The following is a 72089-nucleotide window of genomic DNA, read 5'->3' on the forward strand; positions in this document are numbered from 1 at the left end:
CCATGACAACTGATGGCCGGGTTTCTTGGAAAATCTTATGGGAATATATTTATTCTAGCATTCATTATGTTGTAGAATTGTTTCTTGGGACATTTAAGAGAGATACTTAGGGATTCTCTATTAACAATCATCTTCATTTTAGACACCTGTGACCAGTTCCTTTAGAGAAAATATATTTACTTAGATACTTGTCAAGTTTGGTACAGGATTACTACCTACCACTGTTTTCTCAGGATCATAGAGAATAAGGTCAAAGAAAATAAAGATGGCCACTGTAGCTGTTTGTTTCCTTTCTCCAAATGAATTAGGCCTAAATAATTTTTAAAAAGCAACTGATATTTTGTAGCTGTTACCATGATGGAGGAATTTGCTGAAGTTTTTATTCGGAGCCTAGGATTTAATTTTGACACTATGCTAAGTTATTTTTTCAATGTTAATTAATTTCAGAACTTATTTGTAATGTTTGCTTGAGACATCTATTCTAAGGTATGGGGCTGCATTACAAATTAGAATTGCTTTTATTCTGATCCCATTGCCAGAGGCAAAATTGGCCAAAGTTTAAAGGAAGACAAATTTAGAAATATTTTTTAATCCTCATAAACTACTATTAATTAAAATTGCAATTTCTAGGCAGGTCTGGTGGCACACACCTGTAATCCCAGGTACTCAGGAAACTGAGGCAGGAGTATCACAAATTTGAGGCCAGCCTCAGGAACTAAGAGAGTCCCTAAGCAATTTAACAAGACACTGTCTCAAAAAATAGAAAGGGCTGGAGGTGTGGCTCAATGGTAGAGTGTCTCTGAGTCCAGTCACCAGCACCAAAGGGGGAGGGGGGAATAGATAAATTAGCAATACTAATATTCATGATTTATTAGTCTATTCATTACAATTTTATTTATTTATTTATTTTGGTCCTGGGAATTGAACCCAGGGGTACTTAACCACTGAGCCACATCCCCAATCCTTTTTGTTTTATTTTTTTTTTTTATTTATTTTTTTTTTTAAAGTGGAACCTGTGGACTTTTTTTTTTTTTTTTTAATATTTATTTATTTATTTTAGTTTTTTCCGGCAGACACAACATCTTTGTTTGTATGTGGTGCTGAGGATCGAACCTGGGCCGCACGCATGCCAGGCGGGCGTGCTACCGCTTGAGCCACATCCCCAGCCCCCCTTTTTGTTTTTTTAATACGGGGGCTTGCTAAATTGCTGAGGCTAGCCTTGAACTTGTGATCATCTTCCCTTCTCCTGAGTCACTGAGATGACAGGTGTGTACCACCATGGCTGGCTTCATTACAATTTTAGATGTGTGTATATGTGTACTAACCATTTTCAGTATTTTTTTTTAATATTTACTTATTAGTTTTAGGTGGACACAATATCTTTTTTTTTCAATGATACAGAAAAACTGATTTCATTATTTTACATTTATGTGGTGCTGAGGATCAAACACAGTACCTCGTGCATGCTAGGCGAGCACTCTACCACTGAGCCACAACCCCAGCCTCCAGTATTTTTTTGATTCCCTACTCTTGCCATATAATCTATTAAAGTGGATTCTTTTAAATGTCACTTACCATGGTGGGTTAATTTTTATTCTAAAGTAACATGTGACCAGCACATATGCAGATTTCTTGCACTGTTTGTGACGATCAATTTGGCTTTTTTTTTTTTTTTTGTACCAGGATGAACACCCGGAGCCACATTCCCAGCCCATTTTTATACTTAGAGACAGGGTCTTGAAAAATTCTTTAGAACCTTGCCGAATTGGGGAGGCTGGCTTTGAACTTGAGATCCTCCTGCCTTAACCTCCCCAAGCATGTACTACCACACCTAGCAAATTGGTGCTCTTTTTTTTTTTTTTTTTTAATGACAACACCATACCCACTCTTTATTTTGACCAAAAGTTTGTGGTTTTACATGAATGTCTATCATGGAAAATGGAACCACATCATTTAGGGAATAATTTCAAACAACACTTGGAGTTTTCCATTAGCTCTAATGGTATTAATTCAGCATTAAAGGCTTTAATGAGCTGAGGGTGTACCTTACGGTACAGCATTTGCTCAGCATGCATGAGGTCCTGGATTGGATTTCCACCACAGCAAAAAAAAAAAAGTTTGATTTTTTTGTTGTTGTTGTTGGTTTGGCCAATTGCAGTGGCATGTGCCTTTAATTCCTGCTACTTAGGAGGCATAGGTAGAAGTCATCAGGAGTTAACATCATTTTAAGTCCAGTCTGGGCAATGTAGTGAGACAGGATCTCACAAAACAAAGACGTAAAGAGTAGGAAACAATCAAATGTTGCTCATTGCCTTGCCCTCTAGTCACTTAAGTGCTACTATTGCTTTAGAGACGTACATCTCATAAACCCATATTCTTATCTCTTCCCTGCTTTCAGTTCCACTTTAATATCTTTAGCTTTCCTCTCAAACCATGGAAAACTATAAATCCCTTTCAGAATGTTTATAATCCCCATCTATATCTTTATACTCCCTCAAAGGTTCTTCAAGCATTAATGCTTATCAACATTAAATATCATCTGTCACATTTTAAAAAACTAATACTTTTTCTAATCTTTCTCTAATTTGTCTTAATGTTCTTAATAGCTTTGGTATTTCAGCCATTGGCTAGAGTTGTTCTATTGTTTTAGACATAACCAACTAACCAACATACTTGAAAGTGCAAAGAAAAACATTAAGGAGATTGGGAGTTTACAAACTCAAAAGATGATTTGTACTGCATGCTATTGTAAATGAACTGTAGAATTATAATAGTGGAGTAACTAGGTAAAGCAGCCTTAGTTTTCTCCAATTTTGTTTTCTTCAATATTTTATTATAAAATGCTTCAGTGGGAATTTTATGGTCAACACCCATATATCCACTATCTAAATTCTGTAACAGTAAACTACACTTGCCTTATCACATATCTATCCATCTATCCATCTATCCCAATTATTTTGAGTTTAACACAGTTTTAAAAAATGGAATGTTCATAATGGGTATTCTAAATTAGCTAAAGAGCAGTCAGAAGACCTTAGTTGAACAGCTTTCATAAACATCACTGTTTTATTCTTGAAATTCAAGATTTGGTCTCAGACATCAAACGATTACAGGAATTTAAGAAGTATACATGGGGTTAAGTAAACTGGCATAAATGCATAACGACTTGAAAGGCTGGTGGAAAGAAGCAATTCCTATCTTTGATATCAATCCCTTCTAAAATTTGAGAGTAGTAAATGTCTGTTTACTTGAAAAATAAGGTTAATTCTGTTCAACTTTGGAAGGGATGATTGTGAGCCTTTGTTTTATATCAGAAAAATCCCCCCAGTTGTACTCTGTCAAAGGTTTTGAATCAAAGCCCTCTATTATACCATGTTGCCAGGTAAAAAGTATCATAATAAAAATCTTCCTGTTTATAAAGATCTTTACTGTTAGAAAATTTGGGGTTTAATTTAAACATTTGCATGCTGGAAATAACCAAAAAGCATCAAAATGTTTATAAAAAGGAAAAAACAGCTTGTTATTTAAAGAAAAACTCTGAAATGAAAAAGAAAAAAAACCATTTAGCTTATTTTGCTTTAAAAAAAAGGAAAATGTGTTGTAACTGCTATCCTTTTCCAAGATTTTAGCCTGTCAGGAGTACAGCTATAATTCAGACTTGACAACTAGTCAGATTAACAAGCTCTAATTTTAGAGCATTACTCCATAATTATGAGAAACTATATATATAAAACCAGCTATGAGGAATGTGATCAGTATCCACAGATGCTTCTCGATCAGTGATGGGTTGTCATGACAAACCCATTGTACGTTGAAATGCATTTAACATAGGTAACCTACCAAATATGTGAACAGCCTTAGTTGTTTCCCCTCAAGATCTGTTGGCTGACTGGAAGCTGTGGCTCACTATCACTGCCTAGCATCACAAGCATCTTACCACTATCAATAGCCCAAGATCAAATTTCAAAACTCCAAATCTAGTCTTTATAGACTACAAATCATTTTCACACCATTGTAAAGTTGAAAATGGTTAAGTGAAACCACTGTAACTCAAGAATCACTCCCGGTACCTTTATAACCAGAAAGCCACACTCACATAGTGGTTTCTTTGACAAATGTGCATCTAATTTTCAAAAATTACCCATGTAGATGCTACCAGTTCTCCCATTTGTCCCTTTCTACCATTACTTAATTCAAAAACAATAATTAATGCCACATAATCTATGAAAAACTAGTCCTCTAATGAATTCTAAATTTGTGTAGCCAGTTCTAGACACATGATTATAAACCCTGCTTGGGAAAATAATTCTAAAATATTAACAGTAAACCCTCAGTAAATGTACACCTTTTGTAAATACTAAATTGTAATAAAATTTGGGGGTTTTTTAATATTTATTTTTAAGTTTTATGTGGACACAATATCTTTATTTTACAATTATGTGGTGCTGAGGATCAAACTCAGTGCCTCGTGCATGCTAGGCGAGCTCTCTACCACTGAGCCAGGGCATTTTTAATTCCAACTTAAATTTGGCCAATACAATTCCTGGGTGTTGGGAACATTACTTACATACATTTTAGTATATTTAATTTAGAACCTCAAGATAATTACAAAGATATGAAAAGTAACAATTTGAAAACTGTCAAGATTAATTCCAGACTATTTAATCCAAGAGATTTAAAGAAAAGGGGTTAGGTTCAACAAGCAGATCATCCCCTACTCTTTTCGGGGGAGCACAGGGAGATGGGTGCAGTGGACTTTATTGATGGTACCTAAAAGAGTAGATTCCCTAATCCCTTCCCTTATTCAGAAGATCTGAGATGGAAACTGGGAGGAGGGGGGCGGTGGTTCTCAGTGTGTCTGATGACTTGAGTTGAGGCAGGGATTCCACAGCAGCAGAGAGGCCTCTCTTTTCCTCTCATGATCTCACTGGGAGCCAGGCATGGTGGTGCAGGCCTATAATCCCAACAACTCAGGAGGCAGGAGGATTGCAAATTCAAGGGCAGCCTCAGCAACTTAGTGACACCCAGTCTCAAAATAAAAAATAAAAAGGTCTGGGAATGTGGCTTAGTTGTTAAGCACCCCTGGATTCAATCCCCAGGGTACCAAAAAAACAACAAAAAAAGATATTACTGGGGTTGGTGGTCCAGGGGCTTCTACTCTTTGGAGGCCATAATGTCCACCGTCCTATTGCTATAGCCAAATTCACTGTCAGGACAGAAAATGAGCCTGACAAAAGTCATCACTGAGGGCAGCACCAGCCTTAGCATGGAAGATGAAGGAGTGGATGTCACTAAGTTTATGACCGAGGATACCTGCTTCAACACTTTTTTTCGGAGGGAGGGGGGGAGAGTGTCCCAGGCATTGAACCCAGCAGGGATGTAGCTCAATCTCCAGTACCAAAAAAAAAAAAAAAAAACCTCAGCAAGGCATACTGGGTTGGTGGTTTAGAATGTTATCTTTGACTATAGAAAAGGAAGGTGACATTGTTGCTCCTTTTCACCAACAGATAGTTGCTATCAAATTTAAAACTTAAATTAGGTCTATTGTCACTTTTACAGGTAGGTAAAGAACCAATCCTTGTGTAAAACTGTTTCATAATACATTCCAATTCAACGACTAATTTGACTACCATAGTTGAAGTTGCCATAGGAAGCGAAGAGGATGAAAAGTACCAGGAAACACATTAAGCCTTATGAGAGAAAATAGGATATGGGAAGACATATTTCAGTTCCATTTTAATGTTATAATTATTGTTTCTGTGCACTGTTTACCTAAGCTGTATCTCTAGGTCTGACCTATCTTCTATTTGCTATGCCTTTCCACGTGCACTACCTACAGGACATCCAAAAAGTTCAACAAACCAAATCAAAATTATCTTCCTGTATAATTCCAATCCGCCGGCCCAGTTCCCTACTTGGTAATTTGTCTAGTCACTAGACCTAAAAAGGCTTCTTTCCTCACCCTTCATTCCAATGCTCCAAAACAAGCTGTCTTTACATTCCCTCTGACAATGTTCAAAATGCCCTTTTCTCTTTTGAGCTATTAAAATATTTATGTTCAAGTGGTCTTCCTGTTTTGTCCCCTTTATCACCTTTTCATAATACCAATTTTGTTTTTGAAGAATCTCATTCCTTTCCTCAAATCTGATGATTCTGCCATGCTTACATAATAAAGCTGAAGCTCTTCAACATGTCGTTCAAGGGCCTGTGTTCTTACCCCAATATACCTTTCAAAGACACACTTTCTCTACTTGAGCTGCTGGACATTCTACATCTTTTTACATTATCTACTCACTTTTACCTCTATTATATTTTCCTCTTCTGTGTCAAATACTATTGACTTTTTTAAATATTCAGTGTTATTATAGAAAGTAATGTGCTATTTTTTGTCATTTTGATTTACATTTAATGTTTGTTCTATCCTAATTGTTACATATTCATCCAGACTTCTAATTAATTTATTCTTATGCAAGATATCTTGTTTGTTTTAAATCTTCTTCTATGTGTAGAATTCTTTTAAGTGTCTTCTGCAATGCTGGCATAGTAGTATAGAAAGAATTCCTTTCTTTTATGCTAATCTTGCTAGGTTTTTATTTCACTATTGACTATTTTAAGGCCCAACTCAATGCTATTTTTAAGGGGTCAGATTCCCAAAGAGAAAATTCCTAGTTACCAGAATTAATCACCCTACTTCCTAGGAGAAACAATTTTCTTTTTTACCTCTTTAGGTATTTGTAGTTGTAGGAGAGAAAAATGCAGTATTTTAGTCACTTTTTTCTCCCTACACTACCTGCAGTGAACTTTCACTTTTATTTATCCTTTCATTTCCTGAACATACTTTACAATAAATCCTCACACTGAATTGCAGACATTCTGCTGGACAAATGGCAAACAAGGGGAAGGGATGGTTAAGGCAGTTTATTATATATAAACTGCAAGAACTCTATAACCAAGTGCAAAAATTATTAAACCTGTGAATGTGTCATTTTCAGATATTTGGGAAATGTCAATTCACCCAAACCAACCCATTAGTTCTTACAATGTCATTATAAAAAGGTAAAATTGGTGACTAAAAGTTTAAAGAATTTTCTAACTATGATCTGAACTTCTAAGTTTCCAGGGCTGAGGACAAAGCCAGTGTTAGATCACATGCCTAGCAGGGTCAAGGCCCTGCGTTTGAACCCCACCACCACAAAAGAAAAAAAACTTTTCCACCTATTTGAGGACAACTTTTATCTGTGAGCAGAATTTCAGCTCTCAATTTCCTTTGCATCTTCTTTCCTTTCCCTTTCTCTCCTGGGCCCTAATGCTTAAGTCTGCAAAATTTGTCTTCCCTTGTCACTTTTTAGCTCTCTTAGTTACAAAACCAGCTCCCCCTCTTGGTAAACTCAAACCACTTAATTAGGCTTCTCTCCAGCACTACTTCTGGAATAATTAGGAATAAGGCAGGGGTGGGTGGCTTTGAGCTTTGATGGCCCAAGATCTTCTTTCAGACATCTAAAAACACTTTTATGTTTTTACATGAGAACTTGCTGGAGGTGACTGGACATCAAAGAACCTAGCCAATCCACTGCAGCCAGAGCAATGTACTCAATTCTACCCTCTCACCAAGTTTATACTAGCTGTGCCCTCTTTCCCAGGTCCATTCTGGGCCCTGGTGCTAAGAGGCAGAAACACTGGAATGGGTGTTTTTGTTTTCTTCCCTCTCAACATTACAAGTTGAGCTCAGTCTTTTCAACAAAGAGATAAAGATAAGAGCAAGAACTGACTTTTAAAAGATAGTTTGAAGTCAAGTACTAGACAAAATTCAAATTATTTTCCTCAAGCATAGAATGATGGGATTCAACTCAAATTCCGTATTTATACAACATGCTAGCTTTATATTCAAATATAGGGAAGCAAAGGGTTACAAATTACCATGCCCAAAACCTGAATGCTGTTTTCATTTATAAACTATATAAAACAACCTAAAATTTGCATTAAGAAGTACCTTGTAAAGAACTACTCCTTTTAAGAATATACTTTGATCTTTTACTACCTTTTCCTTTATCTCCCTACAGGGAAGACACGTAACAATGCTTGGTACCAAAATTAATGCAAATAAAAAGCTCTTTCCATATCACTAAATCAATGATTTGAATAAATTCAGTATAAAATTATAAATATCTAGAAACTTCATTAAAGTACTAACCACATACTGCTATTTTTCCTATACCTAAGTGCCCCTGAATTTAACAATTTTTATTCTCATATAAACTTTTCACTTCATTGCAATTGAGCCCCTTTACTGGAGACACTAATTTAAATTTAGTTCTGAAGCTGGCGACACATCCTTCACTTTACATACCCACAAAACCAAACAAATTGCAAAAACATGGGAAGAAATGTAAGGCATTCATTCTATCAAGAGAAAAATCCAAGTGCCTGACAATAATGGGCCACTATAGAGCATTTTACACCAAAAGCTATTTAACTTTTAAATTCACTAATACATTGTCACTGAATATATATCTACAGTGCAACTCAACTGATTTAGCTCAAAGTTTAAGACCTATTTTAATACTTTAAGATAGTCAGCAACCTTAAGCCATTCTTTTCAAAATTTTAATCAAGTGTTAACTTATTGCTTTCAGGGAAGTTTTATTACCAGGTTCACTATTTTCATTACTTTAATCACCTGTTTCTCTAAAAGCCAGGTATATGTAATATTGTGTATAGCTAATCTCTCTACATATAAAACGTTAGTCAGTGGCAAATGACATGTGCTAGGTTGTGATACAGACCTATGGGTATTTCTCAGATTTTGTGGTGACAGCCTGAGAGTTATCATACCCTCCCAGCACTCTTACGTTATTCTAAAGTTATGCCTATACTACTACCTCCATCCTTTATGCAGCCAGAAATCTCTTTCCTCCCTTCTTGTATGAAGCAAAGGATATATATAAGACTCTCCCAAGAAACACTTTCCTCATCTATACCATTTTTCAGGAACCATGTATTTTTTTCCTGATACCTGGGATTGAACTCAGGGATAACTCAACCACTAAGCTACATCCCCAGCCCTATTTCTTTTTTGTATTTTATTTAGACAGGGTCTCAGTGAGTTGCTTAGTGCCTTACTCTTTATACTCTTTTAGCACCTTTTTTTCCTTTTCATGTTTAATTACTGCCCACTTAGAAAAACTTCCTTTTGGGCTGGGGATGTGGCTCAAGCGGTAGTGCGCTCGCCTGGCGTGCGGCCGGGGTTCGATCCTCAGCACCACATACAAAGATGTTGTGTCCGCCGAGAACTAAAATAAATATTAAAAAAAAATTCTCTCAAAAAAAATTTTAAAAAATAAAGAAAAACTTCCTTTTTGTTGAGATTAACTAAAACCCATGAGCCGCATTTTTAGAATTTCTCAGTTGGAAATATACACACATGCATTCACACACACTATTGGAAACAAGGTTCCATGTCTCTACTTTTGACAAAGTACAAGCACAGCCATATTTATCCTCAAGCAAGCTTTAGGATTTAGATTTTTCTCCATCTAATAATCTTAACATCAATACTTATTTTGGTTCAAAAAACCAATCCAAAATCTAGTAAGCCAATCATATCATTTTCACTAAGAAACATTGCAATTAAGTCAGATGGTACTTTATAAAACTATAAAACCTCTCACACACCTATAATTTCAGACTCAGGAGTATGAGGGAGGATTGCAAATTTGAAACTATCCTCAACAACTCAGTCTCACTTTGTTGCTTAGGACCCTGCTATCTCAAAACTTTTTTAAAAAAGGGAGAAGGGGTGGGGATAGACAAAAGTGGTAAAGTATCCCCAGGTAAACTCTCCAATACAAAAAAATATTCACACATAAAAATATATTCTAAGGGCTGGGGATGTGGCTCAAGCGGTAGCACGCTCGCCTGGCATGCGTGCGGCCCGGGTTCGACCCTCAGCACCACATACAAAGATGCTGTGTCCGCCAAAAACTGAAAAATAAATATTGAAATTCTCAAAAAAATATATACATATTCTAAGTTATATACTTACTAACATACTCATTTCCTCTAGTGAGATGTATAGACGGGTAAATCTTCCTCAGAGGTAGAAGTCTTAAATTACTATTAAATTCTAAAATTTTATAGGATAATGAGCATAGTCAAAGAGGAAAGTCAAAATCCAATCACAAAATCTCACACAAACATTAACAGTCACACATAAAGAACCAAGACTAGTTTAAAAGGGGGGGCCAAATTATTATTATTACTTTGAAATTTGATTACAACCAATTTTGTTGGCATTAAAATTAGAGTCATTTTAAATTTGAATGGCTTATGTACCAAAACTCAGAAATTAAGTTTGGCAAAAATGGGAATAGTTTTCCAGTAATTACAGATCAGAAGGCAGAAATCAATTTTTGGAAACAGACAAAACCCATGTTTACAATGATTGTGCCACAGATTTTAACTTCAGTAGTGCATTAGTAAACTTCACATTTGGATCTTCACTTTGAGATTTGAGAGCTGTTTCTTGGAAAAAAAAAAATCTCAGTACCTTGTGCAAATAAATCAGTCTTCCATGTGCCTTAGCACACACTTAAAATTTCTCCACTGTATATATACAAAACACCTACCACATTGGCAGGTCAAAATACATACTTTCATAACAAAACTATAATGTACCTCTCAAGTATGAACAATATACACATAATACATGGTATACAGTATTTACAAAATATAAAATATAATACAAGCTGTTTGTATGTAACTTTTTAAGCTCATCTTTTGCACCTATAGGTTGCAACAAGGCAAATTTCCATTTCTGTACCAATTTTTTAGAGTCCAAAGATTTGGGGAAAACTGTTTTACACACATAGTGAAATCTGAAATCTAAGTTTGAACTTTGAGGAGGGTTTTTAAGTGTACTGCCATGAGCTCCCTGTTTTGGTTGGAATTTTCAACAGTGCTTCCCATCCAGTGACTAGGAGGCTTTGGAAGAACACTAGGAGAAGGTGGATCACTAAACTTTGCCCCAGCATAATTTTCCTTTTGGCTCACTTCCGTTAGAAATGGTGATTTCTTCAAATGCGTATTTTTAATGTTCTCAGTATTTTTAAAAGGCTTTTTTTCCTGCTTCTGAATTCTATCAGGCGAAACAGAATCCTGCCAAAAGTTATTTTCATTCCTTTTTGCAGAGGTGATCTTGGTTAGTGGCAAGTGATATTTGCTTTTCTGTCTGTTTATCTTTGGTTGTTCACACAAGTGTATACCATGAACAAGCTGGCCGTGGGGAAAGGCAATTTTCTCCGATTTTCCCATCTTTGATTTTAAAACCTACAAAGATAAGGAACACAAAAGTGAATAGAGTTTCAAAATAAAAATCATATTCACATCATATTTTACATATTTTCTTCTAAAATGTTTCCCCCCTAGTCTTCAGCTCACTATTTTGATTATATACTTTTACACTGGCTACATTTATCACTGGATGTCCAAATACACCTTATTGTCTGCCACTAAAAATTATGCAATTAATCACCGCTGTAACCAGTATGCAACATCAGCAAGTTCTAAAATGTCTAACTAAAAAAATCCAAACTAACCTCTGGTCCATCTAGCTATAACTGTAATAGCTCTCTTCCAAATGTTTGTCAGAGGGAAAAAAAATGTTTCCTTTCTGCCCCCTCTTTCCTTCTGATTTAACAACCATTTCAAGAACTTGTTTCATTCAATCAAATCACTTTCCTAACTTAAGTGGACCTTCCAGGAAGTTGTGATGGAAAAGGTTAAAATAAAAAATTGTCCAGGAAAAGTATAATTAGATTACAGTCCTTTCAACACTTGTAAGTAGCACTCAAAAACAAAGCAGGAGTACAATGTAACATATTCCATGTCAGTAACTCCCAGCAAACCCGGGAGTTTGAATATCCGTTCAGAAGAAATCTTACTGGTCAGCAAACGAAATACAAAAGGCTCTTTTATATTATCGCTAATATTTCCAGTCGTGGTATTTTACAACTTGAAATCTGAGAAGATAATTTAAAGTTAGTAACTTTTTCCAAGGGCATAAGTTAGATAAGCTAGATGAACTCCAAATCTCAGTCCAACCAAGGGCAAGAGCAGGTTTCCACGTAACTATGATTCATTGAAATTATAATTTGCTAAGATTATAAGTCACTTTAGACATTTAATTCCGTATGAATTTTCATACATTTTATCCAAATCAAACTGCACGGCACTTGGTCAACATAACGTCATTCCACTATATTAGTGCAAACTTCTGGACAAGTAAAACTACCCGCCATTACTCAATGTCAGCACAGTACACGATGGGAATTGCTGAACAATAAACTCAGTTCCACATTAAGAGTGGCCCACAAAATTGACCTCTTCCAAGAAGATAAGAACTAATGCCATTCTTGCGAACTTTGAAACTTTAATAAAAGTCCCACAAAGTAGTAAGTCAGACTCGCGGTAAGCAAAGCCCCAATTGGACTGGGAGTCCACACTTCGGCAAAGGGCCAGCCACACGAAATCGAGCCGCTTGCAGCCCGGGTCCAGCGCCCACGCAGGGCGTTAGAGCCCGTAGAAGCCCAAAGCCGGCCCCACCCCTTCCCCGGCCAACCCCCACTCGGCCCCGCCACCTTCATGAGCGCCGGAGCGCTCGGCACGTAGCGCGCGCTGACGTCAGTCCTCCAGCGGGCCCCTGCCCTCCCCCACCGCCGCGCGCGCCCGGAACGCCGAAACCCCCTGGAAAGCCGCCAGCCTTCTAAATCGGGGCTGTTGCTGGGGCGCAGCTGCTCCTCTCATTGGCTGACTCCCAGGAGCCAATCGGCAGAGCCAGCGCATGCCTCCCCTTCCCCCTCTTCCCCCAGCAAAACCAAGTGGGCGTCACGGAAACTTCCCTCCCGAGTAAACAGCCGCCCCTCGCCCAGCCCCCACCCTCCAGACCCCCTCACAGCCGGGCCCCAAGCCAGAGAGCCCGCCAGTGGCCGTCTTGGGCCGAAACTCCCAACGCCCCCCAGACCCGCTTCGCAGCCCTCACCTCTTTTCTCAGCGGGGGTTGGCCGGGTACCGCGGGCCGCAGCGGCCCAGGGACAGGGCTCGCTTCCTCAGTTCTGGTTGCGGCTGGAGGATTTGGGACCGAGACGGTGGTCTGGCCCGGGACCTCCAGCGCTCCGCTCCGGCCAGTCCCCGGGCTCTGGCCGCCCTCCAGGTTCGGCCGGTGCTGCTGGTACTGATGGAAGCGACTGGGTAGCTGCCCCGCCGGGCTGGCCCGCACCTTTTTTTTTCGCCGCTTCTTTGGCGCTGCCCGCGGGGTGCCTCCCGCAGCGGCCAGGCTACCATTGGGCAGAGCTGCTGGAGCGCGAGGCTGGGGAGTCAGACAGGGGCCGTCTCCCCCTAGGAAGTGAGGGAGGAAGAGGGTTGGAGGCAGTGCCCGGGGATCTGGGATCCGAGGTAAAGGCGGCGGTGCCGCGGTCACCATCGGGAGGGCCCCGAAGTAACCGCGGGTGGAAAAGCCAAGCGGGGCAAGACGGCCGCCCAGAACGAGCGGCTCCCGCTGCGGGACAGAGACGACAGTCATAGCGCTAGGAGGCAGGCAGCTCGGCAGGAAGAGAAAGAGGAAGTGAAGGCAGTGATCATAGGGCGGCGGCGGCGGCTGCTGCTGCTAAGAGAGCCACAGAGGAGCGCGGACTATGACTCGGGCGGAGGCGGCGCAGCAACAAATAGCCCCAGCCCGGCTTCCGAGTGTTGTTATCGGAAGCTCCACCCTGTGCCCGCCTACTTCCCTGCGGGAATCCAATCGGAATTCGAAGGGGCAGACCACGCCTCTCAGGCCCCGCCTCCACAGCTTCAGGGAGAGAGACACACAAACAAGCCGCTTGCTGCAGCCCGGCACAAAGAGCGCGCAGTGCGCAGGCGCTGCCAACGGGCTTTTTCGGGTAGAGTCTGTACCGCGAACAATGAAGTTAGTTTCGGCCCCCCCTCCCCTCCCCCCCTCCCCCTCCCCTCCCCCCTCCCCCTCCCCCCCCCCCTCCCCTCCCCCTCCCCTCCCCCCTTCCCTCCCCCCTCCCCTCCCCTCCCCCTCCCCTCCCCCCTCCCCCTCCCCTCCTCCCCCCCCCCCCTCCCCCTCCCCCCTCCCCCCTCCCCTCCTCCCCCTCCCCCTCCTCCCCCTCCCCCCTCCCCCCCCCTCTTCGTGTCGCCCTGCTAGGCGATGGTCGTGCTGAGAGGTCGGGGCGAATTGGGTGGGGGTGGGGACGGCGGACGGAACAGGGCAAAGGAGGAATTAGAAAATATCAAGGCCACTGGTGCTTTCTCATCTACTGACCTTGTCCAGTATTCGTTTTATTTCAAGCCCAACATTAAGAGCATTATCATTAAAAAAAATTTTAGAACACTAAAAATTTCATTCACTCCGTGTAGCTATGCTGCGTACTAGCGCTGGTGACCAAAATAAGAATTAAAGGAGGTTTTGTTGATTAAACTGATTGCTTAATATATAGAAAGTTCTCCATAAATGGACTTTGAATTTTTTTACTGCTTTCATACTTGAAGGACTGTGATACTTTGGGATCACAACATTGTGCCTGACGCTTGAAAGGCAACAAAAGAATGGCTTTGGATCTCAAAGGGAGAAAGTGAAACAGCTCTGTAATATACGGTTTATTTTGTTAGCTGCGCGTTGAGAGAAATCTTTCATTTTTTTCCTCCACAGCGCTAACATACAAGAGAATTGTGCCCTTCAGTTATCAAACACACCCCAGGAACTGTTTCTTAAATCTCATTTGAAAGAACAACCCTAATGAATAGGTGCTGTATTTTATCCCCATTTTACAGGAGAGGAAACTGAGGCTAAAGGACTTGTCAAAGCTCATCAGTAACTTAGAACTTTGAACTGCAGTTCTGGCAAGACTTGTGTTTCAACAGCATCCATAATAGATGTAATACTAGATTGGAGATTATTAGAAGACCACAACAAAGGCTGGTGGAACTGCAGCCCAGCAGTGGAATACTTGCCCAGAATTCCCCAGGCCCTGGGTTGGACCCCAAGATTGCAACAAAAAGAAAGAAAAGCCCATGATAAAGTTACACTTCTTTATCTTCAAAGCTCTTTTTCAATCTGTTTTTCAGCTTTCAGGTGGTAAATGATTAGTGCCTAAAATTAAAAAAGATTAGTGTCTATAATTGATAATAAAGTTGGGCAGATTGAATATCTAGAATAATGCCTTCTAATAACTTTATGTAAAACTTGTAATACATTTAATCATGGTTTACAGCTGGATTTTATTAATTGGCATCTGCAACACTTACATTTTCTTTTTTCTCTCCCTCTACCATCATCATTCTCTTTTCCTGCTCCCCCACCACCTTGACATTATTTCCAATCCTCTACCTGTAACACCTGTAACAGGGTACACTTGATGCTTAGACTATATTCCTTGTGGGTTTGAAACCTACATGTTTTTTTTTACTTTTTCCCAACCGACTCCTTCCTGATCGTCTCCTCTCTGACCTTCTTTTCCCTAGCCTCCTCCTCCCTGATCATTGCCCTGATCTTCTCCTTCCTAATCTCTTCTCTCTAATCTCATTTTCTCTGAAACACCTCTTTAAAACCCCCCTATTCCTGCTCATGGGCAGAATCACAGCCTTTGGGACAGGAGTCTCCTGTGTTTCTCCTTTTTTAGCAAAGCAGTAAACCTTCTTTTTCCTTTTTATCAAAACTGTGTCCTCATTATTGTATTGGCATCAGGCACAAGGACCAAGCTTTTGGCAACATATCTACTGTAGCTTAGATATTCAATGTCTGTCTGAGGGAAACCTACATGAAAAGAACATGTAATCCAATTTATATTTTGCTTAATTTTCAAATTATTAATCTTTCCAATCATGAAATAATATTCCTTTAACATTGAACACAACCAGGAAATCAAAATGTTTAACAATAATTTCCCTAACATTTAAGCATTGAACACAAAACTTTTATGATAAACACACTTTGAACCATTTAATTAAAATAACAAAGTTTGTGTTAAAAAGCCAAGTGTGCACAAGTCAACTTTTTACATTAATCACAAATTTTATAGTGATGAAATGTTTATTAAGCTTTATTGCCATAGGTTGAAATTAATGTCTTCATTTTCCCTATAATTAACATCTTTCTGGAGTTGCAGTAATTTTTTACCACATGGTTATTTCTTAAACTCTCCTAACGGATACAGAAAGTCTGTGCAGGTTCAACTTTTGCAGATGAGGAACTGGCCAAAGAGTGAAGGCGGAGGTAAAATATAGCTCTCTGCTTTTGAAGCCATCTTTTCATCTTTTTTTTTTTTTTTTTTTGGATACCAGGGATTAAACCAAGGGGTGCTTAACCACTGAGCAACATCCCCAACCCTTTTTATTTTGAATCAGGGCCTGAGTTGCTCAGAGTCTTGCTAAACTGTTGAAACTCGCCTTGAACTTTTTTATTTTTTTTCAGTTGTAGATGGACACAATATCATATATATATATATATATATATATATATATATATATATATATATATATAGCTGAGGATCAAACCTGGGACTTCACACATGCAAGGCAAGTGCTCTACCACTGAGCTACAATCCCAACCCCTGGCCTTTAATTTTCTATTCTCCTGCCTCAGTCTCCTGAGTAGCTGGGATTACAAGCGTAGGCCATGCCCATCTGAAATTTTTTATCCCTCACCTATAATCCTGCCCCCATGTATAATTCTTATATGGCTTATTATTGTCTTTTTTAAGTACTCCATTGACTGTGATATCTTTTTCTACACCCCCCCCCCACCTTTTTTGGCATCAGGGATTAAACCCAGAAAGGCTTACCCACTGAGCCACAGCCACAGCTCTTTTTGTATTTGTTTTGTACTGTGGATTGAACTCAGGGATACTCGACCACTGAACCAGATCCCCAGCCCTTTTTTGTATTTTATTTAGAGACAGGGTCCTACTGAGTTGCTTAGTGCCTCCCCATTGCTGAGGTTGGAGTTGAACTCATGATTCCCCTGTCTCAGCCTCCTGAGCTGCTGGGATTACAGGCATGTGTCACTGTGTCCCGCTTTATGTTTTATTTTGAGACAAGTTCTCACTAAATTACCTAGGGCCTCACTGTATTGCTGAGGCTGACTTTGAGTTCAATCCTCCTGCCTCAACCTCTGAAACCACCATAATTATGGGCGTGTTCCACCACACCCAACATTATCTTTTTATTTTTTAATAATATCATCATAATCTTTATTTCATCTCCTTTACCTTAAATATTCAGAGCATGGAGTTGCAGAACTTTTCATGATTCTGGAGAGTTGTTTTTCTCATGATTTATGCTCCTTTTAAAAGCTGGAACACCCAGGCCAGCCCCTAGTTAGAAGTCTACAACCCTGAGGAAGCCCTTCACCAATCATGCTGATACCCTACTCTAGATCAAACCAGCAAAAACTCAACTGTGTCTGTGGATGTGGCATAGTGGTAGGGCTCTTTAAGTGCAACATCCTGGGTTTGATCCTAGCACAAGAGAAAGAAAGAAAAACCAAACTATCTTCATGCTATTTTTGTGTGTGACACAATGTACTCTAGAATATTAACACACTTTTCTTTTTAAACTGGTAATTAAACCCAGTCGTTTTATTTTTAATTTTATTTATTTGTTTGTTTATTGATTATTGGTACTAGGGTGGGGGTGGGGGCTTAACCACTGAGCCACATCCCCAAACTTTTTTTTTTTAATATTCTTTTAAGTTGTAGATGGACATAATACTTTTATTTTATTTTTATGTAGTGCTGAGAATCGAACCCAGTGCCTTCCACATGCTAGGCTAGCACTCTACCACTGAACTATAACCTCAGCCCCTTAAACCCTTTTTGTGTTTTATTTTGAGACAGGGTCTCACTAAATTGTTTAGGGCCTCACTAAATTGCTGAGGCTGGCCTTGAACTTGGGATCCTCTTGCCTCCACTTCCTGAGTCACTGGGATTACAGGCATGCTCCACCATGCCTGGCAATGTTTTATTTCTTAAAAACAAAAGCATCTCAAAATAATTAAGGTAATAACATGAATCCCTGACACAAAACTGTCCTTCCTACCCTTGTTCAGTGAAAAACATGGAAATTTATTGACTTAATTGTTATAGTTATCTTTGGATATTTCACTTGACATCTCCAGAAAATAAGAGGAAAATTACTTCCAAGAAGTTTAAAATAAATTAGGTTTTCCTCAGATTGAAACTCTGTCAAATCTCATTTATTTTTCAGGTCCCAGGACAGTCAATTCAATTCTTCTTTCTAATCAGCTAAAATTCCATAAGGAGAATAACATATTTCATTTTTACAAAATACTGCAGCGCCCCAGTTTTTACAGTATTTAACTTTAGAGTGGTATGATAAAGTTGGATATCAGACACTAGGGTTCTTTCAACTATGTGATATTAGAAGGTTACAAAATGAATAGTTGTTTTAGAGAAATGCCTATGATTTTTAAGCCTGAGATTGTATAGAGAGGGTTTTTTGTTGTTGTTATTTTTTTAGTTTGTAACCCCAAAACATAAAATGAAAAATGAGAGTTGGCCAGTGATTTTCATTCATTTTTCTGGATATTTATGTCCTCAAAACATGTCCTTATTTCATTCTTGAAAATTTAAGGTTTGTGCTAGGTGCCATGGCACATACCTGCATCCCAGCAACTTGGGAGACTCCAACAGGAGGATTTCAAATTCAAGGGCAGCGTAGGCAATTCAGAGATCCTGTCTCAAAGTAAAAAACAAAAAGGGCTGGGGGTATAGTTCCATAGTAGAGCATCCCTGGGTTCAATCCCCAGCTGGGGGGAAAAATAGAAAAGAAAGAAAAAGGTTTAAGGTTTGTACAAGAAGATGAAACTGGTATTTCCTTAGTTATACCATTTTATTTGTTTTATTTTATTTTATTTTTGCAACCCCAGCATTTTTAATTTTTACTTTTTATTTTGAGACAGGGTCTTGCTAAGATGCTGAGGCTTGGCCTAAACTTACAATCCTCCTGTCTCAGCCTCCCAGATCTCTAGGATTACAAGTGTGTGCCACTATGCCTGGCAAGTTACACTATCTTAAAAAATTCAACAGAGAAAGACCAAAAGAATGTTTGGTTTACAGAGCTGAAGAACAAGCACGGCCACCTTCAGAGAGAGGCTCAGAGGAACTTATGATGTTGACATTTTTCCAAGTTTTATTTCAGATATTGATTATGACTTGCAGCCAAATATGACTCACTGTTGTAAATGCTGTATCTAAAATGATGTCATTAACTTTTTGAGTTTCAGGAGAAAGAAGAGGATGATACTGTAGCCTTATAAGTAAGTTAGCTTATTACAGTTATTCGTAACATGTACAAGCACCTATAATGTGATTAGCTTAAATATTGACATCCATATTTATTTAATTTCTTATGTTCTTTAATTTTAATGTTCTTTAAGATACAGCCCTGCCAGGTGCAGTGGCACACACCTGTGCTTGGGAGGCTGAGGCAGGAGGATTGCAAGTTCAAAGTCAGCCTCAGCAACTTAGTGAGACTGTAAGCAACTTAGCAAGACCCTGTCTCAAAATAAAAAGGGTTGGGGATGTGGCTCAGTGGTTAAGAGCCCCTGGGTTCAATCCCTGGTACCAAAAAGAAAAAGAAAAAGAACAAATAATACAGCCCAGCCAGAAAGATCATCCCTAATGACTCCCACAAGCCTATAATTCATGCCATGCATGCAGAGCCTACTGTCTGCTCTATCCTAAGGTGTAAGCAGTCAGGCAAGAATCAGTAGGTTTTGGGAGTGAGCGCTGTAGCTCGGTGGTAGTACTTGCCTAACACATGTGAGGCATTGGGTTTGGCCCTTAGCACTACATAAAAATAAATAAATGAAATAAAGGTATAAAAATAGTTATATCATTAAAAAAGAAAAAAAAAAGAACCAGCAGAATCAAATCAAACAGGAATAAAAGAAACTTATGGGCTGGGGATGTGGCTCAAGTGGTAGCGTGCTCGCCTGGCATGCGTGTGGCCCAGGTTCGATCCTCAGCACCACATACAAACAAAGATGTTGTGTCCACCAAAAACTAAAAAATAAATATTAAAATAAAAGAAACTTATAGGACAGATAACCAGCAAAAGAAAAAATTTAAGTGGGGGGAAAGGAAGAGGGATAGGAATGGGAAAGACAGTAGAATGAATTGGACATTACATTTCTATGTTCAGATATGAATATATGACCAGTGTAACTCCACCTCATGACCACCACAAAAATGGGACCTTATATTCCATGTATGTATGTATTCCATGTATGTATGATATGTCAAAAATACATTCCACTGTCATGTCTAACGAAAAAGAACAAATAAAAAATTTTAAAAGCCCCTCTGTGTTGGTCAGCCTTCCATCACTCTTACAAAATACCTGAGAATATCAACTGATAAGGAAGAAATGTTTATTTTGGTTCATAGTTTCAGAGGTTTCAAGTCCATGGTTGCTTGCCCTGTTACCTTGGATCTGTTATAGCACAGTACATCATGGCAAGAGTGCATTGTGGAGGAGGCTTATTCACCTCAAGGTGCCTGTGAAGCAAAGAAAGAATCAGGAAGGGGCTAGGATTCCACTATTCTCTTCAAGAAGACATCCCCAAGGACAAAACTTCCTTTCACTTAGCCCTACTCCCTAAAGGCTCTGCCATCTCCCAGTAGTGCCACAGGCTGGGGACCAATCCTTTAGCAGATGGGCCTTTGTGGGACATTCAAGATCCAAACTTTAACACCCTTTGATTAAAAACTTCAGAGCATCAGGCATATAGTACATGAAGAACATGAGCCTGCAGGTTGAAATGGCTCACTGTGTGCTTAGCACAGGGGTTGAAAATAAGCCTACAATGAGAAATGCAATAATAAAAAAACAAGGTGGTCATTAAAATATTTCTAGGGAAAACAAGGTCAACACAAAGCATCCATATTTCAGCTGAAGCTACAAGATAATTGAATGATGAGTTCAAAATTCTAAAGTTAAATGAATCCCAACTTAGAAGTCTGTTTCCTCCCCAAACTATCAACCAACATAAGGATATGATAAAAATATTTCAAACATAAAATATCTCAAGAAATTTACCCAAATACAATCTTTCATGGGAAGTTATTGGAAAAAGTGCTTCACTGGAGAGAGCAAACCAAAGCAGGGAAAAGCTTGTGATTATGAGAGTCCACTCAGGAGACAAGTGAAAAGATTGCTGGGTTAAGGGTGACAGGTGAGCTTAGTGGAACAGTTAGGTGACCCAGAGAATAGCCAGCTCAGAATTCAGTGGAGGATGGATGATACTGAGGATACTGAGAGGGTTGGTAGCAGAAGGAGATTCCAAAAACAAAGATGTTTGAAAGTCTTGAGAATAGATGTACTCCTCTGGCAGAGCTTGGGGATAAATAAATGTTGGATAAATAAAAAAATGAAGTCAAGCAAAAAAGCAGAGCAATTCCAAAGAAGAAAAAAAGTATAAGAAAGAGACTTCTTCATGGTACAACTCATTATATGTATACACAAATATCAAGAGAATCCAAACTTATGGCATATTTATACTGAGAAGATAGGGGAAAAGAATATATACATATATGTAAATATCTATAGATGGGATTCCAAGTAACAACAAGGCTAAGAAACCTCATCTTTGGATTGGGGGAATAGCTCAGTAGCTCAGTGGTAAAGTGTTAAACCACAACGCAAAGAAAAGACCACCAACTCCAATTTTAAATCAAATTAAATAAAGCAAGCTTGTAAATTCCGCCCAGCCAGGACTGTCTCTCCCGAAATCCTTGGGTTAGATAATAGTACCCCAGCTCTCTAGGAGCATGGTTTTATAGCACAAAAAGTTGCAAAAGGAGGGTGTCTTGAGAACTTACAGATAACAGGAATTTGACAAGTATAATACAAAGGCAGATAGTAGGTTAATGATCTAAATGGTTCAACATTTCAAGTTAGGGAGTAAATTTAGATCCCAACACCAGAATTTATGAGGCACCACTAAGGTTTCAGAGAAGATTGTTATCTGGTCAGGGAAAGCCAGGCATGGGTGAGTTCAAGGCATGGGCAGGCATTCCAAGCAAGTTTAGAAATCGCAGTAATTTATAGTAAAACAGAAATTAACTTTTCATAACTTGTAATGAGATGCTCCCAATCTTAAAATGGAATTAGGCTGGGTTCATCAAAACCAATTAGGAAAATCAAAATCTTTGATTTTTTTTTTTTTTGTAGTAATGGAGATCAAACCCAGGGCCTTGCACATACCAAAAGAGTACTTTACCACTGAGCTACACTCAGTCCTTCTTATTTTTTAGCTTGAGACTCTAAATTGCCAAGGCTGACCTTGAACTGTGATCCTCCTGCCTCAGCCTCCTGAGTCATTTGGATTACAAGAATGCACCATCATGCCCATCCTGATTTTTTTGTTTTGAGGGAACTAACAAACTGGTAGGAAGTGGAACTAAACAGAATCTGTAAATAAAATGTTGGCAGCAGGAAATTGAGTTGAATTCTATGAATTAATGATTTTTGAGTTATCATAAAATAAACACTCGGGCTGGGGATGTGGCTCAAGCGGTAGCGGGCTCGCCTGGCATGCGTGCGGCCCGGGTTCGATCCTCAGCACCACATACAAAACAAAGATGTTGTATCCGCCGATAACTAAAAAATAAATATTAAAATTCTCTTTCTCTCTCTCTCTCTCCTCTCTCACTCTCTCTTTAAAAATAAAATAAAATAAACACTGGCTTGTAAGTTGACTAGCTTGTTTTCTTTAATCAAAAAAAATCACTTTTGAAGACTTGTTGTTAAGCCACATGCTAAGTTCACAGGTTCCAAGGGTCAAGCATAATTTATCTTTCCAAAGCCTACTCAACTCAATTACTTTGACAGTAAAGCCATTTGGATTACAGCACTGCCATTCCCACTAGGTTCTCAAAGTATCAAAGTTTCTATTTTCTCAACAAATACTGGTTATTTTTTCTTCTCTAGACCTTAACACATGGAAAAGTAAGATTTTGTTTACACCACAAATCTTTGAGTGACATTGACAATTTAGCTAAATTACATAAATTCCTTGATGTCTTATACTCCTGGATCACTGACAGTTGCTTTCCAGCGTATGTGAACCACAATCTGTAAATTGTGGGGTCTTCTTAACAGGCAAATTTTCCAGATGAGGAAAGGGAAATAATTTGCCCAAGGTTTAGAGTTAAGGATAGAACCTGGCATACAGAATAAAAGAAATTACTATATATATGATATCCATGATATATAATGAAATCTACCACTCAATAATAAAATGATAAATAACCCAATTTAACAAATAGGCAAATTATTTGGATGGACATTTCTCTGAAGATATGCAATGGTAAATAAGCACAGGAAAAGATGCTCAATATTATTGGTTATTAGGAAAATGCAAATTAAAAACTACAGAGAGACCACTTCATATCTGGTAGGCTGCTTAGAGTTTTAAAAAGACAGAGAATAATAGGTGTTGGTAAGGATGTGGCAAAATTAGAACCCTCATCCTTCATTTGTGTGTTTTAAAATCATGCAATTTCAGAAATAGTTTTTCAGTTTCTCAAAATGTTAAACAGTTATTAACAACCCAACAGTTTCCATTCCTTAGTGTATATTCAAGAGAACTAAAAAAGATGTGCATGGACAAAGTTGTACACAAATTTTCTTATTCTTTTTTTTTTCTTTTTCCTAGGGTAATGCTGGGGATCTACCCAGGGATTCAGGCAAGATAGGAAAGCACTCTACCTCTGAACTATACGTTGTTGACTTGTCTCTCCTCATTTAAAATGCATGAAGTGTTTTCTCTTCCTCATCCCTGTTCCAGGAGGTCAAATCCACTCCCCTTTACTTAAAATCAACATATTTCCCCAAGCACTGCCTCTTATCTAATCTTACTGCTCAAGGCTGCCAGCTGTTTTATTCATTGTTGAATTTGTGCAGTTTAAGCAGAAAAGGTTGGAGGTCAGGAGAATGAGAACCTGGGCTCTGTCCTAATACTAGGGCCTGGGAGTCCTGAAGAACTAAGGTACACTGGAAAAGCATAAAAAATTATAATGGGAAATAAAGTTTTATGTAGATATAACACAAGAAATTATCTGTAAGATCTTGACTTAATGAAGCATTTCAGATAATGGCAAATTCTATATTTCTTTTCCTTCAAGGTTACCAAAAGTGATATTCAGACAACAAAGAAAAAAGAAATTAAGGTAATGTGACAAAGATTATACATGTGTTTGCGCGTGCGCGCGCACACACACACACACACACACATATGCATTTTACTCATCTTTCTCATTTATATTCCCCAAGAGCTATTTTGCTTCAGATCTCTGGGAATTGGGTTTTCACAAATGTCATCTTGATAAGGAGGCAGATATGATGTATGAAAAGTTCCTTCCAGTCCTAAGAGTGGAGTAAGGAGGAGAATCACATCAGACCTTAGGATTGGAAGCTCAGGGACAAGAACTCAACAGTCTCAGCAACACAGGCTGGCAACTATCCAGAGGAGAAGAGCATGAGCTCTGAGCCATCACTAGGTCACCTAAACACCATCCTCCAACACCATCTGGAGGAAAAGAAAAAAGTAGATAAATAGCTGTCATAGGGAGTTATTAGGGGGAATGAAAACCATCTTAAGTCAGAAGAATGAGAATCTTAAATTGGTAAATATGTCAGTCAGTGTTTTAACACTGTAACAAAATAAACAACAGAAAAGAAGGGAAATTACTTTGGCTCATGGTTTCAGAGGTTTCAATCCACATTCAGCTGGCTCCATTTCTTTGGGCCCAAGGTAATGCAGAACATCATGGCGGAAGTGCATGGCATAGAAAAGCTGTTCATCTTATGGCCACCAAGAAACAGAGAGAAAGGGGCTGAGGACAGGATTTTGTCTTACAGGGCACTGTCCCAGTCACCTACTTCCTCCAGCTGGGGCCCACTGCTTATAGTTTCCACCATTTCTCTATAATGCCATCAAATATGAATCCCCTGTTGAATTAATTCATTGATGAAGTTAGAGCACTTGTGATCCAATTACTTCCTAAAATTCCCACCTCTGAACATAGCTGCATTGGTGATCAAGTCTTTAGCACATGAGCCTTTGGGGAACATTCCAGATCCAAACCATAACAGCAAGATTCCATGAAAGTTAGGCATTTCTAATGCAACAACTAAGGCTCAGGTTAAGAAAAGAAATTGAGGGGCTTGAGTAGTGGCTCAGTGGTAGAGCACTTGCCTGGAGTGTGTAAGGCCCTGGGTTCGATCCTCAGTACCACAGATAAATAAACAAATAAAGTAAAAAAAATCTATTAAGAGGCTGGGGATGTGGCTCAAGCCATCACCTGGCATGCGTGCGGCCCGGGTTCTATCCTCAGCACCACACACAAACAAAGATGTTGTGTCCGCCGAAAACTAAAAAATAAATATTAAAATTCTCTCTCTCTCTTTAAAAAAAAAAGTATAATGACTGCAATTGAGTAAAACACATTGAATATATTAATTTAAAAAAATCTATTAACAACTAAAAAATATTAAGAAGGAAAGAAAGGAAGAAAAGAAATTGGCAGGATGTAGTGGTGTTTGCCTATAATCCCAGCAGCTGGAAAGGCTAAGGCAGAAGGATTGTGAGTTCAAAGTCAGCTAAGCAACACAAGATCCTATATAAAAAAAAGGCTGGGGATGTTGTGCAATGGTTAAGCGCCCCTGGGTTAAAAAGAATAAAGAAAAAAGTAACTGAAGTCATATGCTAAGTAGGAGGAGAACCAGATTTGTCTGGATGTGAAGTATAACCAGTTTTTCCTGCTTCCTCAAGCCCCCATCCCTCTTCCTGTCAAAACCTAATTTGGTTAGTGTAGGTTATTTTTCTTGTATCTTGCAGTCTATGCCCTTCCCCATGCTGGGATATTAGGTGAAATTGCTTGTGCAGAAGGATCACACCTAAACCAAGTATTCATTTACCCATAAAACATTTATTGAGTATAAGACCTGTCCTCAGTTCTGGGTCCTGAAATCACTTCTGTGATTGATCCAATTTCCTGAAATGCAATATGCGGTTAAATGGATCCAGCCACAGAAGGAGAGCTGATTGAAAAGTTGGGAAATACTGGATGAGAGGAAAAAGCCTTAAGGTAGCTGAGGTTTCTAAGCCAGTAGCTGATGCTGCAGATTGAGGGCAGGTCAGGTACTATTTTTATACAAAATGAAATGGTGACAGTGAGTCTCTTCTTTAGCATGTATGTAACTCTATGCACTCACTCATTTGTGTATGATGTGTATGATGTGTTCATGTACCCACCTCTTTTCTCTGTTTTCTGTGCTGAAGGAATCTTGGACAGTGCCTTTTGAAACATTCAGTTTTAAGGATTGGCTTCTGGCCATGATGGTGCATGCCTATAATCCTAGCTGCTCAGGAGGCTGAGGCAGAAAGATCACAGTTTCAAAGCCAGCCTCAGCTATTTAGGGAGGCTATAAGCAACCTAGTGAGACTCTGTTTAAAATAAAATAAAAGGGCTGGGGATGTGATTCAGTGGTTAAGTGCCCTTGGGTTCAATCCCCGGTACCAAAAAAAAAAAAAAAAGTCATCAGTTCCTAATGTTCCCAACCTTTTTCTAAGAAATTCTCATATTTTTCTTTCAAATTTCTTTGAGATACTATACAAAGTGTTCCAGATCTCAGCATAGAGCAATACTTGTTAAACAATTACCCCTAACACAGAGTTGTTTTATCAAATCTTATTTGTTCATGGAGAAATTTAAAGTCACAACCCTACCTCAGTTTCAAAGTACTTTCTTCCAGTCTTTTATTAAGATAAATTCAAGGTATATGAACCTAATAAAATATAGTTTGCATGATAAATTTGTTTTCAAAAATTATATTTTCCCCCAAGCCAAGTTTGCTTGTTTTTTTAAACAATTTTTTAAAAGAAAATATTTTTAGTTATAAATGGACATGTTTATTTGTTTATCTTTTATGTGGTGGTGAGGATGGAACCCAGTGCCTCACACATGCTCAGCAAGCACGCTACCACTGGGCCCCAGCCCCAGCCCCATTATTTTTTAGATCATTTAAGAGGCAATAGAGCATTATGACAAAAAGCAGGGCCCCCCGAACTTCACCACCTAGACCAAGTCCTTGTAATTGCACTTACTAGCTCTGTGACCTTGGAAGAACTATTTGACTTTCTTTCTTTTTCTTCTTATATATAAAATGGGGATAATAGCTTTTTCAGAGTTGAGAGGGAATAAATGAGTCGGTTACTGTCCACCAGATATTACATGATATTCGGTAAATGTCAATTTTCATCATTAATTTTTTAAAGTTTCTTTCACTCTGTTCTCTTCCTTTTGCACAATTAAAACCTTTTTTAAAACTACCTGTTCTGATTCAGAATTAATAATACTAATTCTATTAATATTACTAATTATTAGTAAAAGATGCAGAGAAGACATAAAAAGATAAAATAGAAATTACCCATTAATCATAGGCCCAAGAGATATAACCACTTTAAAAATGACTCTCAAGAAATCTCTTGCCAGGTGCGGTGGCTCAAGCCTGCAATTCCAGCGGCTCCCAAGGCTGAGACAGGAGGATGGCGAGCTCAAAGCCAGCCTCAGCAAAAGCGAGGCAGTAAGCAACTCAGTGAAACACTATCTCTAAATAAAATACAAAATAGGGCTGGGGATGCTGCTCAGTGGTCCAGTACCCCTGAGTTCAATCCTCAGTACTTAGCAGATTGCTTCAGTAGGAATTTGGACCCAAGTAGATGGACTTTTAGTCATCACGTATAATTTTCTTTGCTAAGAGCAATCTAACAATGAATTATTCTCAGTCCACTCTTTTCTCCTCTGACACAGCCTCAGAGGAATCCACAGTCGTTAAAAGTTTTCCATCAAAAAAAAAAAAAAGTTTTCCATCTTCATGCCTCAGTGTCTTCAATTGAGGAACAAGGTTAGTGGGAACTTGGCAGCACTTCTGGTCCCTGTTTTTTTACACTAGTACACAAAAGCATGGGAGGAATATTGACTGTGAACTGGGATTTGAAGCCAAATCAGTTGCCATTCAGGCCAGCACACTTTCCACACACTGGGAGCCGTGAGAGGTGGGGCTCAAAGGATTCTGTCCTGGGCAATCTGGTTTCCCAACTCTAAACCTACCCCATCCATGAGGGTGGCCCCAAAGAAAAGTGAGACCAGCTGTAAGAAGCCTTGGAACAAAGAGTAACTCAGATGCTGCAAGAGGAAGTTTCATCTTTGTGTCCCAAGTTATGCATAATTTGAAAAGGGCTCAGTGGTAGAGCGCCCCTGGGTTCAATCCTCGGGATCGCTAAATAAAATGAAAATGAAATAAAATAAAACAATGATCATTAGATCTCCCTCCTTGGTTAAAACAGACTACTTTTTAAAATGAAGCACAGCCTCTGCTCCCTGAGGAAGGGAGACGGTGATTTGCAGGACCTCTGCCCCAGCTGGTAGGCCACGCCCCCTCAGGAGAAGCCGGTCTCCAGGCTCTCAAGGACTTTGACTAGGAAAAAAGTCACAGAAACAAGTGTGCGCGTTGTACACAAATGGATACCAGTGTAATTTGTGTAGGTAACTAGGTTGGTTAACACATCTTGGAAAAAAAGTCTTGGTTCCACCCTGCAAAGTGGGGTGTTCACTTTCTCTAATGGGAATATCAGAGGTCTAGATTGTAGTTAGACATGAAGCTTTTTAGAAAAAAATTGAGCACAGATTATTTTAATAATAATACAAGAGAAATGTTCAAAGTCGCATAAGGTGTAAGGATCCCGCGAAATGTCGGAGAAAGAGACCACCAAGTGACCACTCATGCAATTGGCAGAAGGGGGGATTTATTGAACCAGCATGCTGGGGCTCCGTGCCCACTAAAGAAGGGAAAGCAGCCCAGAGCCCCAAGCAGGGGCTGAGCACTGCTTAAGTACACTTTTTGGGGAGGGCGGAGGGCTTTGTATACATCAGAACAAATCATCATGAGGCGCAGGAAAATTGAATAACAACTCCTAAACATGATTGGTTCATTCATTGGCGGGAACAGGTCAGGCTGGAGTGATAGGTCATTCCTAAGGAGGGGGTTACATTTAAACTGATTGGTCCAGGCCCTGCAATGCCTGCGTGCAACCACACAGACCCCTTCAGTTATTAAACAACCAGACAATCAGGGGAAATGTTTACTGGGCGGTTCTAAGCATTGTCTTAACAGCTACAGAAATTTAACTCAGACCTTGCAGCTTAGAAACTTTTACAACACCCGGTCTTTTACTCTTTAATTTTTACGCTTTAACTTCAATTTCTTTTACCCTTACAAAGGAAAATTAAATGAGGTATTTCTTTGTTTCAATTTCATCCTTTTTTTTTTTTTTTGGTACTTATTAATGGGATACCATATAATGTTTCCATACATGAATGTACTGTGCAGTGCTTAAATCAGGGTAAACATATGTATTTCTTTAAACAGTTATGATTTCTTTATGCTGAAAACTTTCAAAATCCTTTGTGGACAGGGTATATATAGCTCAGTGGTAGGGTGGTAGATGTGCACCGCAAAAGGAGAAAAAAAGAGACCAACATTAGAAAACCTTTCTTCTAGCTTTTTAAAGCTAATATATGACACATTATTGTTTTATATATAGTTATCCTATGTGCATTAGCATACCAGAACTTGTTTAACTACCTGTAACTTGGTACCATCAGATCCCTAGCCCAAGAGGTGAGGTGTTATTTTGTTTCTTTGTGTTTTTATTTTATTTATTTTTTAATTATTTTCTGGTTCTGGAGATCAAACTCAGGGCCTCCTACTTTCCAAGCAGGGATTCTACAGTTGAACTACACTCCCAGCCATGGTTTTATATTTTTAAAGAAGAGGTGACAACACTTTAGTGTTTTTATGTTTGGAGTAGTCAAAACTAAATAAGATCAAGCATATAGGGCTGGGGATGTAGTTCAATCGTACAGCACATGTTTATCATGCACCAGGCCCTGAGTTCAGTCTCTTGCACCACAGAAACAAACAAACACACTCACATAAGGATTTTACAGAAGGCCTTTCATACATATTAGAGTCTTTCCTATTTTTAAAATATATATCATTAAACATGATAACAAACACATTAAAATATTCAAGTTAATTTTGCATGTAGTTTAAGAATTTTTAGTTTCACATTCAATCTGTATCACATTTTTATGAGGAAGAAGTTATGATTCCCTTTCAGCAGATAAGAAAACTGAAAGGCAAAGGGGTTAAACTATGTGCCCAAGACCTGTAATTAGAACTACTAGATCCTGAGCCTGTTTGATCACTTCAACCCACTGTAATCAGGCTTTCTGTCTGCCCACCACTGCACTGAAACCTCTTTCTCAGTGATTTCTCCATTGCCAAATCCAATGATAATTTTCTGTTTTAGTTTACTCCACCTCTCAGTAGCACTTGACACAACTGATCACTTCCTTCTTAAAAAACACTTTTTGGGGGGCAGAGGGGTACTGGGGATCAAACTCAGAAGCACTTTATCCCTGAGCTATTGCCCCCTCCCCTGGCACACAACCTTTCTAAGATTTTTACACAGTGTCTCACTAAGTTGCTGAGGCTGGCCTCAAACTTTTACTCCTCTTGCCTCAGCCTCCTGAGCCACTGTGATTACAGGAGTATACCACCACACCCAGCTTGAAGACATCTTCTTAGGACCACCTAGAGGAAGAGGTGTTGATATAATCTGAATGTTTGTGTCCTCTCAAAGTGCATATGTTGAGTGGGCTGGGGATATAACTCAGTAGGCAGAGTGCTTGCCTCACATGCACAAGGCCCTGGATTCAATCCCCAGCACCACAAAAAAAAAAAAAAAAAAAGGTGTGGCTGTAATGCCTATAATCCCAGTGACTCAGGAGGCTGAGACAGGAAGATCACAAATTCAGCCTCAGAAATTTAGCAAAGCTCTATACAGTTTAGCTGTTGTGTCATCCGGCTATTCTCATGTTAAGATGAAGTCCTTAGATCGAGGAGACTAGTTAGGAGGCAAATGCAATAATAAAGGCAAAAGCTAATGAAAATCAGATGTGGACTCAGAACTGAGCATTGGACTTAACAATACAGACCTCACAGGTGACTTTGATAATAGTAGTAGGGATAAAAACTTTACTGGAATAGGGTCAAAAGAGAATGGGAGGAGAATAGGAGATAGTATGTATGGACAATGCCTTCAAGTTTTGCTTAAAGGGAAACAGAAAGATAGGGCTGCAGCCAGGAGGGAGACATTGTGTTGGGAGGTAGCTTTATCACATGTTAAGATGAGGATATTTTAAAGTGTCTTGATAAAACCGATGGGAATGATTTAGTAGAAAGGAAAATTTGTGCAGTAGTGAGGGCTAATTTCTGAAGTAATGTCTCAAAAGCTGAGAGAATATTGGATTTATACCCAAGTGGAGACGATGACCTTGGACAGAAGCTTGGAGAGTGTATCTCTGACAGCGCACAGGAAGGCAAAGGATGTGCTGGATGAGATTTTCTGGATCCTTCTCTTTTCTTAGGGAAATAAGGTAAGTCATCAGTTGAATAAAGTTCAAGGCAAAAAGAGGTGTGGGAGACAGTGAAGGATTTCAGGAATGTAGGATTGTCAGGCAAAACAAAGGGTTCACCTGAGGTTAGTGGTCATGATTCAATATGAACCTCTCCAGATGGCTGATTGTTTCCCTCCAGCCATGTTGAACTGCAGTGGCGCAAAAGCGAAGCTGGGAGAGTTGGTTTTGCTGGGCAAGTTTGATGAAAGGACAGGAGTAGGTAATAATGAATCATGGACAGAAGCTGGTTGAGGAAAGACGTGAGGATGTGACAGTAAAATGATTCTAGGATTGAGGGATTATAGGTCTCAGGAAGAGGAAGAATTAATAAACTTAGAGTGGGGAAGGCAGAAGATAGGAAAGCAGGATTCAGACCTGATCAGAAAGTAGGATACTTGAGACTGAGATTTTGAATGCAGCTCCCTAAAGAGGTAGCTATAGAACCTTAGCGTTTTAAATTTCTATATGTGAGGCTATTTTATTTTGGCAAAGGGGACTGAATCCAGGGGTGTCTTACCACTGGGACACATCCCCAATCCTTTTTATTTTTTGAGACAGAATCTTGCTAAATTGCTAAGACTGGCCTTGTACTTGTGATCCTCCTGCCTCAGCCTCCCAAGTAGCTGGGATTACAGGCATGTGCCCCTGCATGCGGCTATATAAGACTTTCATAAATAAAGTTTTGGAATGTGCTGTGAGATTAATTTGTGAACAGAGGAGAGAAAGGAGACAGTTTTGAGGATGGCTTTGAACAAAAAAGTAGATTAGTAAGAATTTCAAACTCAAAGGGAAAGCAAATCAAATTTAAAAAGCCAATGTGGGGAAAGGAAGAACTTGGAAAGAGATTTATCCCGCTTTTCATGTTCATAGTGACTGAGGTAGATGGGTAAAAGGAACATAAAGGTTGAAAACCAGAAGTATAAATACCTGACATTGTTGAACCATGAGATTTCCCATTAGCGCTGTCAAGGTTTATTAAAAATAACTGATTTTATTGTACTTTGAAAGCACTTATCAGTAACATCAGGAGTCATTTAGTCACTGGCTGCATGTGTATTGATGAGACCTAAAGTAACAGCCCCTTCCTACTCAGGCGTCATTCACTTGAGGGGAGGGGCAATCTAGTAACAGCCAAGCCACAGAGTGAACTGAGCAATACACACATCTAGACACTGTTTTTCCAAACACAAGGGCCTGAAAGAACAGAGCAAGACAGACACTGCCGGCTACTCAAATCAAACTCAAAGTTGAGTTAGTAACTTTGGTTACAGAGTTTTGTAGCATATCATTTTTCCTTGAAAATTATCATCTCTTGAAGAATTGAAATAAAAAATAAGTTCAAAAACAAATTCTTACTGTGGTGATGGTTGAGCAACTCTGTAAATATGTTATAAAGTACTGGATTTTATCTTGGTGTGGTAGTGTATACTTGTAATCTGGGCAACTGAGGCTAAGGTAGGAGAATCACAAGTTAGAGGTCAGTCTCAAGACCCTCAACAAATTAGTGATACCCTGTCTCAAGGGAAAAAAAAAAAAGGCCAGGCACGGTGGCACAGGCCTGTAATCCCAGCAGTTTGGGAGTCTTCTGCAGGAGGATTGCCAGTTCAAAGCCAGACTCAGAAACTTAGCGAGGCCCTAAACAGCTTAGCAAGAACCTGTCAGAAAAAAATGAAAAGGGCTAGGGGTGTAGCTCAGTGGTAAAGCACTCTGGGTTCAATTCACGGTTTAAAAAAAAAAGGACTGGGGTGTAGCTCAGTGGTAATGTGCCCCTGTTTGTTGTGCATCTGCCTTTTTTCTTCCTGCTGAAATCCAGTGCATGTTGTTTAATGTACTTCAATTCCTTGTACCAAAATAAATGAAAAAGTAAATAAAGTATTGAATTGTGTACTTAAAATGGGTGAGTTTCATGGAATATAAAAATCACACCTCAAAAGACTGTTTAAAACCTGAATTCCTATTTATTAAACATTGAAATGACACATTTGATTTGAAGTCAAGGCTGAGCTCAAAGTAGTACTCAGTGTTGATTTTTAAAATTATTAAGCAGCCTAGAAGGACACAGCTTCAATATAAGGAAAATCCACTTGAAAAGAATTAGGTCATTCATTATGTGTTTCTAGTACGAGTTAATATAAACCAGATGTGAAACCACAATATTGCCCAGGGTTATCAGAGTTTGCATAAGACCAGAAAATTCCTTACTTGCAACACTCCTTGGATAGCATCTGCCCTTTGTCTTCCTGGAAAAGTCCAGCCCACTTGTGTATACTTCTCCTTAACCTTTTGTCAGTTGGTTGGCTGCACTTTACTGCTGGGAGTGTTGGAACAATTTTTAATACTGAAGTGGGCGGGCAGCTAGAAGATAGTTGTAAATTTTGCTGACAGGAAAAAGGCCAAGTTGTAACTTGCATGTAAATCACTCTGCTAGTTAGTCATAGTTAGTCATCGTTCTCACCAATAACACTTTGTATCTCAAGTGTGACTCCAACTGAGCGGTGATTGGAATGCTCAGCTGGCCTGATTTCTACTGACTCTGGAAAGTCCTTAGGTGGGACTTAGGTAGACTGAGGTGGGGCACGCTGAGTCACAATCTCTTCATGGTCGTTATTTTGTCATAATTATTGATGACAGTGAGCAGTCACTGAATATTCCAGGCTTATGCTTGTGTTACTAAACTTTTTATGTTTATTGCCAAACTGAAATGCCTCAAAGGTGCAGCAGTGGTAGGCAAACTGAAAGCCTCCAATCTGAATGTGTCCTTTCTGGGATGATGAACAACCTATGTGGTGTCCTGCTGCTGGGGTCGTGCCCTAGCGGGAGTCCTGAAGGATGAGTGGAGTCGGCGAAAAGATGAGACAGGAGTCATTCCGTTGGAGCAATCTCCAGAGAGAGAGCTCTAATGCAGCCTTCTCTGGGTCATATTTTATTGCAATTTTTCTCATCATTATAGATTCAGAATACATCATTGATTATACAGTTTCAAAACTTTGCCAAGACGTAACGTTTCCTTAACCATAATTAGGGGTATAGAAATATGTAACATCAATTTACAGTTTTCCAGGATGTGACCTTTAGTTATCAATCATTAATAAAATGCATCACTAATTTACATTTTTTCAGATTTTCCCAAGATGTACTATTTTCCCCAAGATATGCTATTTTCTTATTAACTAATGCCAAACTACATAACCAGACTCTAAGTCTCCTAACCTATCATTAACTTTTCAGTTTTAAAGTACACCTGCACTTTTATTTCTAATCTAAAATGCCCATCTAAAAAAGTCCTCTTAAATCTTATACTTAAAATATCCTAAAGTTTATAAACCATTCTTAAAACATATCAGAAGCCCATACAACTAAAAACTTAAGAATTCTAAACCCAAGAATCTAAATAGAATAATATTTCTAACATTATTCTAAAAATATGTCTTATAAAGCTACTTTAATTAATTCCTAAATTTATTCTCATAAAACTGGTTGAGCTGCTTTCTCAAAGAGTTTCTTTGTTTCTCAGTCAAGGTGCATTAGTTCTTACATCTTTATAATCTTTCTCAATTAAAAGTAAGTTCTAAACATCAGTCCACTTTCCACCAATATTAAGTATGCTCAACATAAATTCCTATGTAAAGTAAAAGAGGGTTTATAGAAATGAAAAGAATGTATCCTTATATGTCTTAACTTTCCTAAGTGTATAACAGAACTTTCCTTAATCAAGAATAAAACTACATATGGTGCGTTTTGTACAATGAGCATAATGATTAGGTTTTCTAAGAGGCTGGAAATAGGGGCTTGGGTTCTAGTTGATATAATCAATGTGGTGCCTAAAATTCTCATGACCTTTCGGAGAATGATTGTTGTCCATTTTCAGTTTTGTCCTCAATGTGCTAAGATAGCAGAGCAGCTTTTTACTTTGTTCTTGATATGCTGAGGGATAGTAGAACAGCGTTCAAGGCATGAACTACCTGTTATGTTCTAGCCATCTGAAATTTAATTTGGTTTGACATTTAACATACTCATGCCTCCTATCAGGAACATGAGCATGAAAATGAAAAGTCCCAATTACATAAAAAAGGGTCTCATGGTTTCGGTTTCCCATCAACCAGGGTGGCTTTGCCAGCATTCATCCTCACTGTGACCCTGTCAAGACAGTGGGAGAGCGGCTTTGCCAGCACTTATTTTCACTGTGACCTTGTCAAGACAGTGAGAGGGGGATCGCCTTCACCATCCTGCCTCCCTGGCATTACTCACGAGGTTCTCTGGCTCCCCGCTGCATTCCTGGCTGTGCAAGACTCTGCGTACCTTCCAGTCTTAGCTTGGGCTGTGCCTTCCTGGAGATTTGGCTATGAGACATTCCTTCCTGACTGCATGTCCTGGCTGGGCCACTTAGCAACTGTGTGACCTAGGGATGTTCCTTTATTCTCCCCAGAAAATGAAACAATACCTCCCAGGTGGCACTTTGGCCGTGGATGGTCAATAAAAATATATTTCCTGGCTGTCCTAGTTTAACAATAACATCAATTTCTCCAAATGGAATTTACTTTGTAATTTAGCACTTAATTATAAAGTCCCTTGTATTCTGGCTCTATTTCATGTGGCCTTTGTCTTGTCTTCTCAGTCTACAACCTCCCTAGAGAGAGAAAAAAGGCTCTGTTTGGGGGTGGAGGGGTCTCCTGTGAATGACTACTCCATTCACTGAGCAAGATTATGCCAGTTTTGAATATGTTACGTGTAGTTTGTTGATATTACTGTTTTCAGTTCCATTGGATTATGGGAACAGGAACAGACTAGGTGATTGGAATGTGGGGGTTTGGGACTGGGCTATTAGACCTGAGTGACTGTGGTTTTCTTAAGTATCAGAAGAGTTCAGTTTTTCAGAGGGTAGAAAGCCCTTGTTTACTTCACCAATCAAAAAGAGGCCTTTAAGACTGGGGTTGTGGCTCACACTTGCTTCACATGTAAGGGGTACTGGGTTTGATCCTCAGCACCACACAAATAAATAAAACAAAGATATTGTATCTATCTACAACTAATTTTTTTTTCAAAAGGCCCTTATATTATATAGTCTGATGTTTGAAATTTCTTTTATTTTTTTGGTACCAGAGATTGAACCCAGGGGCACTTAGCCACTTAGCCACATCTCTAGTCCTTTTTTTATGTTTTATTTTGAGACAGAGTCCCACTGAGTTGCTTAGGACCTTGCTAAATTGCTGAGCCTGGCTTTGAACTTGCAGTCCTCCTGCCTCAGCCTCTAGATCGGCTAGGGTTATAGGCATGTGCCACTGCACCCTACTAATATTTGAAATTTCTGTTGCTCATCTCAATTGCTGACAGCCAGTTATCAATGCCAAAACTAAAGGCTTTCCCTTTATCTCTCTCAATATCCAAATTCATATAATCTGAAAGACCCTTGAATCTGCCTTTTCTGTGTCACTTCTATTTGTCCCCCTTCTCTACTCCCCACCTGCCTTATTTTCTTCAGGCTTTGGTCTTACCAGGATCTTTAGATTAATTTCAGAGCATGTCTTCCTGTTGTAAAACTACTCCTCTATGATTTACTTTGAAAATGCTATCTTCCTCAACAATCATCTGATCTATATTCCTTTAATGATTCACCATTATTAACAGAACCTCCTCCCCTACCATAACCACCATTGGAGTCTACCACCATGGAATTCTTGTCTTCCTTCCCACCTTTATTTTCCACCATTCTTCCCCTTGTATCTAGTTAGAACACAAAGGCTCTGTGATCTTTCAAGCCTCTGTGACTTTCAATACACTGATTCCTTGTCCCTCCTTCATATATATATATTTATCAGTACAGTATAGTGCTTGGGTCAGACACTTTTATTCAAATCCTGACTCCTCTGCTTGCTAGCTGGGGTGTTGGGCAGGTCATTTAACCTCTCAAATTTCATTTTCCTAATCTGTAAAGTGGAGATAATAACAAACACCACCTCTGAGGGTTAGTGTAAAGATGCACTGAGAAATTACATGTAAACCACTTAGTAAAACGTCTGGCACAGAGCAAAGGCCCAATAAATGTCAGCAATTGGTACTATTCAATATTCAAGTGTCATTTTAAATCGTTGGTATCTTGACTTCTGTGGTAGGCTGAAAGATGGCTCCCCAAAGATGTCCCTGGAACCTGTGAGCACATTATTTTACATGGTAAAGGAACTTTGCAGATATAATCATGGGTCTTAAGAAGGGGGCATATCCTAAATTATCTGGGTGGGTCAGAAGTCTGAAGAGAGAAGGGAGTAGGAGAGAGATATCAGGTTGCTCCCTGAATAAAAGAAGGGCTGAGTCTTTTATCTGGTCATTGCAGTGGGCAAGGACCTGGTTTATCTTGATCTCAGTTCTGGTTTTTCCAGGTGGCTCCAGAGAAGTCTTTATTGCTTGAGTGGGCAATCTACATTTGCATGCAAGATGTTTATCTACCAGACTTTTGATCCTGGATGAGTGACCTGTCTGCAAGCCTCTGCTGCTTCTGGAAGGTATAGACCAATGACTGAAGACTTCTAGGCATTGCTCCAGGGAATCAGGAATAGGACACTGTAAAAGCCAGCAGTTGGATGTTCATGCAAATTTTGAAAATACCTTAGTCATTCTTATGTTGGTATCCTCAGTCTTGAATGAGGATGAGATAGGTTAGGTAAATTTAGGATAATAAACCTTGTATTACTAGTTTTTAGATAGACACTCCTTAAGTAATTAGTATGCCTACATGAAGAGCTGAGTAGCAATTTGACCCCAAGTTTAAGGAAATAAAGGAGACAGATACAAAATGAAGGCAGAGATGCCAAGTTTTATCCTGCTTTTAGTTACCTATCAGGCATCAGCACAAGGAAGTGAAGAGTCAGCACTTTTTATTTTTTTTTCACAAATATTTTTTTTTTATTAAATATTTATTTCTTTTAGTTATTGGCGGACACAACATCTTTGTTTGTATGTGGTGCTGAGGATCGAACCCGGGCGGCACGCATGCCAGGCGAGCGCGCTACCGCTTGAGCCACATCCCCAGCCCAAGTCAGCACTTTTTAGCAAAGGCAGTGTCTTGAGTCCCTGTTATAACCAGAGGCTCTGGGGCATCCAGTTTTTGTGATACTTTGAATAGACAGACAATAGGACATGAATTAAGACCTCAGGAGTGTATCTGCCCCTTGCCCCTGTGGTGGTACCTCACTGTCTTAGCCATGAACCAAAGAACGCAGATACCTCTAGAAGCTGGAAGGAGCAATTCCCTGGAGGCTCCAGAAGGAGCCAGTCCTGCTAGTACCTTGATTAATAGCCCTTACAATAGATTTCTCGACTTCTGGCTTCCAGAACTGTTAAGAGGATAAATGTGTTGTATTAATCCATTCAGTTTGTGGTAATTTTTAATAGCAGTAATAATAATTTCCTTGAGATGAATGGAACACATAGCATTTACACCTAGATTCATGTGTCTCCCCTGTTAGACTATATTTTTTTCTTTTTTTTTTGGTATGTGGGGGGGTGTGTACTGAGGATTGAACTCATGGGCACTTGGCCACTGAGTTTCATCCCCAGCCCTATTTTGTATTTTATTTAGAGACAGGGTCTCACTGAGTTGCTTGGCACCTTGCTTTTGCTGAGGCTGGCTTTGAACTCACTATTCTCCTGCCTCAGCCTCCTAAGCTACAGAGATTATACGCATGTGCCATGGGACCTGGCTCTGGACTATATTTCTTCTTTCTTTCTTTTCTTTTTCTTTTTTTTTAAATAAACTTTTGGACTATATTTCTTAGGGACTGCCATTTCTTAATGTTTGAAACAATGCCCTAATCCTACTTCCACATATTCAACACACTGCTTGGTACTTTCTCAAGGTCCATTAGGTACACGGTAAAGGAAAGATTATGATCTCAAGTACAACTTTTGTTTTGGTTGGACTCAGTTCAAGTGAAGATGGAAGAACCAAACGTGAATTCTCAAATAAGTTTCAATCTCTGGCAAGCACAGGTCTGGGAGATGTGTCAGGGGAAATTATTGAAAACACACCTGGGGATTATTGTAGAAAAAGAAAGATTATCTCAGCGACTCAGGAGGTCAAGGATTGCAAGGTCAAGCCCAGCCTAGGCAATTTAGTGAGACCTTGCCTCAAAATAAAAAATTTAAAAAACTGGGGAGATAGCTGAGTGGTAAAGTGCCTCTAGGTTCAAACCCTAGTACCAAAGAAAGAGAGAGAGAGAAAAAGAGAGAGAGATGGGGCTGGGATTGTGGCTCGGTGGTAGAGCACTTACTTGTCTAGGACATGTGAGGCACTGAGTTCAATCCTCAGCACCACATAAAAATAAAATATTGTGTCCATCTACAACAACAAAAAAAAAAATTGAGAGAGAGAGAGAGAGATATTGATTGATTGAGCAGGGAATATAGTTCAGGGATAGAGCATTTGCCTGATATGAGCAAGGCCCTGAGTTGATCCCCAACACTGCCAAAAATGAAGAAAAGAGGTGACTGTAATCGAAGGAGTGCTGGGCCACAGAATATTTTATATGATGAATATTTCAGAGTCTCTGCTTCTTGAAGATATATAATAGAGCAAGAAAAGATCCAGAGAAGGACACTAAAAATGATCAAGGGCAGAAAATCATGTATGTTGAAAAGAATTAAAAAGATTCCATTTGCAAAAATGTCAACCTTAAACTCATGAAGAATATCATGGATTATTTCTCAAATCCTAAAAACACAAACATAGGCATTATTTCTTGAAGCCCAATAGTCCTTCCAACAAAAATAAAAGGAAATACCTCTTTATATAGCAGGCACTAAAATATAGAACCCATTACCCAAGAGGCTGTGCCTACAGAAAATGCAAATACTATAGACAAAGCTGGAGTACAGTTGTCCAGGTGGCTTCAAAGAGGCATAAATTGCTGGATGTGATAATTGCTGTAATCCCAGCTGTTTGGACACTGAGGATCCCAAATTTTGAGGATCCCAAGTTCAAGACCGGCCACAGCAACTTAGTGAGATCCTGTCTCAAACAAACAAACAAATAAATAAATGGATGGGTTGTGGATGTAGCTCAGTGGTAGAGCACCCCTGGGTTCAATCCTCAGTGTGGAGGCAGAAAAAGAGAGGTATGAATAATTTGTGAATAAATTAGAATATGGTGTCTGTTTACTCAGGTTTTCCCATGCAGCTGCTTAGAATTTTACATCCTCAGCAATTTAGTGAGACCTTGACTCATAAAACAATTTAAAACTTAAAAAATTTAAAAAACTCAGATAAAAGGGGTGGGGGAGAAAGAGCTCAGGATGTAGTGCTCAATGATAAAGCACCCCTGGGTTCAGTCTCCAGTACCAAAACGAAAACCAAAACACACCCTTCCACTGGGCAATTGGAAAATGGTCTCTAGCATTGGCAAGACTGGGGTCTGAAAGCCACCCAGCTCCCATCATGTCTGACTCACTGTAAGGGCATGGCTCTATTGCTTGGTGTTCTGCAGGCTCTGATTCTCAGCAGAACTCTTCCCCTAAAACTGATTCTGTTTCTAATCATGTCTATTATGTCTCAAGCCTTCCTAATTCAGTAACTTGTGAAGTCTCAGACAAAGCAGAGAAATAGGGTTCCTGACTCATGGTTCTCTCCTCCATCCTCCAAGACAAGAGGCTTTTTATGCCCCTGCCCTTTTGGACCACTCTAGCCAATGACTGTAGGACTCTAGCTCTTACCATCTCCTCCCCTCAGCCCGGGGGACTTCCCACCATGGTATTTATCCAGGGTTTTGCTCTTTACTACAAAATTTTTTAAACTTTTTTTTTTAAGTTGTAGATGGACACAATACCTTTGTTTTATCTATCTGTCTGTCTGTCTATCTATCTATCTATCTATCTAGTGCTGAGGACAGAACCCAGTGCTTTACATGTGCCAGGCAAGTACTCTACCAATGAGCTACAACCCCAGCCCTCTTTACTGAAAATTTTATTAAACACACACACTGCTTTTCAGTATATATGTATAGGTGTGCGTGTACATATATACATATTTGTGTGTATATATTTATATATGTACCAAGTTTATATATATACACACATATACATACATACATATGTATGTGTGTGTGTATATATATATATATATATATATATACACACACACATAATATTTATATGACTTCAAAAATTGCACTATGGGTTATGTTAGGACTATGGGTTAAAATACTTTTTGGGTAGTTTATTTTATTGTTTATGTGTATTTTTATTTATCTATTTTTGCAGAACTGGGGTTTGCACCACTCTATCACTGAGCCATATCCCTAGCCCCTTGTATTTTTTATTTTGAGACAGGATCTTGCTAAGTTGTTGAGGCTGACCTCAAACTTGGGATCCTACTGCCTCAGCCTCTGGAATTGCTGGGAGTATTGGCATGCACCACCGTGCTTGGCTTTGGTGTAGTTTATTTATTTATTTATTTTTAAAGAGAGAGACAGAGAGAATTTTAATATTTATTTTTTAGTTTTTGGTGGACACAACATCTTTGTTTGTATGTGGTGCTGAGGATCGAACCTGGGCCGCAAGCATACCAGGCGCTACCGCTTGAGCCACATCCCCAGCCCCAAGGTGTAGTTTAAATGAAGGAAAACAGCTACTGATTCTCATGACTTTACCTATAGTACAATTTTCAAAAGACAAAGCTCGTGGTGTTAATGTGAAGTGGTGTAGTCACTTTAGAAAACAGTCTGGCAGTTTCTCACAATGGTTAAGTGTGACCATATAACTAAGAAATTTCACTTCTAGGTAGATCCCAAGAGAAATGAAGACCTATATCCACACAAAAACTTGTCCATGAATGTGCACAGTTAGCCCAAACTAGAAATAACTCAAATGTCCATCAATTGATGAATGAATAAATAAAATGTGGTGTATTCATACAAGGGAATGTTATATCCATACAATGGAATGGATAGCCATATAATGGAACCCATCTATCCATTCATTGTTTGTTACACTAAAAAATTCATACGTGTACTTGTACAACGTAGATGAAACTTGAAAACATTATGCTAAGTGAACAAAGTCAGTTTCAAAATCTGCATATTGTGTGATTCTACTTATATAAAGTGTCTAGGAAAAGGAAATCTAGAGAGATAAGAGGTAGATTCATCATTGCCTAGAGTTGGGTTAGTGAGGGTGGATGGGAAGTGACTATTTTTTGGGGGTGATAAGTGTTCTAAAATTATATTGCGGTAATGGTCGCAAAACTCTATGAATATAATATAAACCATTGTGGGCTGGGGATGTGGCTCAAGTGGTAGCGCGCTCGCCTGGCATGCGTGTGGCCCGGGTTTGATCCTTAGCACCACATACAAACAAAAGATGTTGTGTACGCCAAGAACTAAAAAAAAATATTAAAAATTCTCTCTCTCTCTCTCTCTCTTTAAAAAAAATACAAACCATTGAATCAAACAATTTAAATTAGTGAATTCTATAATATATATATTTTATCTCAGAGCTGTTTAACAAAGACAAACCATGAGGTTGGAGCTGTGGCTCAGCAATAGAGCACATGCGAGGTGCTGGGTTTGATCCTCATCAACACATAAAAATAAATAAATAAAATAAAGATATTGTGTCCAAGTACAACTAAAAAAACCCACAAAACATGCCATTTTTTATTTTATTTTTATTTTTTTTAGCCGGATGTTGTGGCACTGCCTGTAATCCCAGTGGCTTGGGAGCCTGAAGCAGAAGGATCACGAGTTCAAAGCCAGCCTCAGCAAAAGCCAGGCGCTAAGCCACTCAGTGAGACCTGTCTCTAAATAAAATACAAAATAGGGCTGGGGATGTGGCTCAATGGTTGAGTGTTTCTGAGCTCAAGCCTCAGTACCCCCAAGTAAATAAATAAATATAATATTTTTGAAAAGTTTGATCACACAAGAAATAATTCATTCTCATTGTAAAAAATCAAACATTACGAATAAAATCAAAATTTCACTTGATATGGGCTGGGATTATAGCTCAGTGGTTGAGCAATTGTCTAGCACGTGTGAGGCACTGGGTTTGATTCTCAGAACTACATAAAATAAATAAATAAAATAGAGGTATAGTGTCTACAACTAAAAAAAAAAATTTTAAATTTCACTTGATAAAAAACTTCAATTCTTTTACCCTTCCAAAATATAAATATTTAGGTACTAATTTTTCCAGATATGTGTATGTGTGTATATATTAAATATAATGTACTATACTTAATATATATTTAATATTTAATTTATCATATTAATTTTATGTATGGATTTTCATTGTTATTATTTATTTATTTAAGTGATAGATATGTGGGTATTCCTTCTGATATTCTTTTTTTCCCACATTTTTTATTGGTGCATTATAATTGTCCATAATTATGGGATTTATTGTTACATATGCACACATGTACAAATACAACAATATAATTTGGCTAATATCACTCCCCAGTATTTCCCCTCTCCCTCTCTCTCTTCCACCCTTTGGTCCTTTTCCTCTACTGATCTCCCTTTAATTTTTAGGAGGTCCACCCCCACCTTTGTTTTCCTTTTTCCTCTCTAGTTCCTGCATATGAGAAAAAACATGACCCTTAACCTTCTGTGTTTGACTTATTTCACTTAACAAGATGGTCTCTAGTTCCATCCATTTTCCTGCAAATGCCATAATTTCATTTTTCTTTATGGTTGAAGAAAACTCCATTGTGTATATATACCACATTTTCTTTATCCATAAATTCATCCATTGATGGACACCTAGCCTGATTTTATAATTTGCCTTATATTTTTATTTTATCATACTGTATTGTATTCTCTATCTTGATTTTTTTTTCACTCTCAAGAGCTTTCCATGTCAGTCAACATATGTATGTGCCATTCCTTTTCATTGCCATACAGTGTTCCATTTCATGGTAGGCCCTAATTCATTTAGCACCCCCTCATAGAAGGACATTTAGGCTGTTTCTAGTTTCTCATTTTGCAACCAATGTAGGGATGAACTGCTGTGTATCTCTTTGTGGGTATGTCTGAACATTTATCCAGAGTGAACACAGAGAAGTAGGACAGCTGGGTCATAAAATTACATTTTAATTTTAAAAGTATATCTGGCTGGGCACTGTGGCATATACCTCTAGTCCCAGCAACTCAGGAGACTAAGGTAAGTGGATCACAAGTTAGAGGCAAACCTCAGCAAATTATCAAGGCTATAATTCTCAGTGGTAAAGTGCTCCTGGGTTCAATTCTCAGTGCTGAAGAGGAGAAGGGGGAGAGGGAGAGGGAGGGTGTGTGTGTGGGGGGGGGTGTGGGGTGGGGGGGTGGGGAGGGTGGGAGAAGTATAGTCAAATTGGATCTGAAATCCCCTTAAACAGTGAATGAAATTTATCTTCCTGTCTGTCTATCCACCTATTTGATATAAAACTTGATATGATAAATGTTTAAAATTTTGCAGACAAGTTGGTGGAAAATGGATTCTTATTTTTATAATAACTAGTGAAATGTCATGTCTGTTGATAGGACTGCCTTTTCATATTGCTTGCTTAGTTCTGTGGAGTATTCGTCATTTATTTATTTATTTATGATAGTATTAGGGATCTAGGCCAGAGGTGCTCTACCATTGAGCTATATTGCCTCACCCCCAGCCCTTTTTTATATTGATTTTGAATGAGGGTCTTGCTAAATTGCTGAGGCTAACCTCAAACTTGTGATCCTCTTGTCTCAGCCTCTTGAACCACTGGGTTTACAGGTGTGTACCAATAGCCTTTTTTTTTTTTTTTTTTGGTGGTGGTGGTGGTGGGGAGGGTACCAGGGATTGAACTCAGGGGCACTCAACCACTGAGCCACATCACCAACCCTATTTTGTATTTTATTTAAAGACAGGGTCTCACTGAGTTGCTTAATGCCTCACTTTTTGCTGAGGCTGGCTTTGAACTCTTGATCCTCCTGCCTCAGCCCCTGGAATTACAGGCATGCACCACCACGCCTGGCCCAATTTTTTTTTGTTTTTTAATGATACCGGGGCTCGAACTCAGGGACACTTAACCACTGAGACAGGGTCTTGATAAGTTGCTTAGGGCCTCACAAGATTACTGAGGTTGGCTTTGAACTTGTGATCCTCCTACTGAAAAACCAGCCTCTACCTCAGAGCAAAGTTTGTCCAAGGAAGGGGGCGTGACTCTTGTCCTTGGAAAGACCCACAGAGCACTCCTAGGCACATACCCACCCTACTGAGTTGTTTATCTACAAATAATAGGAGAGATCTACAGAGCCAGGTGGCCCTGACTCAGTCAGGCTAGGTGAGGACCCTTAGCAACCCTCTAGCAACCACCAATCAGCATGAGACAGGGAAAATACCTGGGATGCCAGATGACCCTCCCAGTAGTTTATGGTGGTTGATAACTTGTTGGGAAACCATGTAATTCAGCATGTACTCCCCTCATGGTTTAAACCAATCATTTCAAATGAATCCCCCTCTTGTACTAACCAATCACCCCTACCCAACTTGTTCCCGCCAGTGAATGTGCTAATCATGTTTTAGAGTTGTTTTATGATTTTCCCGCAGTGTGTGATGATTTGCTAAGAGATGCTATGATGTATATGAAGTCCTTGCCTTCCCCCAAAGAGTGTATAAAACTGCTGCAAACCTTGGGCTCAGGGCCTCTCAGCATCACCAGTTGCTGTGTGTGCGCGAAGGACCGAGCTAGCTCACAATAAACACCTCTTAGCTGCTTACATCGATCTTGGTCTCTGGTGGTCTTTTGGGGGTCCTGAATTCGAGCATAACAGTTTTTCAAATGACTAAAGAATTGCCTCAATGCTATTAAATGAATTCTCTAATTTAAAAGAAAAATTTTTTTAGTTATACATAGGCACAATATCTTTATTTTGTTTGTTTATTTTTAGGTGGTGCTGAGAATCGAACCGAGTGCCTCGCATGTGCGAGGCAAGCGCTTTGCCTCTGAGACACAACCCCAATGTTTTGAAATCCTTTTTTCATATAATAATTTCCCATATAAGTGGAAAAGCTTAAGTTTTATGTAGAAGTGAATCTGAAACAAAGGGAAGAAGGAAGCACATGAAACGAGAACTGAGCTTGGTTCCCTAAACTGTCTAGCTGTGGGAGTTTCCAGCAGAAGAAAGCATGGGGACTTTCTAACTGGGCACTATATGTAAGGTCCTTGCTTAGCATCTGGATGGCCATCTTAAGTGACAGACGCCATTTTAAGAAAAAATATGGCTTTCCTGCCCAAGGGCGTTTCTGAGAAAGGCTCACCACTCCCTCATACCAACCCCCCCCACCCATGTTAGGACCCGCCCTGCTCTAATCCCTGAGCCTGACCTCTACAACTCCCGAACCCCAAGTCTGTTTGCCCTCTCTCCATCTGTAAAGGACCAGGCATTGTAAACCTGCTTCTAAACTGCAAAACATGGGTTAAATTCCTGAGGCAGTTTGTAAGGGTAAAAGAAATTGAAGTTAAAGCGTAAAAGTTAAAGGGTAAAAGACCGGGTGTTGTAAAAGTTTCTAAGCTGCAAGGTCTGAGTTACCTGTTAAGACAATGCTTAGAACCGCCCAGTAAACATTTCCCCTGATTGTCTGGTTGTTTAATAACTGAAGGGGTCTGTGTGGTTGCACGCAGGCATTGCAGGGCCTGGACCAATCAGTTTAAAAGTAACCCCCTCCTTAGGAATGACCTATCACTCCAGCCTGACCTGTTCCCGCCAATGAATGAACTAATCAGGTTTAGGAGTTGTTGTTCAATTTTCCCGCGCCTAATGATGATTTGTTCTGATGTATGCAAAGCCCTCGGTCCTCCCCAAAAAGTGTACTTAAGCAGTGCTCAGCCCCTGCTTGGGGCTCTGGCTGCTTTCCCTTCTTGAGTGGGCACGGAGCCCCAGCATGCTGGTTCAATAAATCCCCCCTTCTGCCAATTGCATGAGTGGTCACTTGGTGGTCTCTTTCTCCGACATTTCGTGGGATCCTTACAAGTTAAGACAATGCCCTACTGGCCATTTAGTTGATTTATAGCATTCAAGACCCTGTGCAGCTTGTCAGGTAGGCATTGCAGGGCCTGGACCAATCAGTTTGAATGTAACCCCCTCCTTAGGAATGACCTATCACTCCAGCCTGACCTGTTCCCACCAATGAATGAACTAGTCATGTTTAGGAGTTGTTGTTTGACTTTCCCGTGGTGTATGATGATTTGTTAAAGGAGACTGTGATGTATGTAAAGTCCCGCCCTCCACAAAAAGTGTACTTAAGCGTTGCACAACCCCTGCTCTGGGCTCTGGGCTGTTCTCCCTTCTTGAGTGGGCACGGAGCCCTAGCATGCTAGATCAATAAATCCCCTTCTGCCAATTGCATGAGTGGTCACTTGGTGGTCTCTTTCTCCGATGCTTTGCCGGACCCTTTCGCATCTATGGAGGGCTCTGACAAACAAAGGTGCCCCACTTTTAAAACTATTTTCTGTCTATTGTCTTCTGTTCCTTATTGGTCATTTTCAGACTTTATTTTCCCAGCTGGTTCACATCTTCCAGCAGGAATCTGCGCTGCCTCACACGGGCTGGTATCCCCAGCATCTCTCTATTATTATTAATCTAGTTCCTTGCATGATTCCTATACTTCTTCCACACTTAGTAAACAGTTCAGTGGTGATTGGTAAATAGCTGTGTATGGGAGTGGGCTTTGGGGGGGACTACTCTAATTTGCAGTGTTTGCCAATTGCTGTGGTGTAAATGTTTCCATCATCACCCATTTTAAGGTACCAATGTGAAGTCACTCATGCAGAGTTGGGAAGAAATGCTAAGAATCAGTCCCTTTATAAGTAATTGTCTTTGAATTATCTCAGTTTGAGTGTGCCATCTGATTGCTATTGGGCCCCAGACTGATGTTGATACAAATCTGGAACATAGGCTATTCAGATAAAGGAACTTTCTTTCCCTAAGACTTAAATCTGGGGGATCTAAACCTGGAACTGCAGAATTCTACTTTCCAGAAGTCTGAACACAAAGCCACTGAAGGATATGGAAAATAATTCCAAGGACATATCTCCTATGCTTTTGACATTTAAAATCCCAGGCCTCAACCAGAGCAGGGAACATAAAAGGAACTCTCACCTGACTGACACCTGACCCCCACCCCCATCCTAATGAGTCACCTGACCTCAATATAATAAGCCCAGGAAATTCCCTAGTCACGTTCTCTTCCACCCTAATGGATCAGCAGGACTCCAATACAATGAACCCCAGGAATTGCTCTCCTGGCCCACTCTAAACGAAGCCTGTATAATCTAGACCTTTGGCTACTACAGTGGCCGCCATTTTCTGCCCCCAAATGAGCCATGTTAGGTTCCACCACCGACTCTGCTGCTGAATACTGAATAAAGAAAAGCTTGCTGATCCAAGGTTTGTTTCCTGTCCCACCTTCATCATGTGTGCATCATTGGTGCTAAAAGCCATCAAAGCGGAAAGCAGAGTTCAGAGACAGGGATATAAATTCCTGATGATTTCGTTTGAAGCCCTGGATTGAAATTAACTGCACTTGTCAGAAACTTGAAATCAACTGGACTTGTCAGAAACAGAAACTAATACATTCTTCTTTCTCTTTTTGTTTTTATTTATATTTTTGCTTAAGCCAGTTTGCACTGGGATTCCCCACCCCCTACCCCCATACTGGGGATTGAACACAAGGGTGCTCTGCCACTGCACTACATCCCCAACCTTTTTTATTTATTATGAAACAGGATCTTACTGAGTTGCAATGGCTGTGAAGCCAGAATAGACAGGCAGCCAGTATAGATAGGTAAATCAAGTCAGGTCAGATCAAGGAGACCAATTTTGAGTGAGTCCTGGAAGTTGGAGACTGTCCCCTGGAGAATTGAAATGTAAATTCCTTCAGAATTCTTCCTCCACTCTTATCAAGAACCTGCCCTGGTTCCAACCAGTTGCTAAGGTAACCTGTCACAGGAATTGCCCCTCCCTATAGAGAGCTATAAGGTTGTTAATTAATGTGTCCTTGGCTGCTCCATCCTGCCCTTCCCCCTTCAGCCCATCTGTTTCCCACCTTTTGGCCATGCCACCATGCAGCATTTCCTAGGCCTGGTCATGTAAGCTGAAAGGAGAAAGATAAGGGGAAGAAGGCCGAAGAACGAAGGAAGCCTAAGACATATAAAAAGGGCAGAACACGGGGCTGGGGATGTGGCTCAAGCGGTAGCGCGCTCGCCTGTCATGCGTGCGGCCCGGGTTCGATCCTCAGCACCACATACAAACAAAGATGTTGTGTCCACAGAGAACTAAAAAAATAAATAAATATTAAAAAAAAAAAAAAAAAAGGGCAGAACACCTTGCTTCTTGGGATACCAGGATACCAGCTATGGCCCCCTTCTCCCTCCCTGGAGAAGTTGATGTTACCCCTTTTTAAATAAACCCTGCTTTATATCCTTGCCTCTCGTGCTTCTCTAATGTTCAAACTTCAACATGTGAGGAAGCAGAACTAGTCACCGATAACCAGTGATAACCAGAGCTATCATTTGGCCTTGAACTTTCAATCCTTCAGCCTCAGCCTCCTAAAGTACTGGGCTCACAGGCATGAGTTACCTCACCATTTTGCTTTGGGATTCTATCACTTACATCTTGAAGATTCCCAATGGCACCACATGGTCTGGCCCTTCCCTGTCTATAGCCACTTTCCCCTTGATTTCTGCACTCCAAGCTACACCAGTTTTCTTTCAGTCACTTAGAAACACCTTGTGCTACAATTGCTTTGTATGTACTACTGTTCTTGCTTAGAACACTTCTTCTTTGCCCAAGTTAATTTTTGTTCATCTTTCAGATCACAGCCTAATGTCACTCTGGTAGTTTGTAACAAGGTGCCCGCCCCCCGCCATAAATGACACCCAGTATTCATGCCCTCCTCTTGACTCTGGGATTGGCCCTTTGACTGCTTTGGTAGTAGATTTAAACAGATATGATACTGTGTCAATGAAGCCAGATTTAAAGTTAGGTAGTCAGTGTAGTTAGGTAAATCGGGTAAAATCGAAAATGGAGGCCATGTTGAGAATGAATTCCGGGGAAAGCAGAACAACTCTTGGAAGTTAATGAAGTCCAGGAAAAGCAGGACAACTCATGGAATGTTAATGTCCCCAAGGCCCAGAGCCCATCCCAAAGAAATGTTAATGAAACAGCTCCCAGCAAACTTGAAGATGCTAACCCAAAAGTCCTAAAAGATTACTTCTTTGGCCCACCTGTGCCCCACCCTTCGGGCCTTCCCACCTACATTCCATCACTGAAAGAACTATAAAAGCCCTTCAATGGATTCCATATCTTGGGTCCCCTTCTTCCTCCAGGAGAAGTCTTTTCTGCTGTCCTTTAATAAACATCTACTTTCCACTCTGACCTTGCCTCGGCGTGCTTCTCTGGTGTTATACTTCTACATTGGGGAAGCAAGGACTCAACACCAGTCAGTAACATCAACTCCAAGCCAAAGCCTTAGGAAAGACTAGAAGCTTCTGCTATTGTGCTCTTAGAGGGCTTGAGCCTACATACAAATGGTTTGATTATCCTGCTGGAGATAGCAAATGAAGAGATTACAGGGGTCAATCCTAGTTGTACCCTAGCCCATGTGCCAGCTGAATGCAGCCATGTGATTAACCACTGACAAGAACATAGAGGAACTGTCCAGCTGAGACAAGATTAAATTACAGAACTGTGGGCAAATGCAATGTTTCCTCTGTTATCCCTTTGTCTTTTTCAGGATGGTTGTTTTAAGCTATTATGTTTAGGGTTATTTTGCTATGCAGCAATACAGCCACTTCAAAAAAACAAAACAAAAACAAAAACAAAAAACTCCTGTAACACTCTTAGGCCTAGATAATTCCACTATTAGACATTATCATAGTAGTATGCACATTTCCTTTAGAACACTTATTACAGCTGGGCATGGTGGCCCATCCCTGTATTACCTGCGACTTGGGAGACTGAGGTCAAGTTTGAGGCCAGCCTCAGTAATTTAGTGAAACTCTGTCTCAAAATTTAAAAATAAATCAATAAATAAAAGGACTGGGAATGTAGCTCAGTGGTAAAGCACCCCTGGGTTCTATCTCCAGTACCAATAATTACATAAATCACATACTGCAATCTAAAATAATATACATAACTAAAAAATCACATTCCTTTTCAGAGTCCCTTTCCTGTGATAAATTCAAGAACTCTAAGAGTATCTACCCAACCCAAAGGCATTAGTTCTTGTTATTGTGATTATAAAGTTAGGTTTGCCTACCCCAAGATCCAGAGCTCTGCTGCCATCCTGGCTCTACCTGCTGCTGATCTTCCAGCTGTAAGTTCAGTCATAGAAGTTAAGCACAATAAAGGTCTGTTACAAGTCTATCCTCAAACATTAGGCACAATTAATAGGACAACCCGTTTTAAAAAGATTCGTGGCCTACAGGTTTATGGTATTCAGATTTACACAGCAGATTCTTTCACATTACACTTTGGGGAAAAATTAGTGACTAACTGGCAGTCTCTCAAAGTACAGAGGCTTCCAATTCTGAAGGATGTTGTTGGTGAGTCATTAAGTTAAAAAAGGAAACCCATATCAGTAATAAATCTTTGTAGAAGTACTCTATGTTCTTTTAAAAATTGATTGTGTCTAGGTGTCTACTTCAACTAACAGATTTTTGTTGTAATACAGAATAACGCTTTCTGAAAAATTATTCTTAGTCTTTTTTTTTTCCTTTATATTCTTCCTTTACTTTCCTTTTTGTGTATTAGGAATTGAACCCAGGGGTGTTCTATCAGTGAGTTACATCCCCAGCACCTTTTATTTTTATTTTGAGACAGGGTTTTATTAAATTGCTAACGCTGACCTTGAACTTAAAATTTTCCTGCCTCAGCCTCCCGAGTCACTGGGATTACAGGAGCACACCACTGTGCCCAGTTTGTTTTTTCCTTAGGATCAATAGTTTTATTTATAGGGAATTTAGCATATTTCCAGAGAATCAGAACTTTTGATAAATTCATTGTGTGTCATTTTTCATTGCTTAATATTATAAATCATAAACATTTGCCAGATTGGCAAATTTGGGTTGCTGTACTTGTGGGGAGATGGCACTGTAGAGACCTAAATGCCATGTAGCTTAGAACTTGCTCTGGTAATTGTCCAAAGCTTCCATCAAACTGAGTGCTGAGAAACAAAATTCAAGTGTTTTTTTGGGGGAGGGGAGGGTGGAACTGAATTGAATTGAATCGAATCTGGGGGCGCTTAACCACTGAGTCACATTCCCAGCCCATATATATATATTCTCCCTACTGTAGAGTCAAGATTTCCTTGCCTTTAAGTTCCCACAGTGACATCCTAGGCCCACAAAACCACCTCACCAACATTGACAGAGAATTGCTCATTTCAGGCCCTCTCAGAATGGCTCTCCCAATTTTTCTGAGAGGCTAGTCTCCCTGACAACCTGCTGATGAAATCAATGAATGCATCCTGCCCTGAAGATATTTACCTCCAAGACTCCTTTCGGTTTGGTTTTGAGACAGTGACAGTCAGTTCCAAGACTTTCTAAGCAGCCACAGTGGGCCCAGGTAGAGTCCAAGAGCCACCTCAGGTGACCTCTGAATCTGACTTTTCCAAACAGGATAAGGTCTCTAGCTTATTCGAGACTTAATCCTTCACATGACTCACTATATTGCTTCATGATCTGGTACTGCCTAGCTTTTCAGCCCCATTTTTGCCATGTGTCCCATGTATCAAATGTACTGAATATTAGAATGTATTAAAATATTAGAATCTCTCTAAACCAGCCATGTACTTTCATGACTCTTTGCCTTTGAGATAACAAAGATCAGTAATGATAATTTAAAATTTCAACCCAATTTCTGCAAGATAGGTAATATTATCCCCAGCTTATAAACGAGGAAAGCAAGGCTAATAGAAGTTAATTAATTTGCCCAAACCTAACAAAAGATGTGACCTAGAATTGCATCTGTCTTTTTCCTCTTGTGAGCGACACTTCTTACCATGTCAGCTCATATAATTTCTTATAAAGCTTGCCTTGACTTGTCTGGATAGAATTAAATATTCCTTCTTTATGTTTCCATAACATTTTCAACCTTTTTTCATTGTAATAGAAGCATGTATCTATTATAAGAAGTTAGTATTTTTATAAGTATTCTCAGACCTTTGAATAATGTTATCATTGCATGTATATTATTTTGTATTTTACATTTCGGTGACTAGTAATATTGATATAAACATTTCTCCATGTGATCACACAAATTCATAATACCTTTGCTTTATCAATTAGCAGACTTTTGGGTACAAGTAGTGAACAACCAATTTAAGTTGCCTTAAATAATAAGGAATGTATGACGATTTGGTGCAGAAACAGGAGACTTGGAAGTAAGGTAGGCTCCAGGTGTGTCATAATTTGGATTTCAGCCCAATTTTTCTGTAATCTTTTCACATCTGTCCCACCCCCTTTGATGGACTAGCACCAATGTCAGGGATCCCTTAGATTATAAGCCTGGGCAGCTTCCTTTCTATTCATGGTCAACCCAAGACGGGGAGAAATGCTATCCTAATGATAGGACAAAGTTCTACTTTTCAGTCTGATTTGGCCATTTTAGGCCAAATTTAGGTCACATGCTTCTCTAAGGACAAAGAATAGACCCCAGGGGCATCTAATCTACCTCAAAACTTAATCCTTGATTTAAACTTGGGTTCTTTCTTTTGACTTCTTTTAAAAATACTTATATTTATTTATTTTTTTTTCAGGACTGGGCACTGAATCCAGGGGTGCTCTACCACTGAGCTATACTCCCAGCCCTTTAATTTTTTTATTTTGAGACAGGGTCTCACTATATTGCTGAGGCTGGCCTCAAACTTATGATCCTCTTGCCTTAACATCTTGAGTCCCTGGGATTACAGACCTGTGCTACTGTGCCCTGTTTAAACTTGAGTTCTTGAATGAATCACTGGCAATCCCACTGGATGAGAATATGATTTTTTATTAGATTATTATTTTTTATTAGTTTAGAATCCACCTTTAAGAGAGTGAGGGGAGGGTTTAGGCTGTAGGAATGGGAAGGACGGTAGAATGAGACAGACATTATTACCCTATATACATGTATGATTACACTACTGAAGTGACTCTGCACCATGTACAACCAGAGGAATGAGAAGTTGTGTTCCATTTGTGTACAATATGTCAAAATGCATTCTACTGGGGCTGGGGTTGTGGTTCAGTGATAGAGCTCTTGCCTAGCATGTATAAGGCACTAGGTTTGATTCTCAGCACCACATATAAATAAATGAATAAAATAAAGGTCCATCAACTTATAAAAATTTTTTTAAAAAGAATAGTTTCTTTAAAAATGCATTTTACTGTCATGTATAACTAACTAGAACAAACAAACAAAATAATCTGCCTTGAAGTTGAGAATGAAGTCAGCATTTCAAATTACATGGATGCACAGATAAGGCATATGTACCTGAAGGAAAACTGGGATTCTGTTAGGATGGAACAAGAGGGAGTTGATTACTATTGTTTTATTTATTTATTTTATTATTTTATTTTTATTTTTTAGTTGAAGTTGGACATAATAGCTTTATTCTTTGTATATATGTGGTGCTGAGGATCTAACCAGGGTCTCCTGCTAGGCATGCTAGGTGAGCGCTCTACCGCTGAGCCACAAATCCAGCCCACTATTGGTTTATTTTTATATTTGCTCATTTTGGGGAAAAAAGTTCCTTATTGCTTCTTCAACCACTATGTCCAGAATATCCTTTTTATACTCAGTTGTGGCACTGTACATCAAATGGTGGTTGTTTATTTGTTAATCTGTGGGCCTCTTGAGGATTATGAGCTCCTTAGAAGAAGGACATTTTTCATATTAATACTTGCTTCCTCAATGTTTAGCAGGCATTGCATAAATGTTAGTTAAATAAGTAATTAAATGAAAGAATAAATGAATGAATATCATGAAGAATACACACAGTAAGATAGCATTTAGGATAGTCCACAAGGAACATATAAATAGTGTTAGAATGAAGAAGAGACAAAGATTCCTTTATCCCAAAATATTTATGGATGTTGTACCATGTTACTTGATGAAAATACCACAGGGAGCTAGACAGACCTGTCTCTGACTTCATGGAGCTTGTATCCTGATGGAGAGCATAACTATTGAAGAAATGACTGCAAATAAGTTTTACAGAGAGAAGGGCAGGGAGCTGAGGGTTGTTCTAGGCTTTATCAACCACTTGATCAGAATCAGATCTCACTCTAAATCTTTTGCTTACAGTGAGACAGACTATGCAGGGCATCAAAAAGCAGAGACTGAGCTGGTTTTTACCGGCTCAGGTTCCATGTTAATCTAGTTTATCAATATTCAGTGATAATGGCACTGCTGTGGAGCTTTGGAGCCTCCAAGATGGTTGTGCATGTTGACAGCTGCAGACAGTACAGACTGGGGGCAGGTGACAAGGGAGTTCTGCCCACAGCCTGCTGATAAGCCACTGCACAAACTACCTACTGCTATCCTGTGTGTGTGTGTGTGTGTGTGTGTGTGTGTGTGTGTTGGTGTTGGTGTTCTGACTCATTTTACTGTTTCCTGTAGCAGAAGCTGTAGGTCTAAGGTAATGTCTGATTGCATCTCTTTTTCCTTGTTTAGGATACCGAGGAAGCCTATTTCCATTATTATTTAACATGCAAAGCAAGGAAATATGATTCCTAAACCAGATCAGGCTTTTAATTGGGGATTTTTAGACTTTACAAATTATCCTCCTTATCTCTGAAAAGGAGCACACTTTGCTTAAGAACAACTTACACAGTATATCCATGACATCTGCTGTATTCTTTTTTTTTTAAGTATTTATATTTTTTTAGTTGTAGTTGGACACAATGCCTTTATTTTATTTACTTATTTTTATGTGATGCTGAGGATTGAACCAAGGGCCTCCCCTGTGCTAGGCGAACTCTCTACCACTGAGCTACAACCTGGGCCCCACATCTGCTTTCTTTAAAAAGGAAATTCCATGGTTCCATTTCTGACTTTGGGGAATTTTAGAACCTGTGAGGTGCTTTCCTGTGTTTCCCCCAGGACAGAAAGCTGACCTAGTTTGGGAGGCAAGGGACTGCTTCACTAGGGAAATATTTCAGTTGAAACCTAAATGATAAGCATGATTTATCCAGAATGGGAGGGTTAGTGAGAGCAGCATTCCAGGTCAGGCAACAGCTTATGTGACTTCAGGGCTTCGGCAAGTCTGAGTCTAGGGAATTCAGGGACCTGAAAGTCTCATTTCCTTTACATGCAAAGTAAGGAGAAGGGGGCATCAGATGAGACTGAAAATGTTGGCAAGGGTGAGATCTGCATAGGTAGAGATTCAAGGCCATAATCAGAATAAAGTCTGCTTGAATATTTTTTTTCTCCTCTTAAAGTTTCATTACATAATTAACTGAGATTGCAAAATAGTTTAAATTTTATATTCTTGTCAAATTAGAAGACTTTTTTTTTTTTTGGCCCAACATTTTATTATGAAAATTTTCAAAGAGAAAAAGTTAATGAATCACCTGATTTGATAGCTAATGTTTTGCTATTTTACTTTGTTATGTAACCATCTACCTAACCATCCTTCTATCCATTCATAGATTCATCTTACTTTTTCAATGTACGTCAAGATAAGCTGTAGACTTCATCCCTAGATGTTAGTATGCATATTATTATCTAGTGTTTAATATTTGCCTGTGGTTCTCTTTTTTATGGTCCAAGTCATATGCAGTCAAATGCAAAAAATATATATACACATATATATCTTAATATATATCTAAATATATATATATTAAGGACCAGCCCTGACAACTTAGTGAGGATCTGTCTCAAAATAAGTAAAAAAAAAAAAGTATATATCTGAAATTTTAAAAAGATACAAATTTTATCAAAAATTATCATCATGTAGCATTGTAAATTTCTTAACTTATACAAGAAAATATTATAATATTAACTTAAAATACACTGATGAATTAAGGATGCATATTGTAATCACCTGTAATTACTGAAAAAAAATATTAGCTAAAAAGCCAATAAAGGCAATAGACTAGGATGCAAAAAAATACTCAATCCAAAAGAATACCCAAAACAAGGAGGAGCAAAAACAGAGGGGACAAATAAAACAAACAGCAAAATTTAAATAGACTTAAATCTACCCATTACATAATTATACCAAATACAAATGAAATGAATGCTCTAATTAAAAGGCAGACATTGGGAACCTGGATAAAAAGCAAAACCCAATTATATACTGTGTACAAGACATGAACTTTAGATATAAAGGCACAGATAGTTTGAAAGATAAATGCTGGAAAAGTCTACCTCATGCAAAGGTTAAACATAAGATAGCTAATCTCTCTCTCTCTCTCTCTCTTTCTCTTTTTAATTTTTTGGTGGTACTGGGGATTGAACCCAGTGGCATTTTACCAATGAGCTACATCCACAAATCTTTTTTTTTTTTTTTTTTTTAATTTTTAGTTATAGGTGAACGCAATATCTTTATTTTTATTTGGTGCTGAGGATCAAACCCAGTGCCTCACCATGCCAGACAAGCGCTCTACCTCTGAGCCACACCCCCAGCCCACAAATCTATTTTTTTAAATATATATATTTTTAGGGCTGGGGATGTGGCTCAAGCGGTAGCGCGCTCGCCTGGCATGCGTGCGGCCCAGGTTCGATCCTCAGCACCACATACAAACAAAGATGTTGTGTCTGCCAAATACTAAAAAATCAATATTAAAAAATTCTCTCTCTCTCCCTCTATCTCTCTCACTCTCTCTCTCTCTCTCTCTCTCTCTCTCTATATATATATATATATATATATATATATATATAGTTGTAGATGAACACAATACCTTTATTTTATTTATTTATTTTCATGTGGTGCTGAAGTTTGAACCCAGTGCCTCACTGAGCTAGCCCCCACAAATCTATTATTTTTGTATGTTTGTGTGGTGCTGGGGATCGAACCCAGAGCCTTGTGCATTCAAGGCAAGCCCTCTACCAACTGAGCTATATCCCCAGCCCTACAAAACTATTTTTATTTTTTATTTTGAGACAGGGTGTTGCTAAGTTGCCAAGTTTGGCCTTGAACTTGTGATCCTTCTGCCTCAATCTCCCAACTAGCTTGGATTACAGGCATGCACCACTGTGCTCCGTGAAAGCTAGTATTTCCAGATATCAGGAAAAGTAGATTTAAAGACAAAGAATATTTCCAAAGGTAAAGAGCATTTTGTAATGATAAATAGATCAATAAATTAACAGGAAAACGTAACAATCCCAATTGTGTGTGGATTTTGTAATAGAGCTTCAAAGAGCACCGAGGCAAAAATTGACAAGAGAGAAAAAAAAAATCTAAAATCATACTTAGAGATTTTAAAATTTCTTTTTCAGTTTGTGATGGAATAAGTAAACAAAATATTAGTAGGATGTTAGAAGATCTGAATAACACTCTCAACAACGTGACCTAATTGAGATGTTTAGATGATTCAACAGTTTCAGAGAATGTAAGCTATTCAAGTTCATTATATTCTCCAAGATATACCTGATAATCTGGGCCATCTATAAGATTAAAAAATCATACTATTTACAAAAGCATCAAAACATAAAATACCTATGAATAAATAACTTTAACAAAAATGTATAAAATTTCTACACTGAAAAATATAAAACATTACAGAGAGAAATTAGATTTAAATAAATGGATTATGAATTGGAAGACTCCATCTTACTGAGATGTCAACCCTCCTTACACTGGCCTTTATAGTCAGAGCCATCCCAATAAAAATCCTAGGATTATTTAAGTAGGAATAGATGAGCTTCTTGTAAAAGATCTAGAATAGTAACATAATCTTGAAAAAGAAAAAAATATATATAGAGGACTTCACTACCTGATTTCAAGAATTGCTACAAAGCCACAGTCATCCAGACAGTGTGATACTGATGTGAGTAGATCCATGAAACAGAGTAGAACAGCACAGGATAACTATGGTTGACAACAATTAATTAATTATTTAAAAATAGCTATTAGAGGGGCTTGGGTTATGGTTCAGTGGTAAAACACTATCCTAGCATGTGCGAGGCACTGGGTTCGATCCTCGGCACCACATAACAATGAATAAAATAAAGGCATTATGTCCAACTGCAACTAAAAAATATATTTTTAAAAAAATAGCTATTAGAGAAGATTTTGAATGTTCCCAATGCAAAGAAATGTCTGGGGTGATAGATATGCCAATTACCCTGAACTGATCATTAAACATTGTGTGTGTGTGTGTATGTATATGTATATATGTGTATGTGTGTGTGTGTATGTATATGTATGTATATATATATATATATATATATATATATATATATATATATCACACCATACCCCACAGATATACAATTATTATGTAATGTAAAAATAAAATGATAGGTTAATAAATGTGATTGAAATAACTAGATACTATATGAAGTTCTTTCTATATGGAAAAATTGTCATTGTATATTACATTTGTAATATGTATTTATGATAGCTTACAATTCCAAGCTATGTTCCCATGTTCTGGAAAATAAATTATACATCTGCTGCTGCTATATTAATTTTTTTAAGCCATAGGAATATTATTTATTAAGTAAAATTTCTTAAGAGGTTGAAATAACATTGAGGATACCAGGATATTGTTTAGAAAATAGTTTGACTTCATTATATAACATTTTATATTGTGGATGATATAATAAAAATGGTCTTCTGTTCTTAGTCTGTTCTCCTACATTCAAAGAAGGATAAATTTCTAATTCCTTTGTGACCAATGATAAATAATTGTGAGGCTGCTAGTTGGGATGGAAATGCAGATGCCATCTCCCTGCACAAAATGAAATTTCACAAACCCAATAGCTGAATAGCTTGAAAGAGTTAATTTTTCTACACTTGATCTTAGCCAAAAGGCCGAGAAGCGATAAGAGTTAATTTTTCTATTATAATTTATTTCTAAGGCATCTTTTAGATGCCAGAAGAATCAAGTTCAGTATATATCCTTCTTATATGAGACCTGGTATCATTGTAACTAATGAAGGTAAATCAAAAAAAGAAGACTCTCCCAGTGGTTTGGGAGGCTGAGACAGGAGGATTGGGAGTTCAAAGCCAGCCTCCAGCAAAAGCAAGGTGCTAAGCAATTCAGTGAAACCCTGTCTCTACATAAAATACAAAAAAAAAAAAAGGGGCTGGTATTAATAATAGTAATAATAATAATAATTATTATTATTATTATAATCAAATCAAAGTGGTTGAGTGACCCTGAGTTCAATCCCCAGTACCAAAGAGAGAGAGAGAGAGAGAAAGAGAGAGAAGACTCTGCTCTAATAAACTAAAATATAAATGGGATTAAATTTAATTTTGAACATCTTTTCCTACTACACATTGTGTTTTGAAAGGAGTTTCTCGGGGACAAAAAGTCAGGCTGCTATATGATCCTGGCGCCCAGATCCAGGGACCTTTATAATTAGATAAGGCTTGATATTCCCCAAGGAGTTTCTGTTTCCAAAAGGTCCTACTGACACCAGGGTGTCAAGTTGCAGCTAGAGTAGCAGCACAGTTTCTTTCCTACCATTCCAATAATTCAGAAATGTCTCCCAGCTCTGGGACAAAAGCTGCCACCATGGAAGATATGTTCTCTCTTCCACAAAGTACTAGAGATGCTCTAAAAACTCCTTCTTTTTTTTTGCTCCCATCTCTACTGTGCTATTTTCCTCTCTAGCCTGTGCAGTCAGTGATACCTCCATTTCTATAATATTACTTGAAATGTTCAAATAACAGGAGAAGTGATTAGATTACAGCCTCTTTGGTTAAATAACAGGAACACTGTCACTGCAGGTTCCTTTCTAAGACTTCCTATTACATATTACAAATCATCTCTTAGAAAGGATTACTTTTTGGGTCATCTCAACCATTTTGTGTTGATTCTTAGTTTGCTATTTGTGGAACATGACCCAAGGGCCAAGCTAAGTGCTTTATCTGCATTATCAAATGTAATCCTATGACACCCACCCCCAATATATACTTTTAGTTTCCCATTTTATAATTCACTTACTTTAGGACAGTGTTAGGCAAGAATAGAATTGAACTTCAAATGCAGGTCTGAGTCCCTAAGAACAAGTTCTTACCACTAATGCTATTCCCTTACTCAGCTCCAAGGATGAAATAATCCTGGCCTTCCCAAGTCTAGGCACCTTTCTGTAACTCCCTTTGTATTTATTTACATTAATATCAATTGGTTGCTTAGTCTAGTCTAGGCAGAAAACTGTACTATGCAGCGTGGGGTGAGATAAAGCAAAATAACAAGACACTCCTCACCTTTGTGAACTTTCAATTTTTTTTTTTTTAAGATTTAGTTAAGTAGTGTTTTTCAACTTATGATGCACACTAGAATCATCTGTGGAACTTCAATAAATACTGATGATAGAAATTCTGATTTAATTGGTCTGTGTTGAGGCCTGGACAAAGGGATTTAAAAATACTCCCCAGGTGATTTTAATATGCAGCCAAAGTTGAGAACCAAACAGAAAAAACATCCTCATATAAAACAACATTAGACGGCTGGGGTTGTGGCTGAATGGTAGAGTGCTTGCCTAGCATGCATGAGGCACTGGGTTTTATTTTTATTTGCACTGGCACCATATAAAAATAAACAAAGGTATTGTGTCCATCTATAACTAAAAAATAAAAATAAAAAATAAAAATGACATTAGAACAACTACAATGTACAAAATGATATATTTTGAAATCTACTTAATTATACCTTACCTCTTCACACAGAGGATGTGACGTGGCTAACAAATTACTCGGTCCAGAATGATTCCATTGAGGGACACAGAATAGTTGGTACTTGTGTCAAATAGGTCATAGATGGTCTAGGAGAGATGAATTCAGTGAAGAAACAATTCAGGTGCATTTTATTTCTCTGGTTTTGGTTTGCAAGGCAGCAGTGGCAGATTTTAGGGAAAAATAGTTCTCAGAAAACAGCTGATTGGACTGTGTGCTGTTTCTGGGTGACTGATTGGTCCAAGAACTGTTTCCAGGCAGTAGATTGGTCCATTTGCTGTTTCCAGGCTGTCTAGCCACTACTAGATTGCCTTGTCTCCAAGGGTTACTCAATCTACAAAGTGATAACAGGTCTCCAATGCTTGTGTGGTATTATATTTTTTCCCCATTACAGAAGCTGATTGAAGAAAAAACCAGTATTTTAAGGATGACTTTTTTTTTTAATTTATTTTTTTTTATTGGTTGTTCAAAACATTATAAAGCTCTTGACATATCATATTTCATACATTAGATTCAAGTTGGTTATGAACTCCCAATTTTACCACAAATACAGACTGCAGAATCACATTGGTTACACATCCACATTTTTACATAATGCCCTATTAGTAACTGTTGTATTCTGCTACCTTTCCTATCCTCTACTATCCCCCCTCCCTCCCCTCCCATCTTCTCTCTCTACCCCATCCACTGTAATTCATTTCTCTCCTTGTTTATTTTCCCATTCCCCTCACAACCTCTTATATGTAATTTTGTATAACAATGAGGGTCTCCCTCCATTACCATGCAATTTCCCTTTTCTCTCCCTTTCCCTCCCACCTCATGTATCTGTTTAATGTTAATCTTTTCTTCCTGCTTTTCCTCCCTGCTCTGTTCTTAGTTGCTCTCATTATATCAAAGAAGACATTTGTAGGCACATTGTAAATTTCCTTGATCCATCGTTTCTAAAGTTACAAATTGCTTATAAGGTAGAAGCTTCCTAAATGATTTTTTTTCCACAAGCCAGAGTGTTGCTGGAGTCATTCCATGAAAAATTATGGCTGTTAGGGGGCTGGGGATATAGCTCAGTTGGTAAAGTGCTTGCCTCACTTTACAAGGCTCTGGGTTCAGTCCCCAGCACCACAAAAAAGAAAAATTATGGCTGTTAAAAGGGCAGCCTTGCATCTGGTGTGGTGGTGCATGCCTGTAATCCCAGTGATAACGGAGGCTGAGGCAGGAGGATGGCAAGTTCAAAGCCAGCCCATGCAAAAGCAAGGCCCTAATAAACTTAGCAAGACCCTGTCTCAAAATAAAAAATAAAGATCTGGGGATGTGCATCTGCTTAAGTGCCTCTAGGTTCAATCCCTGGTAGTCTCCCCTTCCCAAATTAAGGGTGGGATGCTGAGGGGTAACTCCATGGTAGAGCACAGTGTTAAACCCTGGTTCAATCTCCAGTATAAGGGGGTGAAAGTGTACGTGGAGGGCAGACTTCAACTGTTGGACTATTTTCTATCTTTTTTTTTTCTTTTCAGAACATATGAAGTTGCCAGGTGAGGTGGCACACACCTGTAATCCCAGTAATCCCAGTGGATCGTGACTTCAAAGCCAACCTCAGCAAAAGAAAGGTGCTAAGCAATGCAGTGAGACCCTATCTCTAAAAAAAAAAAGAAAGAAAAAAGAATATGCAAAGTTGTTTTTTGTTTAACATTAGAAGGAAAAGATAATGAAAATAATGTAATAGTTAAAAGTCAGAAAAGGTTAAAATCACTGTAATCCTATGATCTTTCTTTCTTTCTTTTATACCAGAGTTTGAATCCAGAGGTGTTTAACCACTGAGTCACAGCCCCGGATATTTTTTTTTTTTAGTTGTAAATGGACACAATACCTTTATTTATTTATTTATTTTTATGTGGTGCTGAGGATCAAACCCAGAGCCTTGCACGTGCTAGGCCAGCATTCTACTGCTGAGCCACCACCCCAGCACTTCACCCTACCTGCCGCAGTCTGGCTGGGCACAAAATAACCGAGCCACCACAAAAACTTGTAGATTCCAACAGCAAGTCTTTATTCCCGATTCTCACTGGCACTCTACACGCACGTTCTGGGAAAATCCACACCTCCACCGGGCTCTGCATCCCAAAATACTCTCTGAATCCCGCGGGAACTCAAGGAGCGGGCAGGCGCCCTATTCCCAGCAGGGTCCACCTTAAACCTGGAACTGCCCTAAACCCAAGGAGGGGCGCCTGAGGCAGCAGGATACTCCCTATTCCCAGCAGAATACACCCTAAACATGGACCCACCCTAATCCAGCAGGATCCTCCCTAAACCCGGATCCACCCTGGTCCTTGAGCAGGGTCACCTTTCTCAAACATTCATGCAATGTCACTGCAAATGACCTGGGTCCAAGGCAAGCCCATTTCCACAATGGAGAGTCCTTCCTCTAAGCAACATTGGGTAGGCTGACAAAGAAATTGCCATGCGTCATTCCCACTTGGCTATGGCTCTCAGCACCTACCAGCCATTTTAATTTTTTATTTTGAGACAGGGTTTTGCTAAATTGCTTAGGGCCTCGCTAAATTGCTTAGGGCCTCGCTAACTTGCTGAGGTTGGCCTTGAACCTGCAATACTCTTCCCTCAACCTCCCAAGTTGGTGGCATTACAGTGAAAGGATAAAAGAAACTGAAGTTAAAGACCAGGCATTGTAAAGTTTCTAAGCTGCAAAGCCTGAGTTAAAATGTAAAGGATCAGGTATTGTTAAGCTCCTATGCTACACTCAAAACCTGAAATTCCTGTAGCTGTTAGGACAATTCATGGGACTGCCCAGTAGATATTCCCCCTGACCATTTAGTTGTTAAATAACCTGGGCCCTGTGCAGCTCGGCGCGTAGGCACCTCAGGGCCCAAACCAATCAGTTTGAATGTATACCCCGCCTTAGGCCTAACCTATCACTCTCGCCCGACCTGTTCCCGCCAATGAATGTGCTAATCATGTTTGAGAGTTGTTGTTTGATTTTCCTGCGACTCGTGATGATTTGCTCTGATGTATGCAAAGCCCCCCCCCGCCCTCCCCAAAAAGTGTACTTAAGCACTGCTTAACCCCTGCTCAGGGCTCTGGGCTGCTCTCCCTCCTTGAGTGAGCACAGAGCCCCAGCATGCTGGATCTTCAATAAACCCCCTTTTGCTGTTGCATGAGTCGGTCTCTTGGTGGTCTCTTCCTCCGTCGTTCGCCGGTCCCTTACAACAGGGCATACACCACTATGTCTGGCTCATAATATTAATATTCAACTATTTTCACCTGTGCATAGTTTTCTTCTGCCCTAAGGTCATATTATTTGGATGATGACTAAGTACAATTTAAGGCTTAATGTCTGACCATATGTTTTAAAAGTTACTATAACCTTATTTTATATTTGCTTACCAAGTTCCTTAGAAAGTGTGACATTATATGATTTATGAACAAATTTTTTAGTTTCAGGTTCAGTGAATGTTTTTAGTGGCATATACATGCATATATAGTGAATATTGATTTTACATAATTATCTCATTAAAACAAAAAACATGCATTTGTGGAGAGGCCACATTGTGGTTGGTTGTGTTCTAAGGAACAGAGACACTGCTGGAAAGAAAACAGACAAAATCTCCACAAACTAGTAGAGAAAGATGGGCTCTAGTAACCAAAGCTGGCAAAATGTTCCTTGTTCCATGTGCTTTACATGTATCAACTCCTTTAATATCCCTAACAACTCCATGAAGTAGGTACCCCATTATCTCTCTTTTATAAGAGAGGGAACCAAGGAACAGAGAGGTTAAATAATTTGAGGGGCTTAATTTAAGAATATGCATTCGAGAAGAGACTCAGTCTTTGAGATTATGATTCTGTGGAACAAAAATCTGGAATATTAAAATACGTCACCAGAAAGTTAAGATTTACCCTAGACACCAACCTGCTCTGATTTATTACTCTTATTTCCTTGTATCTCTTTCAAAATATGATACCACACTTATCCCATTTCCTCCTCTCTTCTTTTTTTCTTTAAATATTTTATTTTTTTATTAACATGCATTTATTGTAAATGTTACCAGTACATTTCAAAGTATGTATAGTGTGCACATTCTGATCAATGCTCACTATGGAGCAAATAAATACAAAGAATAAAAGTGAATTCTGGATATCTAAAATAAGTTCAAAATAACAAGGATGAGGGTTGTGGCTCAGAGGAAGAGCACTTGCCTTGCATGCGTGAGGCACTGGATTTGATCCTCAGCACCACATAAAAATAAAACAAAGGGGAGCTGGGGATGTGGTTCAAGCAGTAGCGTGCTCGCCTGGCATGCGTGCAGCCTGGGTTCGATCCTCAGCACCACATACAAAAAAAGATGTTGTGTCTGCCTAAAACTAAAAAATAAATATTAAAAATTCTCTCTCTCTCTTTAAAAAAAACAAAAACAAACAACAACAACAACAAAAAAAAAACACAAAGGTATTGTGTCCACCTACAACTAAAAAATAAATGTTTAAAAATAAAATAAAATGATGAAAACTTCAAAGTTATGTACTATGGACAATATTCTAGAAGTTTCTATACTGATAGCAAATATCAATAATCTATTAATCCACAATAAGTTTTTGAAATGTTTGAGTAGGTTAATTTCACAGCACATATACATCAATATATAATAAGCATATAATCAACATCATAAAATTAAAGTGGCTCTCAGTGGGTCTTCTGTGTCAGATATTTTCCATCTGATTAGATCATTTAATCTTCAAAAAGCACTTTGTGTCCCCATGCAGTGGTCTATACCTGTAATCTCAGCTACTCTGCAGGGTGATGCAAGAGGATTGCTAGTTTGAGGGCAACCTGGGCAGTTTAACAAGATATCCTGTCTTAAAATAGATATTTTTTAAAAGGTTGTGTCTGTAGCTTAGTGGTTGAGTGCTTGCCTAGAATGCAAGAGGCCCTTGTTTCAATCCCCAGTACCAAACAAGTCACATTGTAATAGCAATTTTTTTGCCAAGTTACACCAAGAATGATAATTTAATTGGAACTAGGAGGACTGCTAACACATCACATCTGCCAGTTATAATTTAAGAAAAGAAAATTTAAGAAAATCTCCAAAGAGGAAGAAGCCCCCAGAAGTGGTCATGAATACACAGAGCCCCATACAGGACTGCAAGTATTGCTGGGTCATCTTCTACACTGCTGGTGATGAGCTCTCCTCAGTCCTACATCAGGATGGGTCAATGTCAGAGGAAGGTGGCAGGGAAGCCCTGAGAGTCAAGACCTTTCCCCATAGCTTCAGTACCTACAGAAAAACAAAGCTAATAAGCAATCACCAGGTGTGTGAGCTTACAGAGGGAAGGGGGGACCTTACCACATCAAAATGCCTTCCTGTAGAAAGACCACCATGTCCAGATTCCACAGATAAACATGATATATTAAATCAAGATCTAAATGAAATAAAATAAAAATGCCACTCATACCATTGCTGTAAGGAAACCTAATATTTTATATACTTTTAAATTAATTTTTAAGTTTGTTTTAATTAGTTATACGTGACAGTAGAACGCGTTTGTGCACTTTGATATATCGTACATAGATGGGATATAATTTCTTATTTTTCTGAGTGTACATGTTGCAGAATCATATTGGTCTCGTAGTCACATATATACATAAAGTAATAATGTCTGTTTCATTCTACTCTTTCCTATCCCCACATCCCTTCTCATCCCCTCCCATCACTTCCCTTTACCTAATTTAAGGTAACGCTATTCTTCTCTAGTGGCCCCCACCCCGGCCTTATTGTGAATTAGCATCCCCATATTAGAGAAAAAATTTGGCCTTTGGTTTTGTGAGATTGGCTTATTTTGCTTAGCATGATATTCTAACTCCATCCATTTACTGGTGAATACCATAATTTTATTCTTCTTTAAAGCCAAGTGATATTCCATTGAGTATATATACTACATTATCTTTATCCATTCATCTATTGAGGGACACCTAGGTTGGTTCCATAGTCTAGCTATTGTGAATTGAGCTGCTATAAACATTGACATGGCTGCATTTCTGTAGTATGCTGATTTTAAGTTCTTTGGATATAAACCGAGGCGTGGGATAGCTGGGTCAAACGGTGGTTTCATTCTCAGTTTTCTGAGGACTCTCCATAGTGGTTGCGCGAATTTGCAGTGTCACCTGCAATGTATGAGTGTACTTTTCCCTGACATCCTTGGCAACATTTGTTTCCTGTATTCTTATGATTGCCATTCTGACAAGAGTGAGATGAAATCTTAGTATACTTTTGATTTGCATTTCTCTAATTGCTAGAGATGTTGAACACTTTTTCATATATTTGTTCATTGATTGTATTTCTTCTTCTGTGAAGTGTCTATTCAGTTCCTTGGTCCATTTATTGATAGGGTTATTTGGGTTTTGGGAGGTTAAGTTTTTTGAGTTCTTTATATATCCTCGAAATTAATGTTTTATCGGAGGTGCATGTGGTAAAGATTTTATCCCAATCTGTAGGTTCTCTCCTAAAGTTATGGTTTTCTTTGCTGAGAAGAAGCTTTTAAATTTGAATCCATCCCATTTATTGATTCTTGGTTTTACTTCTTGTGCTTTAGGAGTCTTGTTAAGGAAGTCAGATCCTAGGCTGACATGGTAAAGATTTGGGCCTATTTTTTCTTTTATTAGATGCAAGGTCTCTGTTCTAGTGCCTAAGTTTTTGATCCACTTTGAGTTGATTTTTGTGCAGGATGAGAGATAGAGGTTTAATTTCATTTTGCTACATATGGATTTCCAGTTTTGCCAGCACCATTTGTTGAATAGGCTATCTTTTCTTCAGTGAATGTTTTTGGCACCTTTGTCTAGTGTGACATAACCATATTTATGTGGATTTGTTTCTGTGTCCTCTATTCTGTACCACTGGTCTACAAGTCTATGTTAGTACCAAAGCCATGTCACTTTTGTTACTATAACTTTGTAGTATAGTTTAAGTTCTGTTATTGTGATGCCTCCTGCTTCACTTTTCTAGCTAAGGATTGCTTTAGCTATTCTGGGTCACTTATTTTTCCAAATAAATTTAATTATTGCTTTTTCTATTTCTATGAAGACTGTCATTAGGATTTTAATAGGAATTGCATTAAATTTGTATAACACTGTTGGTAATAGGGCTACTGACAATATTAATTCTGCCTATCCAGGAGCATGGGAGATCTTTCATCTTCTGAGGTTTTCTTAAATTTCTTTCTTTAATGTTATGTAGTTTTTGTTCTAGAGGTCTTTCATCTCATTTGTTAGATTGATTCCCAGGTATTTTATTTTATTTTTTTTTGAGGCTGTTGTGAATGGGGTAGTTTTCTTTATTTCTCTTTCAGTGAATCCATCACTGATGTATAGAGATGTGTTTTATTTATGGGTGTTGATTTTATATCCTGCTACTTTGCTGAATTCATTTACTAGTTCTAGAAGTTTTCTGGTGGAATTTTTTGGATCTTCTAAGTATAGAATCGTGTCATCAGCAAATAGTGATAGTTTGAGTTCTTCTTTATCTATTTGTATCTCTTTAATTTCTTTCTTTTGTCTAATTATTCTGGCTAGAGTTTCAAGGATGATATTGAATAGAAGTGGTAAAAGAGGACATCCTTTTCTTGTTCTAATTTTTAGAGGGAATGCTTTCAATTTTTTTTCCATTTAGAATGATGCTGGCCTTGGGCTTAGCAGATATAGCTTTTGCAATGTTGAGATATGTTCCTACTATCTCTAGTTTTTCTAGTGTTTTGAACATAAAGGTGTGTTGTATTTTGTCAAATGCTTTTTCTGCATCTATTGAGATGATCATATGATTCTGTTTTTAAGTCTATTAATATGATGAATTGTGTTTCCATAATATGATGAATTATGTTTCCACATGTTGAACCAACTCTGCACACATGAGATGAACCCCACTTGATTGTAGTGCACTATCTTTTTAATATGTTTTTGTATGCGATTTGCCAGAATTTTATTAAGAATTTTTGCATCTATGTTCATCAGGGATATTGGTCTGATATTTTCTTTCCTTGATGTGTCTTTGTCTGGTTTTGGTAAACAGGGTGATATTAGCCTCATAGAATGGGTTTGGAAGGGTTCCCTCCTTTTCTATTTCGTGGAATACTTTGAGGAGTATTGGTATTAATTCTTCTTTGAAAGTCTTGTAGAACTCGGCTGAGAATCCATCTGGTCCTGGGCTTTTCTTGGTTGGTAGGCTTTTGATGGCATTTTCTATTTTATTACTTGAAATTGATCTGTTTAAATCATGTATGACCTCCTCATGTAGTTTGGGTAAGTCACATGTCTCTAGAAATTTGTTGACGTTTTCAATATTTTCTATTTTGTTGGAGTATAAATTTTCAAAATAGTTTCTAATTATCTTCTGTATTTCAGACATGTCTGTTGTGATATTTCCTTCTTCATCTTGTAGTTCAGTAATTTGAGTTTTCTCTCTTTTTCTCTTCATTAGCATGGCCAGGGGTTTATCTATTTTATTTATTTATTTTGAAAAGAACCAATTTTTTGGTCAATTTTTGCAATTGTTTCTTTTGTTTCAATTTCATTGATTTCAGCTCTGATTTGAATTATTTCCTGTCTTCTATTGCTTTTGGTGTTGATTTGTTTGTTTCCTACGTCTTTGAGATATAGTGTTAGGTTATTCTTTGTTGACTTTTTATTCTTTTAACGAATGTACTCAATGCAATAAAATTTCCTCTTGGTACTGCCTTCATAGTGTCTCAGAGATTTTGATATGTTGTATCAGTGTTCTCATTTACCTCTATGAATTTTTTTTTTATTTCATCCTTGATTTCTTCTACTATCCATTCATCATTCAATAGTGTATTATTTAGTTTCCATTTGTTACAGTAGCTTGTATTTTTCATTTTATTGTTGATTTCTAATTTCATTCCAATGTGGTCTGATAGAATGCAGGGTATTATCTCTAATTTTTGTATTTATTGAATTGCTTTGTGGCATAAAATATGGTCTGTTTTAGAGAAGGAGCCTTGTGCTGCTGAGAAGAAAGTATATTCCCTCATCAATGGATGAAATATTCTATATATGTCTGTTAAGTCTAAATTATTGGTTGAATTATTTAGTTCTATAGTTTCCTTATTTAGTCTTTGTTTGGAAGATCTGTCCAGTAGTGAGAGAGGTGTGTTAAAGTCACCCAGTATTATTGTATTGTGGTCTATTTGTCTCTTGAAATGGAGAAGGTTTTGTTTAATGTAAATAGATGCTCCATTGTTTGGGGCATAAATATTTATAATTGTTATATCCTGCTTATATATACTTCTCTAAAGAAGTATAAAATGTCCTTCTTTGTTTCTTCTGATTAACTTCGGTTTGAAGTCTACTTTATCTGAGATGAGAATGGAAACCCCTTCTTGTTTACGCAATCCATATGAGTGATAAGTTTTTTTTTTTTCCATCCTTTCACCTTCACCCTGTGGATATCTTTGTCTGTGAGGTGAGTCTCTTGAAGATAGCATATTGTTGGGTCTTGCTGTTTAATCCAAGCTGCCAATCTATGTCTTTTGATTGATGAGTTTAGGCTGTTAACGTTCAAGGTTATCATTGAGATATGCTTTGTATTCCCTGTCATTCTGATTTATTTCTGTTTTTTGATATGTCTTA

General features: G+C 38.7%; 1 protein-coding gene and 1 pseudogene across 1 annotated transcript; both read right to left on the reverse strand.

The window, feature by feature from the left end:
* Positions 1 to 10227: 10227 nt before the first annotated feature.
* Pnrc1 (proline rich nuclear receptor coactivator 1) lies at positions 10228 to 13725 on the reverse strand. The gene is made up of 2 exons (XM_046431617.2): positions 13037 to 13725; positions 10228 to 11325 (listed from the first exon to the last, which is right to left on the reverse strand). Exons 1-2 carry the CDS (start codon positions 13574 to 13576, stop codon positions 10882 to 10884), a joined length of 984 nt encoding a protein of 327 aa, XP_046287573.1. The 5' UTR covers positions 13577 to 13725; the 3' UTR covers positions 10228 to 10881.
* Positions 13726 to 60406: 46681 nt separating this feature from the next.
* Positions 60407 to 60586, reverse strand: LOC124085140 (U2 spliceosomal RNA; annotated as a pseudogene).
* Positions 60587 to 72089: the final 11503 nt, after the last annotated feature.

The sequence above is a fragment of the Marmota monax genome, unplaced genomic scaffold (assembly GCF_021218885.2).
Source record: "Marmota monax isolate L192 unplaced genomic scaffold, Marmota_monax_Labrador192_F-V1.1 WCK01_AAM20220418_F8-fsc00013, whole genome shotgun sequence".
Taxonomy (NCBI): Eukaryota; Metazoa; Chordata; class Mammalia; order Rodentia; family Sciuridae; genus Marmota; species Marmota monax.

Bases quoted from the DNA above. Each gene is read 5' to 3' on its own strand.
- Pnrc1 (XM_046431617.2), bottom strand. From the start codon at position 13,576: ATGACTGTCGTCTCTGTCCCGCAGCGGGAGCCGCTCGTTCTGGGCGGC. The intron at 11,326-13,036 runs GTGAGGGCTGCG...TTATCTTTGTAG, and splicing joins AACCCCCGCTGAGAAAAGAG to GTTTTAAAATCAAAGATGGG.